The sequence below is a fragment of the Suncus etruscus genome, chromosome 16, assembly GCF_024139225.1.
Source record: "Suncus etruscus isolate mSunEtr1 chromosome 16, mSunEtr1.pri.cur, whole genome shotgun sequence".
NCBI lineage: Eukaryota > Metazoa > Chordata > Mammalia > Eulipotyphla > Soricidae > Suncus > Suncus etruscus.
Window position 1 is genome coordinate 6,738,082 of NC_064863.1, and position 72,089 is coordinate 6,810,170.

A 72,089-nucleotide genomic window follows, 5' to 3' on the forward strand; every position below is an offset into this window, starting at 1 on the left:
GGCCCCTATCCTGCCGTATCTTGAGGTGCCTGGGTACCTTCTGGGCGGCACCCAGAAATAAACTTGGGGAATCATGTGTTGGAGCTTGAATGAATCTTGGTCACATATCCTAAAATACCTCTCTGTCCTATTAGGCTCATCTTGATGTTTTTTCTCTCCTTTCTCCTTTGTATATTTGGTTTCTTGCTCCTAAAGTTTCTTTAATTCTGACAAGGTCCATTTGATTTTTTTTTGTCTCACTCACATAAAATGACTTAAGGGACAGTGTGTTCTGGGGAATCTTCACATTCTGCATTGCATTATTGACAACCCCTCCCAGTGTAGGATTCTGGATGACTTTGGGGTTCTTAGTTTTTTTCCAGTCATGGCCCCCTTCTGACCTTATCTTCCATCCTCTGTCCCACCACTGCAAGCCAGGGGAAAGGTAGAACTGTGTTCTGTTGACAAATAGAATGACTTTGGTAATTTTGACAGCTTGTACATGGGATCTCTTGATCATGGGGTGCTCCATTTCAGCAATTCTCGTGGATCATAGTCCTTTCACGAGAAGAAAGCGGGAGCATGAGCGACCAAATATGAAATAAATGAAACCACACAGAATGTGGGGTCAACACGTTTCTGGCAGGAGTGCGACAAATTTAATTTTTTGAGCAGGGGAATTTATAGGGGTAAAATTAGCCACAGGTGAAGAATAATTGTAATCACAAATCCTAGTATAACAATAACAATACCTAAGCTATGGGTGTGACTAAAAATTATAAACTATAAGAGAGAAGGTAACAACTCCAGGTGACTCCTTGCAAGCTTACTTTAAATGCAAAATCAGGATTAGGAGGAAGTAGGAAATAATCTAGAAACTTGATCTTTCTAGGCTGGACTCTATAGTTTTAGATGTTAAGTGAAGGGAGGAACCAAATCCCCAAGGATGAGCTTCCCTATTTCTAAAGGAGGGTCAAGATCTGCATTCTGGTTATGCCCTTGATTACCAGAAACTGCAGTTGCAAAGAGAAAAATTGTCTTTGCTTTTAGGGCTGGCTATATCCAGAAAAAGGGGTTCTCAAATAAACTTTGGTGCTGGAATTTCTGAGCCAAATTATTTGATAGAGGCTATTATTTTGCCTGATATATACAAAGGAGAGATAGTCAAATACTGGCTGAAAATGTAATGCCAGGCGTCTCTTTGGAAAGTCCTCAACCATCCACGCAGGAGAAAAGGCATCCACAGCAGGCCATTAGAAGAACCCCATGGGGGTTAAATTAGTTCTACTCACCAGAAAAATCTGAGAATACATCTGGTGGGCTGAGCCCACCTAAAAGCTTAGGTATGCCCTGGCAACAGGGTCTCTGATGACCCAGACACAAGTTTTCTCTCCTGTTGCTGTGAGGGGAGCCTGGAAACCCCTCTTCTGACCATGTTAGGAGGAAAAAAAGGGATATGGCTGACAGATGAGGATCCAATACCAGTGGGAAAGCCCTCCACAATCTAGTTATTTACCCCCCAACATCCTGGGAAAGTCTCAGATTGTTTAGTCACAATTGGGTATTTTCAGGTCTGAAAGTTCCTTTGGCTGTCCTGTCCATCATTGGGTCATGGGCTTCACAGTGAATGGTCTCTCCAGATCTCTGAAGAGAGCGACATTTTCAATGTAAAAAGCTGCTTGAAGGGATTCACAACCACTCCATCTTGAGCATCTGGACACATGGACAATGGGTCCCAGTAGATTTCTAGGATGTGAAGCCCAGTCACAGCTTGAAAGCACCCGAAGGCTGCATGGAAAAGTGAGTGCATGTGGCACATAACTTTGGCCATCAGACCCGGTGGTGAGTCTCCAGTAACGCAGGGTTTTACTGCAGCACTTGCCTGTGAGAAAGATTTTAGCCATCTTGGTGCCCAGAGTGTGGAAAGTAGGGTGAGAGGAGGAAGCAGAAATGTTGGACAGAGTGGTGTGTCACCAAGTGCTTCACTCCTTTTCACTGTTACAAGTTTTTCTTTCTTCCTGCTCCACCCAGTTTTTATTTTCACCCGATGGCCTCCTTAGATTATCTTGGGGTAGGGCATAGGGCCCCCAGTTGAAGAATGCCACTTTAGAGCAGCACTGCCATCTTTTTTTTTTTTTTTTTACAGAATAAAAAAGTTTTATTAAAATTAAAATTAAGTAAAAAGAATAAAACCCAAAGGGGGAAAACACGTTTGAAGTTCGGAAATCTTCCAATGCAGTAGAAGAAACGTTATTTCCTCCCCCTTGGCTCATCTGGGTGCTCTGTGGCTTGGCTGATGCCTTTCTTCAGATCTTCGGCTCTGGGCTGAGGCAGAGCTGCTGAGGGCTCTAGGACTGCCTCCACTATCACCGCCTCGGCCACACCCCCTCTCACCGCCTGGACTGTGAACTTGGCCAGGGACTTGGCCACTGCCGTCCTTGCCACCTTCTCTGGCGCTGCAGGTGCCAACACGGCCGCCTCGGCCATCGCCTGACCTAGGGGTCTTCAAACTTTATAAAGTGGGGGCCGGATTATGGTCCCTTAGAGAGCTGGAGGGCCAGACTATATGAGCTACTAATTCCTACTCACACTGCACATATCTTATATAAATAAAATGAAAACCATTTATAAATAGATCATGCACCAGTATTTCAATGGGAACTGTGGGCCTGCTTTTGGCTAATGAGATGGTCAATGTCTGGTTCCATATTTGTCACTGCCAGCCGTTACAAGAGATGCAACTGGGCATCAGTTAATCTTGATCTGGTTGGATCAAGATGTTTAATTATTGAAAAAGTTCGTTCACAGTCATAAGTGCTACCAAAGATGGTTACCATTTTGAGCGCATGGTTCCTGATATTTGGATATGTCTCAGAGGGGAGAGATGCATAGAAATTCAAAAGGTTACTTGACTTAAATGCGTCTTTCAGAGAGTCACAATTCTGCAGTTCAGCCAGTTCCATTTGGTAAATTGTAAGGACATTTTCAATCTCAACAGAAAATTTTCAGTGTAACCTCTTTAAAATGCTTCAGCATGGAACCCCTAATTTTCCACATGGGCAATTCAGCACTGAACCCCTAACCTCCCAACCACTGCCCACCCCCTAACTTTGATTTCAGCACTGAACACCTCACCACCACCAAAGGGGAATTTTCTTATGAGTTACCCACAGCCCAATCTGCAGAAACACCCCCCCCCCCCGCGCAATCTGGCAAAAATTTATTTCTATGGCACTTTTGACTGACCTTTGGCAGTGGAGGGAGTGGAGGAAAACCTCACTGACAGGCAGGCACAGCACACAGACACCACGTTGCCTGGGGGTGGAGCAGGCGCCTTTTTACATCATATAGTCGCCCACATGTGGTACTCCTTGCCACGCGGTGTCCGGCACCCTCCAGTGACTTCATCAGCAATGCGCGTGCAAGCGCCGGTGCATCAGTGTCCCTCTCAACACCGCCCTCACTCCCACCCTCCCAGCATGCAACATGCTGTGGGCGGAGGCGGTTGACGTCATCCCTGAGAAACCGTGACACTGAGTGTATATGCTGGCAGGTATCTTGGCAACCAAACAGTGCTCACTGCTGGCGGGCCAAATCAGACTCCTCTGTGGGCCGCATGTGGCCCGCTGGCAGTAGTTTTAAGACCCCTGGCCTGGACCATGTCCTTTCCTTGCTGCTTCCCCTCTCTGCTGTGTCTGTGGCCCTCCTTTCTCACGGGGGGAGGACCCTCGGCATCGGCCACGGTCTGTTCCTTCTCGGTCTTGGGAGGGCCGGGGCTGGGCAGAGCTGCTGCCTTTGGGGCCCTGGGATTGCCCCCACTGCTGCCACGGCCATGCCCCCTGCCTCTGCCACCCGTGACACAGCTCTTGACGTGTTGGCCGTGGCCCTTGCTAAGGAGGTCGTCTTCGCAAAGTCCGATGCTGTTTTCGAACTGTGCCTCAGCAGCCAATCGTACAGCTCTCTGGAGCCTCGGTTTAGGCATACCTCCAGGTTCTTGCTGGTTGTGGATTCTGAGCGCCAGATGTGGGGATCAGACGCTGGGGGTCCGTCCAGGCATGAGAGAAAGGCCCGCTGTGGCCCTGGGTTGGGGCAGAGCTGCTGAGGGTGGTTGGGCTGCCTCCACTGCCGCTGTGGCCCAGGACACTGCCATCACCTCGACTGTGAACATGGCCACGGCCACCGCTGCTATGGACTCGGCCACCGCTGTCCTCGTCACCTTTGGTGCTACAGGTGCCAAACCGGCCGCCTCAGCCATCACCTGACCCATGTCCTTTTCTTGCCGCTTCCCCTCTCTGCTGCGGCCATGGCCCTCCTTTCTCAAGCGGGGGAGGGGACCCTCGGGCATCAGCCATGGCCTGTTCTTTCTCGGTCTAGATGGGTTGGCTGGGTTAGAGCTGTTGAAGGCGCTAGGACTGCTTCCGCTGCCGCCAAGGCCTCGCCCCTGCCTCTGCCACCCTTGACATAACTCTTGATGTGTTGGTCGTGGCCCTTGCTAAGGAGGCCGTCCTCTTCGCCAAGTCCCATGCTGTGTTTTCTTATTGTGCCGCAGCCTGGGCAAATGCTGCAGGTTTTCTTGCACAGTCGCATGTTGTATATGTAAACATTTTATGGGATTATTATGTTGACTGACCCTACCCTGATTGGTGATTGTACCCTACCCTAGGGTGTGACCTGGCATTATGCCCCCACCTTACGGTGGTACCTGATTCTGCTCCCACCATTGGGTGGTATCTGATCCCACCATTGGGTGGTACCTGATTCTGGGGGATAAAAACAAGGGTCTGTGGAAGGCGAGGGGCTTTTGGCTGGAATTGATGCTGAGGCTTTGAACTTCAGTCTTGTCCACCGAATAAAGCTAATATTTCCACAAGCTTGACTGTCTGCGAGCTGTTTACCCGCCGTTTCACCTCAGAACCGCAGGCTGAACAGGGTGGCAGACGCATGCTCCGAGCTGAAGGGAAAAGACCTCATCCTCCATCCCTCCATCAGTCAACCTCTTCAGGGGCTGACTTGCAACAGTCGCAGTCAATCATACAGCTCTCAGGAGCCTCGTTTAAGGCATAGCACTGGGCTCTTCTGGTTGTGGATTCTGAGCAGCAGAGTTGGGGCCAGATGCTGGGGGTCCATCCAGGCGCCAAAGAATGGCCCACTGCGGCCGGTCGGGGTTGGGGCAGAGCTGCTGAGGACAGTTGGACTGCCTCTGCGGCCATGCAGCAGCGGGTCCCCTGTGGCCCTGGACACTGCCATTGCCTCGACTGCGAGCATGGCTCTGGCCAGTGCTGCCATGGACTCAGCCACCACCATCCTCACCACCTTCTTTGGTGCTGCAGGTGCCAACACGGCCGCCTTGGCCATTGCCTGACCCATGTCCTTTCCTTGCCGCTTCCCCTCTGCTGCGGTTGTGGCCCTCCTTTCTCACGGGGAGGAACCTCAGGTACTGGCCACGGCCTGTTCCTTGTCAGTCTTTGGTGGGCCGGACTGGATTGGAGCTGTTGCAGACGCTAGGACTGCCTCCGCTGCCATGGCCATGCCCCCTGCTGCTGCCATGCCCTGCCTGTCCGTGGCCCTGGATACTGCCATCACCTCGACTGCGAACATGGCCCTGGCCATCACCGTCCTCGTCACTTTCTTTGGCGCTGCAGGTGCCAACACGGTCGCCTAGGCCTTCGCCTGACCCTGCTGAGGGCGGTTTGTGAGTGGAGAGCAGGAGGAACCCCTGAGGGCGCCAGGTGTGCCCCAAAAGCCAATGACCACTTACCCCTTTGACCCCTCTGCGGGGCTTCGGGCATCGGCTGCAGGTGTGATGGTTGTCTTCCTCAGAGGGCTGTCCGTGGGGCGCCTTCCCGAAAAGGCACTGGGACTTCTGCGGCTGCCTTTGTGGGTGCGCTCGCCTCACGCCCCTCTCTCGCGACTGGACAGTGTCACCACGGTTGCAACTGTGTCCCTTATTTTATTCACCAGTGCCTCGGAAATATTTCGGGAGGTAGGAGACGCTCACTGTGCCTGCTGGCTCCTGTCAGTGCTGGGGCCTCCTTTCTCACGGTGGGAGGCGCCTCCGATGCCGCCGCCTGTTCCTTGTCGGTCTTCGGTGGGCCGACAGGGTTGGAGCTGTTGCAGGAGCTGGGACTGAATCCGCTGCCACGGCCACGACCCCTGCCGCCATGCCCTGCCTCTCCGTGGCCCTGGACACTGCCATCTCCTCGACTGCGAACATGGCCCTGGCCACCGATTGCTATGGACTCGGCCACCGCCGTCCACTGCCACTTTCTTCGGCACTCGCCTGACCCATGTCCTTTCCTTGCTGCTTCCCCTCTCTGCTGTGGCCGTGGCCTTCCTTTCTCACGGGGGTGGGAGGACCCTCGGGCATCTGCTGCCGCCTGTTCCTTGTTGGTCTTCGGTGGGCCGGGCTGAATTAGAGCTAATGCAGGTGCAAGGACTGCCTCCGCCACCACGGCCATGCCCCCTGCTGCTGCCACACCCCTCGCGTCCACTGCCAAAGTGGCCATGCCCCCTGCTGATGCCACCACCTTTGGCGCTGCAGGTGCCATCACGGCCGACTCTGCCATTGCTTGACCTTGCTGAGGGCGATGTGTGAGTGGAGAGCAGGAGGAACCCCTGAGGGTGCTGGGTGTGCCCCAAAAGCCAATGACCGCTTACCCCTTTGGCCCCTCTGTGGGGCCTCAGGCATCGGCTGCAGGTGCAACGGTGGTATTTCTCTGTGGGCAGGCCTTGGGGTGCCTTTCCGAAAAGGCACTGGGACTTCGGCTGCGTTTTTGGCTGTGGTCGCGTCAAGCCCCTCTCTCTGGACTGGGACAGTGCCACCACGGTTGCAACTGTGTCCATTATTTCATTCACCAGTGCCTCGGAAAGATTTCCGGGCGGGAGGCGCTCACTGTGCCTGTCAGTGCTGGGGCCTCCTTTCTCACGGTGGGAGGAGCCTCGGGCATCGGCCACGGCCTGTTCCTTGTCGGTCTTTGGTGGGCTGGACTGGGTTCGAGCTCTTGCAGGCCCTAGGACTGAATCCACTGCCACGGCCACGCCCTGCCTCCCCGTGGCCCTGGACACTGCCATTGCCTCGACTGCGAACACGGCCTGGGCCACCGCTGCCATGGACTCAGCCGCCACCGTCCTCGCCACCTTCTTTGTCGCTGCAGGTGCCAATACGGTCGCCTGGGCCATCGCCTGACCCTGCTATGGTCGATTTGTCAGTGGAGAGCAGGAGGAACCCCTGAGGGCCCCGGGTGTACCCCAAAAGCCGCTACCCCTTTGACCCCTCTGCGGGGCCTCGGGCATCGGCCGCAGGTGCAACGGTGGCCTGTGGGCATGCCCTGGGGCGCCTTCCCGAAAAGGCACTGGGACTTCTGTGGCTTCGTTTGCGGGTGCGCTCGCCTCAAGCCCCTCTCTCGCAACTGGGACAGTGTCACCACGGTTGCAACTGTGTCCATTATTTTATTCACCAGTGCCTCGAAGAGGCTCTCACTGTGCCTGCTGGCTCCTGTCAGTGCTGGGGCCTCCTTTCTCACGGTGGGAGGCGCCTCCGAAGCCCTGGACACTGCCCGTTCTGCCTGCTCCTTGTTTGTCTTTGGTGGACCGGACTGGGTTGGAGCTGTTGCAGGAGCTAGGACTGAATCCGCTGCCACGGCCACGACCCCTGCCACGGCCACAAACCCCCATGACCCTGGACACTGCCAACACCTTGACTGCGAACATGGCCCCGGCCACCGCTGCCATGGACTCAGCCACTGCCGTCCTCGCCACCTTCTTTGGCACTGCAGGTGCCAAACTGGCCGCCTGGGCCATCGCCTGACCCATGTCCTTTCCTTGCCGCTTCCCCACTCTGCTGTGGCTGTGGCCCTCCTTTCTCATGGGGGGGGGGAGGACCCTTGGGCATCAGCCGCCACCTGTTCAAAGTCGGTCTTCTGTGGGCCAGACTGGGTTGGAATTATTGCAGGCGCTAGGACTGAATCCGCTTCCACGGCCTCTCCCTTGCCGCTGCTCCACTACCTTCACGGTCACGCCCCCGTGGCCCTGGACACTGCCATCGCCTCGACTGCGAACACGGCCCCAGCCACTGCTGCTATGGACTTGGCCACCACTGTCCTCGTCACCTTCTTTGTCACTGCAGGCGCCAACACTGCTGCCTCGACCATCGCCTGACCCTGCTGAGGGCGATTTGAATGGAGACCAGGAGGAACCCCTGAGGGCGCCGGGTGTGCCCCAAAAGCCAATGACTGCTTACCCCTTTGGCACCTCTGCAGGGCCTTGGGCATCGGTCGCAGGGGCCAACGTACTCTTCCGTGGATCGGACCTGGGGCACCCGAAGGCACCGGCACTTCAGCGGCTCCATTTGTGCTACCACCCCTCTCGCACTTGACCCTGGCCACCTTCGCCACGGCTGCAGCCACGACCACGGTGTGATTCGCCACTGCCTCCACCACATTTTGGGGAGCGGCAGACGACCGCTGGGCCATAATGTCCTCCATCTCCATCATATGGGCTGCCTCCACCATCCACCGAAACCAGTCCTCTCATGCTGGCTCCACTCTCTCACGGGGGAGGAATCTCGGACATCTGGGGCAGAGCTGCTGAAGGCGCTAGGACTGCCTCCGCTGCTGCTGCCACGGCCACGACCCTGCTCCCACTGCTGCCACCTTCTTTGGCGCGGCAGGTGCCAACACGGCCGCCTTGGCCATCGCCTGACCCATGTCCTTTCCTTGCCGCTTCCTAGCTCTGCTGCGGTTGTGGCCCTCCTTTCTCACAGGGGGAGGACCCTCGGGCGTTGGCCACGGTCTGTTCCTTGTCGGTCTTTGGTGGGCCGGGCCGGGCTGGGTTAGGTGTGCTGAAGGTGCTGGGACTGTCTCCGCTGCCACGGCCATGCCCCCTGCCACGACCACGCCCCCTCCCGCTGCCACGTCCACGCCCCCGCCTCTGTCACCCACGACACAGCTCTTGAAGTGTTGGCCATGGCCCTTGCTAAGGAGGCCGTCCTCTTTGCCAAGACCGATGCTGTGTTTTCTAATTGTGCTGCAGCCTGGGCAAGTGCTGCGGGCTTTCTTGACCCACCCATGTGGTGGGGTGAGGACTTCGTTTCTGTAACGTGGATCTTAAAACTGGACGGGAACATAGCCATAGGCCAGCATGTTGGACTGAGCTTTCGGGGGGTGGGTTGGGCCCAAATAAGGCTACTTGGTGTTTGTGAGCGGGAATGGCTCTCTGGCACAGCACCTTGGTATACAGCATCACCTGGTGCGCCCGAAGAGCTGGTACTCAGAAGACAGAGTTCGGCTTCAAAAGATCTTGTTGCTGTGCCTAGGGTGGGGTGTCTAAGGAGACTTGAGGGCCTGGAGGAAATTGGGTACAGCACTACTGAAGCAGAGGGCTTCGGGATGGCTGGACCAGTCATGCTGACCCTCTGAGGCCAAGCCACAGTGTAGCCTGCTATGCTGGAGAGATCATAGGAGCTGCAGCCTTTCCTGGGGCCGAGCTAAGGAACTAACACTGGTCACAAGGTTGTTCATAGTACATTTTTTACCCACAGAATAAAGTTGTTCATGACTGAGTTACAGTCATACAACGTACAAAAAAAATTAAATAGAACTTCAAAACTGTCTTCAGACAACTCGGGATGCTGTCGCCTTTTTGTGCGCTTGCCGCAAGGCGAGGCTAGAGCTGGGGCCGAGTCACTGCTGTCATGTGTTTCTGCTGACTGGGCTGTGCCGGGCGCCACACATGTTGCTCCCCAGGCGGCATCGCACGGCGCCTGAAAGGCAGCTGCAGCTTTCTTCCTCGCCTAGGAGGCCTCCGTTGTCTTCCTCGACAGACGTCTCACTTTCTCTGCTGCCTTTACGGCCTCGTCCACGATGTCCAGCACCTCCCGCCATGGTGTCTCCACGCCTGCCTCCTCCATGGGGTCTTGAGCCGCCGAGGGTGAGAGAACCGCCTCACCTTCTTTTGCCAAATTTGAAAAAGAAAACGGAAGGGAAGAAAACAAGTATCCAACTGAAATTTCCTTCCAAGTAGATAGGATTTTTTTCTGACTCCTCCCCTTCTTTCGCATGGGGAGAGCCCCAGGCATGGGCCGCAGTCTTTTGCTTCTGTGACAGCCTCATCTCCGTGGCCTCGGTCAGCTGAGGCCTTTCCCTTGCAGATCTTCTGCCTTGGGGCCCCAGGACTGCCACCGCTGCTGCCGCGACCACGCCCCCTGCCTCTGCCACCCGCGACAGAGCTCTTTTCTTTTTTTGTAAAAATGATTTAACAAACAAACCAAAAACACGCCATGGTCTTGAAATAAGAAACATGGCATAGCACATAACGAAAGAAAAGAAAAGAAGAGAAAAAAATAAGTCTAATTGGGGACAACGATTTCAATAATCACACCCAAACAGAGAAATCGACCAAAATAGATAGGTAAATAAAAATAATAATAATAATAAATGAGGGTAAAAAAATATATATATAAAATAACCAAGGTTTTGTGCTTTTTGTATTTTTGTTTTTTCCCCTCCTGCCCTGGCACAGTAAATATTGGGGTCATTCGAAAAGGAATTCACTTGGCCTAGGAAATATGGGTTTCTCCGTCCTTGGAGTTTACTGTCATGGGATCAGCTCTAGACTTTGCTCAGGATCATTTATTCTCCCGGTGGTGTTTTTGTGGTGTGTGGAAGACTTCTGCTCTGTCCATGGTGATACAATCAGAGCTCTGTGTTTAGAGGTCTCAGTATCTGCGCAGATCCTGAGGTGGAACTTATGATGAAGTCAGTCTTTGTGGTTCTAGAGGTTCTGTTACCTCAGTGTCGTTTTAATCCATCTTCTGTGGTTGGTGATCTTGGTCTTTGCACTGAACCTAGGATGGCACCTAGGAGAGCGTCTTTCTTTGTGCTTCCAGAAGCCCCATTCTGTTGCAGTTGTCTCTGTCAGACCTTTGGGACTGGGGATCGTGATTATTGTGCAAGTCATAGTTCAAACCCTAAACTAGGGCTTTTTTATTGGTCCCAAGATGTATACTGTCTGGTCGGGGTTCTAGTAGCCAGTCAATCTGTAAGTCACGATCTTGGCTTTTGGACCTACCAAAGGGTGCCAAGTCTTCTGGTTTTGTCTTGTCGTTAGCTGGTAAGGTAGGCTAATCTGCTCTAAGGTCAAGTTGTTCACATTTTCCTCGTTGACAGGATATCATGTTAGAGCTGGCCCTTGTTGTTGACCCCGCAGTATTAAGGCTGTCCCGGATGGATTTTGTTTCCTGCAGCTGTTGTGAAGAGCTGTGCCGATTCTATGTCTGGGATCCAGACATAGAATAGCTAGTCCTGCCTACAGTTAGAGGGGGAGATAAGGGAGGCATCAAGACCAAACAGGTGCAAGACTACTAAGTAGTGGGTTGGATACAGAGGGGACCACATATTCTAGCCGCCCTGGGGGTGAGAGAAGAGGAAATGGGAGGTAGGACAAAAATGGAGGTGTAGGGAGGACAATTTGGTGATGGGAATCCCCCCTGATTTTATGTAAATATGTACCTAAAATGTTATTGTCAACAATATGTAAGACACTATGATCAAAATAAAAATTATATTAAAAAAATGATGATTTATGGGCCGATCCAGAACCTAAGGTGGTTGGTTCAAATCCCGGTGTCCCATATGGTCCCCCGTGCCTGCCAGGAGCTATTTCTGAGCAGACAGCCAGGAGTAAACCCTGAGCACCGCTGGGTCTGACCCAAAAACAAACCAAAAAAATGATTTATTTCTTCCTGGTGCTAGGGTGACACCAGGGCCAGTGCTAAGGGCTGAACCCCAGGGCAAGACACTGAAACACAATTCTCACAAGTATTTATACAGCAAAGGTACAGCGTCACCACTCCTTATCTTACAGCTGGTCTTTATCTTAGACAAACATTTTAACTCAGGCATCCTAACTCAGGAGAAAGGAACATTTATCACAACAGATAGACAACCATAAAAACCTAAGGGAAGTTACATATCAATAAAACCTAGGGGAGGCTGTTATATCCTTTATTATGCAGGGTAAACATGACATCTAGGGCTGCATTCCTACCCTAAAGGATGGGAGGTGGCTAGCTTACTTTAATTTCTTAGAAGTAATCTTCTAAGACAGGCCAGGTGTGGATTAAGAGCATATGGCCTTCTCTTGAGCGGGACCAGGCCTTTTGTTTCTGACTTGTGATTCTGGCTTGTAACAGTCACCGAGAGTTTTTTTTTTTAAATAATTTATTTAAACACCATGATTACAAATATGATTATAGTTGTATGATTACACTCATGTAAAGAACACCCCCCTTCACCAGTGCAACATTCCCACCACCAATTTCCCAGATCTCCCTCCTCCCCACCCCCCACACCTGTACTCGAGACAGGCTTTCTACTTCCCTCATTCATTCACATTATTATGATAGTTTTCAGTGTAGTCACCTCTCCAACTACACTCATCACTCTGTGATGAGCTTCATGTCATGAGCTGCACCTACCAGCCCTCATCTCTCGTGTCTCTGAGATACTGTTAAAAATGTCTTTCATTTTTCTTAAAACCCATAGATGAGTGAAACCATTTTGCCTCTTTCTCTCTCCCTCTGACTGACTTCACTCAGCATAATAGATTCCATGTACATCCATGTATAGGAAAATTTCATGACTTTATCTTCTCCTGACGGCTGCATAGTATTCCATTGTGTATATGTACCACAGTTTCTTTAGCCACTCATCTGTTGAAGGGCATCTTGGTGGTTTTCCAGAGTCTGGCTATTGTAAATAGCGCTGCAATGAATATAGGTGTAAGGAAGGGATTTTTGTATTGTATTTTTGTGTTCCTTGGGTATATTCCTAGGAGTGGTATAGCTGGATCGTATGGAAGCTCAATTTCCAGTTTGTGAAGGAATCTCCATATCGCTTTCCATAAAGGTTGTACTAGACGGCATTTCCACCAGCAGTGAAAAAAGAGTTCTTTTCTCTCTACATACCTGCCAGCACTGCTTGTTTTCCTTTTTTTGTGATGTGTGCCAATCTCAGTGGTGTGAGGTGGTACCTCATAGTAGTTTTGATTTGCATCTCCCTGACGATTAGTGATGAGCATCTTTTCATGTGCCTTTTGGCCATTTTCCTTCTTTTTCAAAGTGTCCATTTCTTCTCCCCATTTTTTGATGGGGTTAGTTGTTTTTTTCTTGTATAGTCTGTCAGTACCTTGTAAATTTTGGATATTAGTCCTTTATCTGATGAGTATTGGGTGAGTAATTTCTCCCACTCAGTGGGTGGCCTTTGTATTCTGGCCACTATATCCTTTGAGAAGCAGAAGCTTCTCAGCTTAATATAGTCCCATCTGTTTATCTCTGCTTCCACTTGTTTGGAGAGTGCTGTTTCCTCCTTAAAGATGCCTTTAGTCTCAATGTCCTGGAGTGTTTCACCTACATGTTCTATATACCTTATAGTTTCAGATCTGATATCAAGGTCTTTAATCCATTTGGATTTTACCTTTGTACATGGTGTTAGCTGGGGGTCTGAGTTCACTTTTTTGTAAGTGGCTAACCAGTTGTGCCAACACCACTTGTTGAATAGGCTTTCCTTGCTCCATTTAGGATTTCTTGCTCCTTTATCAAAAACTAGGTTATATGTCTGAGGAACATTCTCTGAGTACTTAAGCCTATTCCACTGATCTGAATGTCTGTCTTTATTCCAAAACCATTCTGTTTTTTATAACTATTGCTTTGTAATACAACTTAAAATTGGGGAATGTAATGCCTCCCATATTCCTTTTCCCAAGGAGTGCTTTAGCTATTCGAGGTCTTTTATTGTTCCAAATGAATTCCAAATGAATTACAGAAGTGTTTGATCCACTTCTTTGAAGAGTGTCATGGGTATCTTTTAGAGGAATCGCGTTAAATCTGTACAATGCTTTTGGAAGTTTTGCCATTTTAATGATGTTGATCCTGCCGATCCATGAGCAGGGTATGTGTTTCCATTTCCGCGGGTCCTCTCTTATTTCTTGGAGCAGTGTTTTATAGTTTTCTTTGTATAGATCCTTCACATCCTTAGTCAGGTTGACTCCAAGATATTTGAGTTTGTGTGGCACTAATGTGAATGGGGTTGTTCTCTTAATGTCCATTTCTTCCTTGTCATTATTAATGTATAAAAAGGCCATTGATTTTTGTGTTAATTTTGTAGCCTGCCACTTTGCTATATGAATCTATTATTTCTAGAGGCTTTTTGGTAGAGTCTTTAGGGTTTTCTAAGTAGAGTATCATGTCATCTGCAAACAGTGAGAGCTTGATTTCTTCCTTTCCTATATGGTTTCCCTTGATATCTTTTTTCTTGCCTAATAGCTATAACAAGTACTTCAGTACTATGTTGAATAAGAGTGGTGAGAGAGGACAGCCTTGTCTTGTACCAGAATTTAGAGGGAAGGCTTTTAGTTTTTCTCCATTGAGGATAGTATTTGCCACTGGCTTGTGGTAAATGGCCTTAACTATATTGAAAAAGGTTCCTTTTATTCCTATCTTGCTGAGAGTTTTCATCAAGAATGGGTGTTGAACCTTATCAAATGCTTTTTCTGCATCTATTGATATGACCATGTGATTTTTATTTTTCTTGTTTATGTTGTGTATTATGTTGATTTACAGATGTTAAACCAGCCTTGAATTCCTGGGATGAAACCTACTTGATCAAAGTGAATGATCTTCTTGATGAGGCACTGGATCCTGTTCTCCAGGATTTTGTTGAGGATCTTTGCATCTGTGTTCATCAGGAATATTGGTCTGTAATTTTCTTTTTTGGCAGCATCTCTATCTGGTTTTGGTATTAAGGTGATGTTGGCTTCATAAAAGCTACTTGGAAGTGTTCCTGTTTTTTCGATTTCACAAGAGAGCCTGGCCAAGATTGGTGGTAGTTCCTCTTGAAAGGTTTGAAAGAATTTATTCGTGAATCCATCAGGGCCTGGGCTTTTATTTTTGGGCAAATTTTTGATTACGGTTTTAATTTTCTCAATAGTGATGGGGGTGTTTAGATATCTACATCTTTTTTTTTTTTTTTTTGGGCCACACACAGCATTGCTCAGGGGTTACTCCTGGCTGTCTGCTCAGAAATAGCTCCTGGCAGGCATGGTGGACCATACAGGACACTGGGATTTGAACCATCTACCTTTGGTCCTGGATCGGCTGCTTGCAAGGCAAGCACCGCTGTGCTATCTCTCCGGGCCCACTACTTCTTTATTTAACCGTGGAAGGTTATATAAGTTCAAAAATTCATCCATTTCATCCAGGTTCTCATATTTAGTGGCGTAGAGTTTCTCAAAGTATTCTCTTAATACCCTTTGAATCTCTGCAGTATCTGTAGTGATCTCCCCCTTTTCATTTTTAATACACGTTGTCAAAGTTTCTCTCTTTTGCTTTGTGAGTTTTGCCAATGGTCTATCAATCTTGTTTATTTTTTTAAAGAACCAACTTCTGCTTTCATTGATCTTTTGAATTGCTTTTTGGGTTTCCATTTCATTGATTTCTGCTCTCAACTTTGTTATTTCCTTCTGTCTCCCTATTTTTAGTTTCTTTTGTTCATTTTCTAATTCTATAAGCTGCACCATTAAGCTATTCATGTATGCTCCTTCTTTCTTCCTGATGTGTGCTTGCAAAGCTATAAATTTTCCTCTCAGTACCGCTTTTGCTGTATCCCATAGGTTCTGATAGTTTGTGTTTTCATTGTTGTTTGTTTCCAGGAAATTTTTGATTTCTTCTTTGATTTCATCTCGGACCCACTGGTTGTTCAGTAGTAGACTGTTTAATTTCCAGGTGTTAAATTTTTTCTTCTGTATCCCTTTGTAGTTCACATCTAACTTCAGAGCCTTGTGGTCAGCAAAGGTAGCCTGCAAATTTTCTATCTTCTTGATTTTATGGAGGTATGTTTTATGTGCCAGCATGTGGTCTATCCTGGAGAATGACCCGTGTATGTTGGAAAAGAATGTGTATCCAGGTTTCTGAGGATGGAGTGTCCTATATATATCTACTAGGCCTCTTTCTTCCATTTCTCTTTTCAGATCTAGTATATTTTTGTTGGGTTTCCATTTGGTTGACCTATCAAGTGTTGACAAGCCTGTGTTGAGGTTTCCCACAATTATTGTGTTATTATTGATATCCTTTTTTTTTTTTTTTTTGTTTTTGGGCCACACCCGTTTGACGCTCAGCTATGACTGAGCCAGTTTGACTCCTGGCTATGTGCTCAGAAATCGCCCCTGGCTTGGGGGGACCATATGGGACGCCGGGGAATCGAACCGCGGTCCGTTCCTTGGCTAGCGCTTGTAAGGCAGACACCTTACCTCTAGCGCCACCTTCCCGGCCCATATTATTGATAACCTTTTTCAGATCTGTCAACAATTGTATTAAATACTTTGCTGGTTCCTCATTGGGTGCATATATGTTTAGGAGAGTGATTTCTTCCTGCTGTACATATCCCTTGATTAGTACATAATATCCATCTTTGTCCCTTAGGACTTTTCCGAGTATAAAGTTTGTGTCATCTGATTAGTATGACCACTCCCACTTTTTTAAGGGTGTTGTTTGCTTGAATGATTTTATCTCCAGCCTTTGATTTTGAGTCTATGTTTATTCTGACTATTCAGGTGTGTTTCTTGTAGGCAGCAGAAGGTTGGCTTCCCCCAAGAGCAACTGGCAGAATGGGAGGGATGGAAGGGAAGGCCAGGGCAACATGGAGGTGGGGTATGGGTGGCATTCCATACCATCCGGCATATGATACAGACATGTTGGGGTGGGGTAGCCTCTGGTTAGCAACTTCAGGCCTCTAGTCTGTGGCTGCAGTGCTACAAGCAGAAGGAGCCTCTGGAACCGAGTGGTGTGCTTGGTCCAAACTGGGGGGGGGGCGGGCTCTGGGGTCTTGCTCGCAGAGCTGAAAAGCATGCTGAGCTTGCTGTAGGTGGCCGGACAGCTCCTGCAGGCTGCCCCCATGACGCTGTTCTTCATCTACTCCTCTGGGCTATTCCCCACCGTCCTCAGGTACAGGCCCAGAATGTAGAGGGGTGCGTGAGCATGGTGGGGGGGGGGGATTGGGGGACCAGAACGGGAGAGAAAAGACCCCCGGCAGCTTTCTCACGGGGCTTTCTCACGAGGCTTTCTCACGACCAGCCCAGGGCTAAGTGGTCGCCCCGCATAATCTCCATGGAACCCTCCCTCCATATCCCCTCAGAGTCTGCCTTTTGCCTGTTTAGAGGATGAAAGAAGATGACATGGCCCTTGCGCAGGACGTCGTCCTCTTCGCCAAGTCCCATGCTGGGTTTCGAAGTGCCGCAGCCGTCGTTGCGAGTCGTGCCGTGGGCCCCGACGCTGGGGGTCCGGCCAGGCGCCCGAGAAAGGCCCCCTGCGGCCGGGGCTGGGCAGAGCTGCCGGGGGCGGTTGGGCTGCGTCTGCGGCCACGCGCTCCAGCGGCTCCGTCTGGGGGTGCTGCCCGCCTCCGGCACGCTGGGCCATAACTGCTCCACCTCATGGGCCATCAGCCGCAGCAGGTCTTCCTCCTGATCAGGCTCCTGGGACCGCGGCCCGTGGCTTCTCGGCCTTGGGCGGACGGGGCTGCGGCGGAGCTGCTGACGGCGCTAGGACTGCCTCCGCGGACACGCCCCCTGTCGCCACGCCCACGCCCTCACCCATCGCTGTCAGCACGCCCGGCGACCAGCCTCCGCGGCCACGCCCCTGTCTCCGCAGACGCACCTCCGCCTCCGCTGCCGCCACGGCCACGCCCCCACACCCGAAGCCACGCCCCTGTCACCACGGCCACGCCCCCTGCCCCCTCTGTCAGCACGCCAGGCAACCCTCCGCGGCAACGCCCCTGCCGCCACGACCACGCCCCTGTCTCAGCGGCCACGCCCCTGCCCCGCTGCCGCAGCGGCCACGCCCCTGCCGCCACGACCACGCCCCTGCTGCCGCCGCGGCCACGCCCCCTGCCACCACCTCGACAGCAAACATGGCCCCGGCCACCGCCGTCCTTGCCACCTTCTCTGGCGCTGCAGGTGCCCATACGGCCGCCTCGGCCATCGCCTGGCCTATGCCCGCCGCCTGTTCCTTGTCGGTCTTGGGCGCCGGGCTGGGCAGAGCTGCTGCCTTCCGGGCTCTGGGACTGCTGATGACGCCCCCCCAGCCCGGCTGTGTTTCGTCCTCGGCCTCCATCCGGCTACTGCTGCAACTGCCCCCAGGCTGGCCTGCGGACGCCTCTGGCGATGCCCGGCTGCTGCGCCTTTCATGCTGCGGTCTTTCTGCTCTTTTTTTCTTTTTCATGGAATGGAAAACCTCTTTATGAACGTGAATTGCAATGCAATAAAATAATAATGAAATTCCGGATGGAGAAGCTCGCTCTCCCCTGTTGTTCCAGAGGGGTGACGGGCTCATCTCCCAGGTCTGAGGCCTTCGGTGCTCTGGGCCAGACCCGCTGCCTCGACCTGCAGCACGGCCTTCTGCTCGCACCTGTCTTTCTGCTCCCCTTCCCCGTCACAGCCGTCGCCGGGGGCGCCCAGGTGGGCAGCCCCTTCTGAAAGCTGCAGGCACAGCTGGGACTTGTGTCTGTAGCCATTCTCTCTGTACGGGTGGGACCCGAGCCAAGAGGAGGGTTGCCCCGGGTAAATCTCCTCCACTGGAGCCAACCTGAGGAAACTCAGTACTGAAAATGGCAAGGCTCTTTCAGGGAACTGAGAGAGCCCCTGTCTCCATTTGTTTCTCTTTTGGAGGCGATTGCTCTCCTGAGCTGCTCATTCAGCCCACAGCACTGATGTGGGGGAGCAATGCCTTGCTGCTTATAAAAAGGAAGGGTCTTTGTCTCCAGAAAGACAGGTGAGACCCAGCCAACGGCTAAACTTCCTCTTTAGGATTCAAACTAGGGAGACACTCTTACCTTCCTAGAATCTACCTTGGGCACATCCATTCATAGTCCTGGAACCGCCTCCATCCATGAAGATGTGAAAATCCTCCTGAAACCACAAGAAATTGGCTTTGGGGTCAAAGCAGGGCAGAAACCAGCTTCTTCCTTTCCAATTATTCCTACCCAGGAGCCCAGGGCTGGCACCTCCTCTCCTAAATCTTGGGGGCACCCCATTTGAAAGCCCTTCCACGAAGGGCTTCCACACTTTCACGAAGTGTGTTGAGAAATGGGTGACATTGTCATTGCTGTAGGTATTTCTGCTTGGGGGACTTTATGCTATGCTGAGACAATTGCTCTCACCCGGAGGTTCCAGGGAGCTGCACTCGGGGGCCACAGATACAAGGCCTCTTCCCAGGATGAGTCTGAAAGGGCCATCTGGACCATAAAGGCCCTGCTTGACTTCTCTCCCCAGCCGCTAGTCACAACTGCAGACAGATAGTAGAAATGGAATTCAGGAGACATTTCAGGTCACTTTTATCAATGTCAGAGGAAGTTGACTCCCTCCTCCTCCCATTTATTTTTTAAGCCTACAGCACCTACTATTCCCAGGCGGTCTCCCATCCAAGTACTAACCAAGCTCGACCCTGATTTCCATTCCGAGATCAGACGGGATCAGGCGCGTAGACTCCTTCCATTCTTTTTTTTTTCTCTTTTTTTACCCCAGGGGAGAGCGTGAACGCAGTCTCCCACTACCACAAATTATGCAGTCGAGTTTTCCACATTTGGGGAAATCATAGGGGTCAGCACACCCGGAGTGCAATGGGTGAACCTCGCCCTGGGGAAACCACCTTCGTGATCATGGTCTTAACTTGGCCCAGGTCTCACTCCATAAAATCTTCAACAATAGAGCAAAGTTAAACTTTTGAACAGACCTGAGCCTTTTCATTGATAGTGTATATTTCTGGAGGTATTAAGTGGCCTGCGCCATGTCAGTCAGAACTTCCTTCTATGGCAGTTCCTGCTTGTATGGACCAGGATCCATAGAACAGTTTATGTATTTGGGTGGAGTTGAAACGGGCACTAGGGTTTGGTGTTCAGACAGCAACTGAAAATTTACTCCTATGAGGGATAGTGTTGGCTCAGCAGGACATATTAGTAGGTTTGGTTTCAAGTCTCCATCTTTGGTGAGGCCACACAGTTTTCCTTGGGAGAAGGAGCATCAAGGGGAGATTCACCTCAGACTAAGCAATAGATGGTCAATTAGAACTAAACTAAAAGCCTCAATGTTGAACTTCTCCACTGAGGTGCCTTTGACCTATGTGTAAAAGGGGAAGAGAGAACCCTCTGTACACAGGGTGTTGATGTCATCTCAGACTCTTTACCCCGGACCTCTCTCAAATAATTTGAGGGGCCCATCTGCTGCTCAGTTGGGGTAACCTATCTACTGCTCAGGTTCAGAATCCTTCTGAACACTGTCTCAGTTGAAAAGTCAGATGTAGGCAGACCATTTCCTCTGGTCCCCCTGGGATTCTGTAACTCAGAAACCAGAGACCCACATGTTTCCAGGGTTTTTTGGCTCAGGCATACCAGGATGGAAAACGAAGATTTCAGGAGCAGATTTTTGGTGCTAGAACGATAACACAATGGCAGTGTTTGTTTTGCATGTGGCTACTCAGGATGGACCTGGGTTCAACCCCTGGCATCCCATTTGGTCCCCCAAGCCAGGAGCAATTTCTGAGTGCACGGCCAGGAGTAACCCCTGAGCATTATTAGGTGTGTCCCCCCTCCAAAAAAAAAAAAAAAAAAGCAGATTCTTGCTCAGCTCACTAAAGCTCTTCTGAGTTGCCTTGTCTCTGTTGGCCTAGCCAGCATGTGGAGTGCTTCCACTCAGACAGAGCAACACTCCAACTTTCCAACTTTGAGTTCCATGCCGTGTCAAGGAAAGCCTGGACTCTTTCTGACCTCCTCATTCTAGAGGGTCATCAACAGGGCAGGCACTCAGAAGGACAGTGTGTACACCGACAGCCTTCTTGAAGCAAAAAGCAGAGTCCATCCGCTCAGTCCCTTCCACATTTCCTATCTGCTTCTATTTACTCTTTAGGCCCCAAATGTCTCCTCCCAATCTCATCTCTGTTCTTCCTCAGCAGGTTGTTTCCTCCAGTGTTCTGGCTGCCTGTTTCGAGACAAGAAGGGAGTTCTGGTTGTGGTAGAGAATGGGAGCCTCTTATTCCAAGAGGGCTGCTATTCTGTGGCCCTGGTGTGAGGATCTTTTTTGTTGAAGAGGGAAGGAATTTCCTCAATGGATTAGGTCCTAAATGAATGAGTTGATGCTAGAAGCTCTTTTGAGGGCTTGTATCTTGTTTGATTGGGGAGATGAGAGACTGAGTAGCCTTTCTTGGAGGCAGGAGGTACAAGGCAAGGGCAATTCTCTCTCTCAGTTCTGCTTTGTTTAAGCCATAGTCATCACCAAGCCCCAAGGGAAAAATAGCTGTATTCAGGGGTGCCCCACCAAACTCTGTCCTGAACTTGTACTATCTCTTCCTGAGTTGTGACAGTTTATGACAACCAAGGGATCTTGGAAGTCAATATTGGTGCCCTAGGAAGGAATGGGATCTCAGCTATCTTCTTTTCCTACCTCATTTGAGACACTGAGATCCATTCAGCTATGCCTTGATTCTGACCCTGAGGACCCTTTGTTTTAGTTACCAGAGCAATACTTATGGATCTAGAACCGTAGATGTCACCATCTGTGGCTTCAAAGTTCTGCTCAGCCTGAGGTAGTCATACTGGACCAGATTTCTAGATTCTGCTCTCCAGGGCTCTAATAAGACTTGGACCATATTCCACCTTTTTGTTCAAGATATTATTTATTTTCCTCAGAGAATGATGGAGTTGGGTTCACTAGGGTTGAGTCTGAATCATGAATGAGAGCTCAACACCGTGCACTCTCCCATTGCCATCCATATTTGAACTTGTCTTTGCTCAAGGCCTTTGGATGTTTTCTTCATCTGATCTTCCATGTGCATCACAGGTGAGGGCCCAGATATTGTAGTCAGTACTGATGAATATTTGTTACTGTGTGCATGTTCTTTTAAGCTGGTTCCCACCCTTCTACATTAAGTCAGTGACTATCCGTGAATCTTATCTCCTGATGGAAGTGGGTTAGTTTCTTCAATAAGACCTTCCTTAAATGCAGTGTTAATCTAGTCATCTAGGCAACTCTCAATGGTGCCCAATGGTGGATGGCTTCATTGGTAATAGATTTCCTAAGCGGGAGAGGGACATCAAGCACGGTTGGAGATGTTTTTGACTTGGCTGTCTCTTTTGGAATGGAAAGCAAAGTATCCTTTATGTAGGGTGAAGAAAGCTGGAATCCAGTGGAGGATGTAGCCAAGATAGTTCTCTGGCTCAGGATGCCAGAGCTCTGATTGATGAAAAAAAGCTGAAGTGTTCATGTAAGGCTGTGGATCTGTCATGGAGAATAGGGAACAGGGAAAGCCTCATCATCCCTGAATTTTTTTTACTGTACTTCATCTCTTAGAGCATACTACCTATATCACTCCATCATAGATATTACTAGAACAAAAACTAGGGATGTAAATCTTGGATTTGGAAAAATTGGAGACACAAAAATTGACATAAAACTATACTTGGTAGTCAGAGTGGTAGCACAGCGGTAGGGCACTTGCCTTGCATGCGGTGACCCAGGTGACAAATGCAAGTTCAACCCCCGATGTCCTCTATGGAGCCAGGAGTGATTTCTGAGCGCAGAGCCAGGAGTAACCCCTGAGCACTGCTGGGTGTGATCCAAAAACAAACGTAATACCCCAAAAACTAAACAGGTGGCAAGTAGCAGGTGATATAAATTGAATGAACTTTTGGCCCCATACTTCTCCCACTTTCCAACTACCCAGGAGCAGCACTGAACAAATACACTTACTTTGGGAGCTCAAGAAAAAGTTAGCCAGAGGTCCTGCCAGCATGGTGTTTGGCAGCCCTCCGCCATGCCAAAGGCTGCTTTAACCAGGCCTAGGAAGGGGTGCGGGACATGGGTCACCCCAACACCCCCCTACTTCTTTCCTCCAGTACTCCAGGGCCTTGCCTGGCCACATGGCTGGGCAAGCCAGCGAGGTGGGTCCCTTGGAGAAGATTTTTGGATTTCCTAGGCTCTCCCCATTTCCCTCCCAGCTCCAAAGGGAGGGTCTAGGGGTGGGGGCTGCGGGCTTCTGGCTCGGGAAGGATCTCTTTCCTTCCTGGGAGCTGAGCCTGGAGGTCCTGCCAGCATGGTGTTTGGCAGCCCTCCGCCATGCCAAAGGCTGCTTTAACTAGGCCTAGGAAGGTGTGCGGGACATGGGTCACAATAAGTTCTGGCATTAGGACTTATCAGAGAAGTTTCCTTATTAAACCTGTCCATTGTGAAACTGTGTGGGGGCTAGTGCTCCCGCGTGGAACATTATAAATACATGGATATCATTGTGTTTCATCTGCTTGTCATTATCTGAACGCCGTCCAGGCACTTGTTTTATTCCTTTACTCCCTCACTCCCATCTCTTGTTACCCCACATTTAACCATTTTTCTGTACTAATGATTTTTGTTTTGGCCAAGGTGGATTACATATCTTTCACAGTAATTTTCTGGGTGGAGCCTGAAGCTTCAGCAGGCAATGCATCATGGCAAGGTTCCATGCTGTAGGCTTTTTGGCCAAGATAAGGTGAAAATGCAGCCTCGGTTGCCCCCCACAGCCTTCTTTCTCCTTCCTCCTCGTCCCCAGGGTTATTCCTGGACACCTACTCAGGGTCCCAGCAAGTGGGTTCCAGTGAGGTGCAATTTAAAAGATTTGGGAAATCAGATAAGACAATCTGATTTCCCAAACTTTTACATGCAGGTCCTCTGGGTTTCATCCAAGGGATGCAATAGGGGTGAATCCCACTCATAAATACATATCACCCTGTACAAAGAAAGAAGCAGCAACTTTTACGCTAGGACTTGCTCATCTCTTGAGTCCTATGATTTCTTGGTATGTCCTCTCACTGTTTTGGCTAATTGGGTCTATTTTCATTTTATGCTGAGTTCAGCCTGATCTGGATGGACATAAAAACAGCCTTCTTTAGCAGAGAATCCTGGAGAGGGGAGAGTACCTCCCTTCTCCTCTCTGAAGACAAGATGTCCAGGTAAAAGGCCCTGGACATGATCCTTGACCAGGATCTTGCATGGTTGGATTAGAAGCTCCATTGAAGATGGGGGCCCAGATCCAATCAAAGCAGTTGCAACTGGAAGCTTGACAGAGCTTCATTCTTGACTGAGTAAAGGTGGTCTTTTGCCCGCATTTTGGAGTCTCCATGCCCTCATGTATGAATTGGAGTTCCTTTGATGAGTTTGCCTCTGATTTGAAAGGGCCTGGGGATTGGCCCTGTAGGTGTTTCCCTGTTCCGTAAATGTAGGTCCCAAAGGAGCTGAATTTAACAAAAGACAATTCCTTTTAATATGCCCGTTTTCCACAATGGTAACAGGCAAATTGTCTCCTAGGGTTTGTGTTAAAACCTCTTCCTATGTTATTATTAGGGGGATTTCCAGATCTACAGTCTTTCACCCAGTGGTGACCCTTTTTACATTTTGGGCAGAGACCTGGCTTTCGGGCTTCTTTTTGTCCCTGTTGGTAAAGAGGTATTGTTCCTTTAGTAATTGCAAAGGTTTGCATCTGATCTAAGTTTGCTAATGAATGGGGCATATCATAAACATTTTTACATGCATATAAAATTCATTTAAATCAGCTTTTTCCTGCAACCGAGCCAATACCAATTTGCAAGTCGAATTCGCATTATGCTATGCCAAACATTTTTCTAGAAATTTCCTCACCTCATCATTTTTAATTTGTATTTTCAAAGCTTCTTTGAGCTTAGCCACAAATTCTACATAAGGCTCATGGGGACCTTGGATGATTCTTAAAAGGGTTCCCTCACCAGTACTGTTTGTATTGTCTTCATGGGAAAGAATTGATGCTATGTCTTTAACTATTTTTGAGATTTCTTAGGTAAAGCTGCTTGTGTCTGTACATCTGAATATTAATTTTTCCCATTAATAATTCATATGAGAGATTAACCCCTGCCACTCGTTTTTTGTTCCATCCAGACTATATAGTTTGAATTTCACACCCTCTGCATATAACATTTCCCATTTGGTTCGCTGTTTAGATGGCAGGCATATTTCAGCAAGTGTTTTAAAGTCATACAGAGTCCAAATTGTTTTTTGACACCAAATTCTTAGTATCTCCAGACAATATGGAGAGGTTGCCCCAAAATCTTTACATGCTTTTTTAAACCATTCCACAACCTTCATTTCAAGAGGTTGATAAGTTGAAACATATACTGTCTGCAATGGAGTTGGGGCCAGATTAGCAGAAGTACCCTGCACAGGGCTCTGAGGCCTGAGGTGTGGAGTACTAGAATGTGGTTCGTTGTCTGAGTTGGCACTAACATGTGAGTCCATACTGTGAACAAAATCAGGACTCCCTTGTGAACTTAGCACCGGAGGTTGGTCATCAGTGTCAAGATTTTGATTTGGATCGTCAGTATCTAAATTACGTGTCCGAGTTAATTTTTTACCGGCAAAAATGCCTATACTCTTGATGCCAGTGCTAGATTTATCAGCCTGTACCTTAGTCTGAATTTTTGTAGGATAAATATTTTTATTGTCCATATTGGTCATCACTTTATAATTTCCACACTGTCTATTTTCTAACCACCAGCCAATGCCTGTGCGTACGATAGCCATATTAGCCAACACAGAAATTCCACAAACTATAACTAATGGAGACCACTCAAGCGATGCAAATATTGGAGTAGAACTTTTCGATTGAATTGTAAACAGCAACCATCCAACGACAATGATATTTGCTAGTGCCAAACCAAGTGGTTTACATCCAAACAGAATAATGCACTTGAATAATGCTGAACCGATATGTTTAATAACAGATGGCATAGTGAGCGTGAGTATCCATAGTAACCAGCCAAGGACCTCCAGAGGCAATTTCCAATAAAACATGTCACTTACAGTTACTGAGGGTCCAGATTCACCTGTCCCGGGCATCATTTGTTGGTGGATTTTGAACTCCTTATTGATTCTGAGTCTACAAATAGCTCCCAGAAAGATAAATTAAATCCCATTCTTTAGTCCCCCTTTTGGGGGAGACCTTGGTAATAATATCCGGAGTAAACAATTAACACAGACAAAAGATTAGGGGACCATATGTTCAGCAAAGAGAGTCTTTTACCAGTCTGTAGCCAGCTCCAAAAAGCAAACCAAACCAGCCGTTAGCTCTGGCAAAAAAAAGCCCCCTACGCCTCCTCAACAAGCTATTTTATTCTTTTCACTGGAAGATCCAGGTGGGACGACAGGCAAAAACAATATTACAAAAAATACACAACACTCATGTATATCCACGTATAGGAAAATTTCATGACTTCATTTCTCCCGATGGCTGCGTAATATTTCATTGTGTATATGTTTCTTTAGCCATTCATTTGTTAAAGGGCATCTTGGTTGTTCCCAAAGTCTGGCTATTGTAAATAGCGTTGCAATGAATATTAGTGTGAGGAGGGTTTTTTTAAATTGTATTTTTGTGTTCCTAGGGTATATCTCCAGTAGTGGTATAGCTGGATAATATGTGTGCTCAATTTCTAGTTTTTTGAGGAATTTCCATATTGTTTTCCATAAAGGCTGGACTAGTGGTATTCCCACCAGTAGTGAATGAGAGTTCCTTTCTCTCCACATCCCCTCCAGCACCGATTATTATTATTTTTTTTTTTTGGTATTTTGAGCCACATCCGTTTGATGTTCAGGGGTTACACCTGGCTAAGCACTCAGAAATTGCCCCTGGCTTGAGGGGACCATATGGGATGCTGGGGGATCGAACCATGGTCCTTCCTTGGCTAGTGCTTGCAAGGCAGACACCTTACCTCTAGTGCCACCTCACCGGCCCCACTGATTATTCTTGTTCTTTGTGATATGTGCCAGTCATGTGAGGCCATTTTTATGGAGGTGGGATGTAGTTCAAATATTCTGATTCTAAGAGATGACTGGAACTATTTTGCTCTTGTGAAACTTTTCAAATATCACACTTTAAAGAACTGCTGGTGGTAGGCCCCTGGTCCTAGACTTGGAAGAACTAATGGAGGCAGCAGAAGTAAATATGAATATTCTGTGAGTTTACTAAAGGGCCAATGTTAGGAACAGGCAGTGATAAAGCAGATGGTCTGGAGGAAATCAGTATACTGACAATTACCCGATTCATAAGAAAGTGATGAAAAATTCAGGCAAGGGCAAAGTGGTTAATAGTCTCTTCTTGGGGTTGGCGAGGTGGCACTAGAGGTAAGGTGTCTGCCTTGCAAGCACTAGCCAAGGAAGGAAATTTCCAGGGGCAATTTCTGAACACTTAGCTAGGAGTAACCCCTGAGCATCAAATGGGTGTGGCCCGAAAAACAAAAACCAAAAAAAAACAAAAACAACCCCAAAACAGTCTCTTCCTGGGAAGGGCCATTTCTTCCTTCCCTCAGTCCCATTCACTCTCCACTCCTTTTTCTACTCTTTTAAGCTAAGACCTCATGGAGTGACCCTAAGCACCAGCCTCAGAGTTCAGTGTTGTGAAATGAGGCAAACATCACAGAGAGCAACTCCCTCTACCATTTTGCTGGTATTTTATTCAAGTTGGCAAGGCTGGGGATTTCCAAACCCAAACTTACTAGTCACCTCATTAGCAAGTCAGGGATGCCTAACCTGAAGACAATATTTTGTCTGTCAGACAGTAATCCTGTTGGAAGAAGTGGGGTTATATGGCCTGAGGAGGGGAATCTTAGAGGAGTGGGTATCCCCATTCTCTTGCAGGATTATTTTTGTCTATTGGGGTCAGCTAGAATAAAGATTTTTTTCTGTTTCAGTAAGTGAGATCAGTTGATATGATAATTCGTGAATTATAACACTTGGGTTCTTCTCTTTGAAAAGACATTACAACTTCCTTAAATTGAGACTAAGAGATGTAAATAACACTGGTGAAGTCAATTCCCAAGATGTAGAAGTCACTGGTGAGGTCAGATCCTGGGTGAGTAGAGAACTCACAAAGAACCATCCACCAACCACTTAAAGAGAGTAACTCTGTTTATTGTACATGGGGAAGAGATATTTATATTAGAGGAGGGAAGGGTGTGAACTCCATGTCAGCCAATCAGGTAGGATGTGAGAGGGGATTAAATTAGGGTGTGTGCTTCTGTGTTTAGAGAAATGGGATTAGGAAAAGCAGGGCATGTGCTCTGGGTAGTAAAATTGTATGCTTAAGGTGATTAGCTACATATCCCACATTTTCTGCTTGTTAGAAAAGAATTGAGATGGTTTGTTAAGTAAAAAATAGAGAAGGGTTAGATAAGACATACTAGGTTGTCTTCCACTAGAGGCAGGAACACCAAGTCAGAGCTTACAGCAAAGTGTTTAAAGTGGCTGTTGTTTTGCATAGGTGCAGTAAAAACTGGAATAAAATCTTATAATATAGGTTAGATTTAGAGCAGGATGGCCTTTCCCAAGAAACATTGGGTCATACATTTCAACTACAGGCTTTAGGCCAGTTTTTAGTTTTCCTGACCCTGGAGGGTTTTTCTACATCCCAGGAAAAGTAAAAGATTATCTCTCCTTCATCTTCTCTATCTTAATGTGATATGTTGGCTTGTTGTCCTGAATTATCTGTTGAGATTTCAACTGGTTTCCTTTTCTCTAGCTTGAGTAGTTCATGCTGGATTTGGGGAGGACCAGGCATGCTTCATCATGGAGGGTCCTTTGTCCTGTTCAACAGGAATCTGAGCTTAATTTTTTCATTGTAAGAATTATGTTACTGACAAGGCATAGTGGAACCTAGAGTTTCTTGGTGGTGCTGTCATCTGTAGAAATATAAGCATATCCTTTTCCTTGAAAGAGATTACCAGCTATCTATTTTTTCAGCTATCTACTCTTTATCAATGTTTACCTAAATAGTTAACTGTTTTTTTTTTTTTGTCTGTATCTTCTTAAAAATGTCTTTCTGCAGCTCTATGGGGCTCTCGTTGGGGTAAATTCAAGAATTTTAGTGAAAATAGTGTTAAGAATAGAAGGTCAGTTGGTGGTATGCCCCTTTTACTGTATTTTAAGAATTGAATTTTGAGGATTCTATGAGCATCTTCAACTATGCCTTGTCCCTGAGGATTGTAAGGGATACTAGTGGTGTTTGATTTGCCATTCTTTGAAGAATGTTTGAAAAGTTTTATTTATGTAAGTCGGGCCAGTATCAGTTTTGATAGTATGGAGAATGCCCATGACAAAAACATAGTAAAAAATAGATCAAACAGCCTGTTAGTTCTTTCAGAAGTCATAGGGAGAGCCCACATAAAGTTAGAATAAGTGTTAAATTCTATGTGAAGATATGGCTTATTTGGATAAAGGTTTACATGTATAATATCCATCTGCCACAAATCATTCATATGCAGACCTTGGGTTCGAGTCAGCTACATGCAGGAGTACAGTTCAAAGGGACACAAATATTACATTCCTGGACAATTTAACTTGCCTCAATGAAATGCAATAATGAAGTGAGCAAGCATTTGTGTATAGGACTTGACGTTCTTTTACAGGTGATGTAAAAAACGGGTTCTTGCAGGTGATCAGCAATTTTGATTCCTTGAGCCATTGGACCAGGGAAGGCAGAATGAGATCTTATGGGGTGATAAAATTGGGTTCAGAATGCTGTCTCAAAAAGGTTTGGTGTTAAAGTAATTCCAGACCGCATGGTAATCAGAATTTAGGGAAGCAGTGACAATCCCAGGGAGAGGAGGCCAACCACCTATGCTGAGGCACAGCACATTACTTGGGCCTGACACATGAGAAAGTCAGTAAATCAATGTGGGAAATTCCACTTGTTGGGAAGACTTATAATTTGTAGACACTCTGGTGGTCAGTGAGGGGCTTGTAATACCATCTTTCCCTGATGAAGAGCCATCTAGATAATGTACTGGGAGAGGAATGGATCATAGAAGAAATTATAAATTGTATAATAAATTGTAAAAATAAATTATAGAATAAATGACAAAAGGCATCTTTCTGAGAAAATCCCAGACTCTTTCAGCCAGATAGTGGAAGGAAATTTCTCCTGAGAGTCTTACTTTGAAGAGCCTTACTGAGAGGCAGAATAGATTCAATTTCATTTTTTGGAATATGCAAGACAATGACATGGGCTTGTTACCCATGTAACCAGTAGAGTATGTGCCTGCAGTCTCCTTTTATTTACCAGAGCAGCTATCAATTCCAAATATGGACAAGGGTACAAAGGTGTTTATTGTTTAAATAGAGCCATTCTAATGGACAAGGTAATTGGGCTATTGCAGTGGCTGACATTAGTGGTGTGGCAAAGAGTAGCAACCATACTATTTCTCCAGAGGTAGATCTAGAAAGATAAGACTTTTGGAGTTGTTCCATAAAAAATTCTAATTTTTTTTTTTTAGCTTCATGTATTAGCTGCCTTGGACTATACAGGACAGCAATCCCCTCTAGAGGGAGAAATAGGTTATTGAGCTCAGAGTTAAGAATTACAAGGGTGGGGTGGACCCAATTAAAGTCTCCCAGTAGTTTTTGAAAGTCAAAGTTCTGATATCTTTCTGGTAAATAGAGATTTTATGAGGATGTACTGTAGAGAGTTCCAAAACATAATCCAAATATTTATATGGGGAATATCTAAATTTTATCTGTGAAAACCAGTCTCTGGCAAGCATGTCATCACATCCTCATATTATCTTTGAAGATGCCAGTCATTAGACCATGCAAGCAAAATATCATCCATCTAGTGAACAATATAAATATGGGGAAATATTGTACGAGCAGATTAGGTAGCTGAGTCACTTGTAGATTACTGTCTTGCTGGACTGTCATATGCGATTCTGGAATCATGGTCTTGGCGTGATTCTCAGCAGGTGTCCCTCAGCTTACAGAATGGATGGGTCTCACTCTGTCCCTGGCTGTCTATGGTAGTAAGAATAGGAAAATATTGGATGTGGTGGCCACGTTCAAGATGGCCCAGTATCTTTGGCCCGTGGTGCTAAGGTTGCCACAGGGTTACCTTGTAATTAAGGACGAAGACTTTTGTGCTTTTTGGGGGGGGCACACACAGCAACTTGCAGGATTACTCTGAGCTCTGTACTCAATAATTTCTCCTGGTAGTTCTCAGGGTGGGGACTATATGGGATGCTGGAGATCATAACCAAGTCAGACATGTTTCATACCCACCATGAGAAGATTGTGCACACATAACCCAAGTCATAAGTCAGTTGACTGGAATCAAACAGCAAGTTGTCTGGGAGTGATGATGGGTTAGACACCTTATCAAAGCTAAAAAATTTGGGTTCTGAAGTCTACTGTAACTTTCTTTCTCCCTTTCTCACTTGTGGCAGTCACAAGGAAATCCATGCTGCCAGCCATGGAGTCCTGGACATGGATTTGCCAATCTTCCAAGTACAATTGGAGATCTTCTGTGCTATTCTCTTGGTTGCCTTTTGTGAGAGATGCCCAGGACATCATGGTTCAGCTGTGTCTGGAAAATGAGTTTAAGTAATCTTTAGCTACTAATTGGGCTTTCAGTGGACCATGAGAGTGACAGTGGGTCTGTCCTGTAAAGTAAAGCCCTGTCAGTAAAGTCTGTCAATAAAGCCTTGCTGAGTATCTACATTTTTCACACCATGTGGGTCCAGCCTAGTTGGTGGTATTCTCACAGGAAACACTGGGAAAATGGTAAGAAAGGCATTCAGAGCAAGTCAGACCCTCAGGCTTTCATCTGAGGTGAGAGAGAGTATATACTTATGGCTAAATGAATCTCCGGCCTTTGAGGTGGGGCCAGCCAGAGTACAAATGCAGAATTTCCTTCTCTAGTAGCGACTGGAACTACTTTGGGTAGAAATAAAAGCTATATGGATTCATGTCCAAATGGAAGTCTCTAGAGTATCAGAAAGAAACAAAAGGAAGACCCAGAATGCTCCCTAGATGATATCAATATGGTACACTATTTTCTTCAAATAGCAGAACATGTGTTTTCTAGACTTGGATTCTGCCAGACACCACTTACCAGACATTGGGAATAAGTGAGATCATATTCTTGATATCTACATAGTATATATCATATTCTTGATCTACTACAGTTTGCAACACTAAATTACTTCCTTTATCCATCATTCCAGCACCTGAGTACCTCCACCCAGGTCCTAAAGGCCTCCTCCCTTTCTCAACACACCCTCAAACCCACAAACTGAGTTTTGTATCTCAGATCTCCAGTTATGTTGCCTTTTTAACCCTTTGCTGATGCATTATTCTGTATCTTTTTTGATTTTGTGTCACATTTGGCAGTGATAAAGGGTTACTCCTGCCTCTGTGCTCAGAGGTCCTGGTTATGCTTGGCGGACCATATGGGATGCCAGGAATTAAACCCAGGTTGGCCATGTGAAAGGCAAATGACTTACCTGCTGTGCTGTCTCTCCAGCTCTGTAACGCTATATCTTTCAATTCCAGATATGAGCAAAATATTTCTGGGAGATGACTGATCTTGGACTTAAAATGATTCTCAACTGAAAATGCATGCTCACTGTGTGAAAAACAAAACACAACACTACCAATGAATGATTTTTTTAAATTAATATCTTTATTTAAACACCTTTATTACAAACCTGATTGTGGTTAGGTTTTAGTAATGTAAAGGACACCCCCTTTCACCAGTGCACCATTTCCATCACCAATGTCCCAAATCTTCCTCCTCCCCACCCCAACCCTGCTTATACTCTAGATAGGCTTTCTACTTCCCTCAATCATTCACATTATTAGGATAGTTCTCAATGTAGTTATTTCTCTAACTGCACTCATCACTCTTTGTGGTGATCTTAATGTAGTGAGCTGGAACTTCCAGCCTTCCTCTCTTTTGTCTCTGAAAATTATTGCAAAAATGTCTTATTTTTCTTAAAACCCATAGATGAGGGAGACTATTCTGCATCTATTACTTTCCTTTCGACTTATTTCACTCAGCATAATAGATTCCATGTACATACATGTATAGAAAAAATTTTATGATTTAATCTATCCTGATGGCTGCATAATATTCCATTGTGTATATATACTATAACTTGACTTTCAATGGAAGGGTCTTAGCTCTTGAATAAATGGAATTTATCGCTTACTAAAAGCTTTTGTAGGGCTGGAGCAATGGTACAGAAGAAGAGGTGCTTTCTTTGCATGCAGCCAACCCAGAATTGATCCCTTAGCATCCCATATGGTCATCTGAGCCCTTTCTTGAATGATCTTAATTTAAAGCCAGGGGTAAGCCCTGAGCACCACTGAGTATGGCCCCCAAACCACCCAAACAAAAATCCTCATCTCTCATGTGTGTTCTCTGGGTCTTTATTGACAAACCCCTATGTGTGCAAGGGTGGGGACCCCAAACATGTCTCTCCTCATTATATTTATCCCCTCAATTCTTTTTATTTATAATATTTTACTTAAACACCTTGATTACAATTATCCCCTCAATTCTAATGACATGGAGCTGATTGTCGACCTGTTTTGTATGCATGGAGGTGTGTCTACAGAAGACAACCTTGAAGGTCTTGGATGAGGATATTCATGATATACTCTGGCTTGTCTAAGCAGGCATTTCTGTGGCCAGGTGGTGCTGGGTCTACTTGTCAGGAGGAGGATGGGTCTGACCACACAGTGATAAATCTCTAATTCCAGTCTCAGTGCAATCTCCTGAAGACCATGGATTGGTCTGTGGATTGGCCCCATGCACCCAGTCAGTACTCTGCAGGGCAGCTGTGTGCTGATATCTGCCCCATAGAACCTGGAGAAGTGGATCTATGTGTCAGGAAAGTCATTTCTTAGGTATCTGGCAAGGACTTAATCTTGGCTTCTTTTGGGGATCTTGGAAGGTCTCTCTGGGGATCTGGACAGATCTCTTTCCTATTGTTATTGAGATGCTGATCCCCACCCACACTGAGGCAAAGTTTGAATTGGGTTTGGAGTTGAGACCGGGCATGACTTGACCTAATCCCTTGACTTTATTGGAGTCAAGTCTTGGGTCCTGATAAGAGCAAGATTCATGGTGGAGTGGTTGCCACACCTGGCTGGAGGTCTTACAGTTGTCTGTGAGGTCTGGGTGTAGTTTTCTTTCTTTAAAACAGTACTGTCCAATTCTTGCAATAACTATTTAAAATTAGTAGCTTGTTCATTAAACTCACTGATCATTATTTGTCATAGGTTATGAGTTTCTCTAATGCTTCAATCATTTTGGGAATAGTCTGCTCATCTCACAAGTTGGCCAAGGTGGAAAAATGCTGTAGAATCACTTCTCTAACCAGCAGTTCATCTCTAACTGGATCTCCCTGGACCTGGCTTCTGTATCGTTTTCCAGGCATTAAACCACAGATAGCTTTGTCTACTGGTCTTGTCACTTCAACTTCTTGGGTCACTTCTGCAACTCTCATGACTTGCAAACTCTCTTTATAATTTTCAGCCTTTGGATTCACACATAGGATAATGCATACTTTTCCTTCCCATAAAAGTTGTTCTTGAACAGATGGGTTAACTTTGAATCTTGATATGGAACCATCTTGTTAGTTCCATGTTTTGATTTTCTCTCATGAACTCCATGCAAGTCCTCAGTGGCATCAATGATTGATTAATATTACCTGCTTCATACAATCTATTTTCTTCTGCTTTGGTCCAGTTCTTTAATTCCCAGCAGGATCTACCAAAGACAGCTGGCTTAGTGATTTGTTCTTTTTCCTGCAAGACATTGTCTTCCACTGCATCCAAGGGACCCTGAACTAATTTAATGTTAAACACACTATGTGAACTACTGGACTCATGATTCAGAGGTGTATTTGTTATGCATCTCTTTTTTTCTAGCCTCTCCAGAAAATCTCAAAAGTCTCTTCAGTCAATTTCATGTCTACTTTTTTTTAGTTTCCTCATTTTATTATTTTTTTAAAATAATATCAATCTCAAGGACTAATAAAGTTAGCAAGGATGGTCTTGATCCATCGACCTCTAGGTTATGGGCCCAGCACACTTCCGCTGTGCCACTCTGCTGTACGACTTCTTCCTTTCCTATCTGGATTCCCTTGATGTATTTTTCTTGCCTAATCGATATAGCAAGTACCTCCAGTGCTATGTTAAATAGGAGTGGTGAGAAAGGACAGCCTTGCCTTGTGCCAGAATTAAGAGGGAAGGCTTTTAGTTTTTCTCCATTGAGGATAATGTTTGCCACTGGCTTGTGATAGATGGCCTTAACTATATTGAGAAAGGTTTCTTTTATTCCTATCTTGCTGAGAGTTTTGATCAAGAATGGGTGTTGGATCATATCAAATGTTTTCTCTGCATCTATTGATATGATCATGTGATTTTTATTTTTCTTGTTGATGTTGTGTATTATGTTGATAGATTTATGGATGTTAAACCATCCTTGAATTCCTGGGATGAAACCTACTTGATCATAATAAATGATGTTCTTGATGAGGCATTGAATCCTATTTGCCAGGATTTTGTTGAGGATCTTTGCATCTGTGTTCATCAGGAATATTGGTCTGTAATTTTCTTTTTTGGTAGCATCTCTGTCTGGTTTGGTGATCAAGGTGATGTTGGCTTCATAAAAGCTATTTGGAAGTGTTCCCGTTTTTTCAATTTCATGAAAGAGTTTTTGCCAGGTTTGGTAGTAGTTGAAATTGGTAGTTTAAAAGAATTCATTAGTGAATCCATCAGGGCCTGAACTTTTGTTTTTGGGCAGACATTTGATTACCGTTTTAATTTCCTCAATAGTGATGGGGGTGTTTAGATATGCTACATCCTCTTTATTCAACTGTGGAAGGTTATAAGAGTCCAAGAATTTTTCCATTTCTTCCAGGTTCTCATTTTTAGTGGCATAGAGTTTCTCAAAGTAGTTTCTGATTACCCTTTGAATCTCTGCAATATCAGTAGTGATCTCCCCTTTTTCATTTCTAATATGAGTTATCAAGTTTCTCTCTCTCTTTGTTAGTTTTACTAATTGTCTATCAATCTTGTTTATTTTTTTGAAGAACCAACTTCTGCTTTCTTTGATCTTTCAGATTGTTTCTTGGGTTTCCACTTCATTGATTTCTGCTCTCAGCTTTACTTCCTTCTGTCTCCCTATTTTTGGTTCTTTTTGTTGATTACTTTCTAATTTTAAGAGCTGCATCATTAAGATATTCAGGTAGGCCCCTTCTTCCTTCCTGATGTGTGCTTGCAAAGCTATAAATTTTCCTCTCAGGACAGCTTTTGCTGTGTCCCATAGGTTCTGATAGTTTGTGTTTTTATTATCATTTGTTTTCAGGAAAGTTTTGATTACCTCTTTGATTTCATCTCAGACCCACTGGTTATTCAGTATGAGGCTGTTTAGCTTCCAGGTGTTAAGTTTTTCTTCTATGTCCCTTTGGAATTCACATAATTTTAGAGCCTTGTGGTCAGTGAAGGTAGCCTACAAAATTTCTATCCTCCTGATATTATGGAGGTATGTTTTATGTGTCAGCATGTAGTCTATCCTGGAGAATGTCCCATGTACATTGGAAAAATGTGTATCCAGGTTTCTGGGGGTGGAGTGTCCTATATATACATATATACATACATGCTAGGCCTCTTTCTTCCATTTCTCTTTTCAGGTACAGTATATTCTTGTTGGGTTTCAGTCTGGTTGATCAAGTGTTGACAAAGCTGTGTTGAGGTCTCCCACAATTATTGTATTGTTATTGATATTATTTTTCAGATTTGTCAACAATTGTATTAAATATTTTGCTGGCCCCTCATTTGGTGCATATATGTTTAGGAGAGTGATTTCTTCCTGCTGTACATATCCCTTGATTAATACAAAATGTCCGTCTTTGTCCCTTACAACTGTCCTGAGTATAAAGTTTGCATCATCTAATACTAGTTTGGCTACTGCAGCTTTTTTATGGGATTTGTTTGCTTGGATGATTTTCCTCCAGCCTTTTATTTTGAGTCTGTTTGTTCTGACTATTCAGGTGCATTTCTTGTAGGCAGCAGAATGTTGGATTGAGTTTTTGATCCATTTAGCCACTCTGTGTCTCTTAACTGATGTATTTAGTCCATTGACATTGAGAGAAAGAATTGTCATGGGATTTATTGCCATCTTTGTGTCGAAGTTTGGTGTGTCTGTTGGTCAGTCTTGTCTTAAAGTAGGTCTTTCAGTTTTTCTTTTAAGACTGGTTTTGAGTCTGTAAAGTTTCTGAGCTGTTGTTTATCTGTGAAGCCATGTATTCTTCCTTCAAACCTGAAAGTGAGTTTTGCTGGGTGCAGTATTCTAGGTGAAGCATTTATTTCATTGAGTTTTGTCACTATGTCCCACCACTGCCTTCTGGCATTGTTTCTTGTGACAGGTCTGTTGTAAATCTCAAGGATGCTCCCTTGAATGTAATTTTCCTTTTTGATCTTGCTGCTTTCAGAATTCTGTCTCTATGGGATTTGTCATTGTGACTAGGATGTATCTTGGGGTGTTTTTTCTGGGGTCTCTTTTAGTTTGTACTCTTCGGTCATGCAGGATTTGATCGCATGTATTCTTAGCTCTGGTAGTTTATCTTTAATGATGTTCTTTATGGGATCAAACTTCTCTTCCAAAAGATCATATATATAATTGTTATATATTTCAATATAGGAAATAAATACTCCATAGACACAATATTTATCAACTTTTTTTTGTTTTTGTTTTTGAGCCACACCCGTTTGACGCTCAAGGGTTACTCCTGGCTATGTGCTCAGAAATCGCCCCTGGCTTGGGGGAACCATATGGGACGCTGGGGGATCGAACCGCGGTCCTTCCTCGGCTAGCGCTTGCAAGGCAGACACCTTACCTCCAGCGCCACCTACCCGGCCCCTATATTTATCAACTTTTACTGTACAAAATTTTTGCACACTTATATCTACAGGCTCTGGATCTCCTTGTCTGCAGGAAGATATAATGTCAAAAGAGCAGACCTTAGATATTATGAAACAAAGTAAAAAATGAAAGACCTCAGGAGCTGAAGAGATTCTAGGTCAATCAAGAGTACTCAGCATAGGCTTTTACACTCACTTCTTCCAATTGAGAGGGACCTCCTCAAAATAGTGTTTCGGGGCAATGCTCAAACTCAAGAGAATCTGAGCAAACATTCCTCAACTTTGTTCTCACTGAAGTGTCAGATCATGTGTCAGATCAAGTTCTTCACTTTATGTTGGACAATCGAAATATAATCTGTGTCTAAGAAAACCACAGAAAGGAATCCCCCTTGGTCCAATGGTATATACAAGTGCCATTACTTACTTGCTGGAGTGGGTCTTTGGGCATGGAATCTCTTTTCTGCCCTTCTAATGAAGCATCAACTTCACATTGTATGTCTATACTATTCCTATCGTTAGATTTAAAGACATATCGTTTAGCATTAAATGAGCCTATGCTATTACATATTATGTCTAAGTAACGAGGAAGAAGTCTCCCCACTCCCATGGAGAACCAGTCATTGTATGTGTTTTTCTACTCCCAGTCACATCATATGTGAAAATGAGACTTTTTTTTTTTTTTTGGCCATGAATGAGATTGTCTACTAAGGGATTAGCCATATCAAAGAGCTCCTTCTGGGAAGTATGAGTACCAAATACTTGTTTGAATATATACTGTCTCCTTAGAGTCACTATTTTTGTTGAGTCTGTAACCCTCTGGGTTGTGCAGTTGGACGGTTGTGTTATTGATCACCTCTGTGCAAGTCTTGATCAGGAAAGTTCAGTGGACACACCCTACAATATACCCTAACTGGATCTTTCAGACTTGCCTGGGATCCTTTTTCACTATTTCTTTTCTGGATGTCTTGGTTCTTGCTGATTTCATAGCTGCAATGAGTTTTATGCAGTCTGATGAACCTCAAGGGTTAGAATTTGTTGGGGTTAAGGATTAGGACTAGAGCCCCAGGGACTGGTCACAGAGGGTTAGAGTAGGAAGGGATGAGGTGGCGACTCTCTCAGAAGCCCAACAGAGCCAGTTGTTCCAGTTTCTTATGTTGTAAAGTTTGGCTTTAAAAATCTTGATCTTTCCCTTAAAATAGACATCTATAGGTACGAATCGCTACTCAGGGCACTGCTTTTGCCATATTTTGCAAGTTTTATGTTGGACTTCACTTTCATTTATCTCAAGCATTTCCTTTACAATTGGTTCTTTTATCTACTGGCCTCTTAAGAGTGCGTAATTTCAAGGTAAGAGTTTTCCATTTTTTTTCTATTGCTATTTCTAAGTATCCCATTTCAGTTAGAAAATATTTTTTTTTTACAGTATTTTAAAAATATGTTTAGACTTATTTGGTAGGCCTTTGAAATTAATTGAGCTGCCTTGGAAAACTTCCCCTGCACTTGAATGAAAATATTGTTTTCTGGAGGCCTGCTTACAACTGCTCGGTCTGGGATGCAAAGTCTTCTCTGTGCCTCATTCAGTTTCTGCCTAGTTAAAATGGCAGACTTTAATGCAACATTATCCATAAAAAATAGAAGCATACACTTTATTTTGTTTTTGGGCCATACCCGGTGACACTCAGGGATTACTCCTGGCTATGTGCTCAGAAATTGCTCCTGGCTTGGGGGTCATATGGGACGCCAGGGATCAAACCTCGGTAGGTCGTGCAAGGCAATGGCCCTATTGCTGTGCTATCACTTTGGCCCCACAGCATACACTAAAATGTAAAAATAAAGTAAATGTTTTTTTAGAAGTAAACAATTCTTTATTAAGATTGATTAAAATTTAAAAAATTAAAAATGGACAATTATGACAATTATTACAACTATATACTCTAAGGTGGGTAAATTTGGAATTATGCTCCAATGAACCGTTGTTTCCTCCCCATCTTCCTCCTGTGGAGGGCTCATATTCGTGGCCATCAGATGATTTCTTGGCCTGCTGCTGGGCCAGAACTGCTGCCTCCCTCTGACCCTCTTCCTCCTGCAGCAGGCCTCCATGGCTTTGGGTGGCCGCGGGCTGGAGCACAGAAACATCTGCTGGCACTTCTTCGGCGACTGGCACTACTTCGGCAGCTGGCAGTTCTTCGGCGACTGGCACTTGTTCTGCGACTGGCAGTTCTTCGGCAACTGGCACTTCTTGGCGACTGGCAGTTCTTCGGTGACTGGCAGTTGTTCTGCGACTGGCAGTTCTTCGCAGCTGGCAGTTCTTCGGCGACTGGCAGTTCTTTGGCGACTGGCAGTTCTTTGGCGACTGGCAGTTGTTCTGCGACTGGCACTTCTTGGCGACTGGCATTTCTTTGGCAATTGGCAATTCTTGGCGACTGCCAGTTCTTTGGCGACTGGCAGTTCTTCGGCGACTGGCAGTTCATCGGCAACTGGCAGTTGTTCTGCGACTGGCACTTCTTGGCGACTGGCATTTCTTTGGCAATTGGCACTTCTTGGCGACTGCCAGTTCTTTGGCGACTGGCAGTTGTTCGGCGACTGGCAGTTCTTCGGCGACTGGCATTTCTTTGGCGACTGGCAGTTGTTTGGCAGCTGGCAGTTGTTCTGCAACTGGCACTTCTTGGCGACTGGCAGTTCTTCAGCGACTGACATTTCTTTGGCAACTGGCACTTCTTGGCGACTGCCAGTTCTTTGGCGACTGGCAGTACTTCGGTGACTGGCACTTCTTCGGCAGCTGGCAGTTCTTTGGCGACTGGCACTTCTTCGGCGACTGGCAGTTCTTCCTGCTCCCTCAGCCACCACTGCAGCCAAATCTTCGCAGACACAGTCACTGCTGCGAGCTCGGACATGGTCTCTCCTATCATAATGGCCACAGCCACCACAGCCTTTCTTTTCCGTGTGCTCTCACTGTTCGGGCTCGTCTTTTTGGTACTCAGGGAAGACGGCCAGGCCCTCCGCCTCAACCTGCAGCACGGCCTTCTGCTTGCTTACAGTACAAAGTTGCTATTTATTTCTTTTCTCTAAAATTTTTTTTTTAATTTTTTAAATTTTATTTGAATTTTTTCTTTTTTCTTTTTTTTTGGGGGGGGCACACCCGTTTGATGCTCAGGGTTTACTCCTGGTTAAGTGCTCAGAAATTGCCCCTGGCTTGGGGAGACCATATGGGACATTGGGGGATTGAACCGCGGTCCTTCCTTGGCTAGCACTTGCAAGGCAGACACCTTACCTCTAGCGCCACCTCACTGGCCCCGAATTTTTCTTTTTTTATGTTAATTTTTTAGAATTTATTTTAACATGTACATCCACTTTGTCCCTCGAGCCCCCAGATTGAAGTACATTACAATATTTCTTACACAAAGCAATTCAAAGCCACAAAAGTCATGCAACTCCCTTAACATTAAAAGCCGTAGTATTGTTGACACAATTGATCATAATACAATAATTCATTAAGAATGAGTCAACGGGGGCCGGGCGGTGGCGCTGAAGGTAAGGTGCCTGCCTTGCCTGCGCTAGCCTTGGACGGACCGCGGTTCGATCCCTGGGTGTCCCATATGGTCCCCCAAGCCAGGAGCAACTTCTGAGCACATAGCCAGGAGTAACCCCTGAGCGTTACCGGGTGTGGCCCCCCAAAAAAAAAACCAAAAAAAAAAAAAAAAAGAATGAGTCAACGGAGCACAGCAAAGACTGTGCTAGTATGGAAATTGCTTGCATAGGTCCAGAAAAATATAGGGGACATGGAAAGAAAAAGCCTTGGCCTAAATACAAGGAGACTTTATCCCTGAAGTTTTCTGGCATAAGATCAACTCTAGGCTTCAGGCATATTAGGTTGTCCGACCCAAGTTACTGTCTGTAGTGCCAATACACTTTTATTTTTCACACAGTCACTGTTGTTGGTGTCAGGTTTCTGTAGCCAAGGATCTCGGAATATGTCCATATCCTATATGAGTCAGGATGATGCGGCGCACCCTTTAGTTTCACTCACAATCAGAGGGTGATGCAGAGAGCTCAGTCTTCAAAGCAGGTTGTTATTGTTAAGTTCTCTGGGTGTTAAATTTGGAATTATGCTCCAATGAACCATCGTTTCCTCCCCGTCTTCCTCCTGTGGAGGGCTCATGTCCATGGCCACCAGATGCTTTCTTGGCCTGCCGCTGGCCCAGAGCCTCCACCGACCCTCTTTCTCTCGCGGAGGGCCTCCGTGGCCTCGGGCGGTGGGCCGGGGCAGGGGACAGGCAGTTCTTCCCTCTCCCACAGCCACCTTTGCCACAGCCAAACCTTTGTAGACACAGTCACCACCGCCAGCTCGGACATGGTCTCTGCTATCATAATGGCCGCCTTTCTTTTTTGTGTGCTCTCACTGTTTGGGCTTGTCCTTGTGGTGCTGGCAGAAGTCGAGGCGCTCAGGGAAGATGGCCAGGCCCGCCGCCTTGACCTGCAGCACGGCCTTCTGCTCACCTACAGTAAAAAGTTTTAAAAAAAACTTCTCAGCCCACAGAATAGATGATGGGAAAACATTAGGTGTGTAAAGGATTATAATTACATATTCTGATCATTTGTAATCTTTAGAATATAATGGATATTCTGTACTGATAAAAATTCAGGTTTGCAAGAGACATTCTACCTGGGAGTGTAACTACCTCTGCTCACATGTAAATATTTGCATGAAATTATTTTCCATCTTTTCATTTTCAAGCTACTGCATCTGGTTCAAAAACAAGTTTCTTAGTGCTGAAGAAATAGCTAAATAGGCTGGTGTATAATGCCTTGCATGATTCCTTTTGTGTATAGCTTGCTGTAGTTTGGGTCTCTTGATTCTATTGTCGGTGACTTTGGGACACAGGTTTTGATCTGATCATATTTAATTCCATTCAATTCTCATGAGACTGCTTTGCCCCTGGTACCATCCACCTTTTCCCCTCAATTTGTAGGAAGGCATAGACATATGAGGGAGAACAAGATGATTCATGTTCTATGGTTCTGTTTAAAAAAAAACCCAAACAAATAACATAAAAATAAAACAAAACAAAAAAGAAAGTGGGCAGGAGCCCCTGTATAGATGCTATAAATATAAATTTAAAAGGAGAAAAAGAGTAAAAGAAAAATAAAAAGGGGCTGGTGTGGCAAGTTTTTATTTTTTTGCATAGTCAGTGTAAGTGTAAGTATTGGGGAAATTAGAAAGGAAATTTTCTTGACCTAAGAGATATAGGGTGTCTCCACCATTGAAGCAACCTGTCATGAGACCAACTACAGACTCTGGACATGTTCATTGTTGAGCCCCCAGGTCTGTCTTTATGGTGCCAGAAAATGTCCTGCTCAGTTACGGTTGTCAAAGCCAGTCCTCTAATTAGAGATCTTGGCTTTTTACACAGATCCTAGGACAAAGTCTAGGATAAGAGTCTTTCTTTATGCTTCCAGATGTTCTGCCTAGTCACAATTGTTGTAGTCAGTCTTCTGCATTTCGTGATCTTGGTTTAACAAAGTGGATTTAAAAAAAATTAAACCTCTTTGCCTCTTACAGGTTTAGTTGATTTTGATTTAAAAAATTTTTTGGGGTAATGTTTAAATTGTCTCAGTTTCTTTTGTCATAAAACTATTTTCTTTGTAGCTACCACTGGGATCACATTGAATCATAAGCATAAACATTTGTTGAATTGAATTATAAAACTTGAATTATGAGTTTTGACAAGAAATGGGGGTGGAAGTGTTAAGAGTTTCGTCCCTTACTTGGGCTTTATGTGGCTTGACTTACCTTGGGGAGTGGTTAAGTCATTACCACAATCTTTTCAGCATAGGGCACCAGGAACCCCAACTTTCCAAATGATCGAACTGCATTGAACCCACAAAGACAAATGCAAATGAAAAGGCCAGTCTCCACATGCAACACCTAGGTATGGTCACAAGAGGGCAGTTGTGTTCTGTATATCTTTGTTTCCTGTCAGTCCTCATCACTTGCGGAAAAAACATTGATGTGGAAGAGGGAGGAGAGGAGGTGGGTAGGGTCAGGAGAGGGACTTTGGCATTGTCTAGAAGTGTGGGGAACAGGGAGAAATCAGGATCTGATTGGTGGTACTATCCTCACAGAAGCTTATGGCGAAGGATCTTATGAAGCCTATGAAGGGATCTTATGGCACTTACAGATGGATCCAGAAGGCAGTAAGATAGTGGGATCCTAAGTCAGAGGGTCAGAGATAAAGATACAATAGTTTCAGTCCTCTATGGGATTTAAGAAAAATACGACATTATTGTAATACCCAGAAACTATAGAGATGAGGGTTGGAAGGGTCAGCCCATGATATGAAGCTTACCACAATGAGTGGTGAGTTCAGTTAGAGAAATAACTACACTGACAACTATCATGACAATGGTAGTGAGTGAGAGAAGTAGAATGCCTGTCTCAAATACAGGCAGGGATTGGGGAGGAGGGTGATGGGGGCCATTGGTGGAAATGTTGCACTGGTGAAGGAGGGGTGTTCTTTTTATCACTGAAACCCAAGTATGAACGTGTTTGTAATCATGGTGCTTAAATAAATATATGAAATTTAATAAAGGATCATGAGATCGTGACAGTCCCATTCAATGATGACCTTTTGACTTGTCCATCCTACCCTCCATGATAGTGTCTCATTCCTTCCATCCACAAACTCACTCAGAACCATACTGAGCAACTGTCCCCATGGCCTTTTCTACAACACATGGCCCTCAGGTGGCAGATATGCTGCACTGGGTGGGAGACTTGCTTGCCTTGCACATAACTGACCCAGGCTGGATTCCCAGGACTTATGTAGTTCCCTGAGCTTTCTAGGGAGGATCCCTGAGATCAGAGCCAGGATTAAGCCCCGAGCAAAGCCAGAAGTGGCCCCCAAAACTAAACAAAAAAGGAAAATGACCCTAGTTCTAACAGCTCAAAACAGTGCATGTCTCATGACTGCTCTCTGCACATTAGAAGTGCAGGCAGTGTCAAAGGGTCTCTGCTTCAGAACCCCAGGGTGCTGGGATGCAGGTTTCTGGTGTCCTAGGGTCTCCTCCCAAGGCTTGACTGGATCACTTATGAGAATTTTTTTTATTCCAAAATAGAGATTTTTATTAAGGATGACTTCATTGCTGCATATAAAACACCAATTGCTTCTCATTGGATCGTACTTGTTTGTTTTTAAAAACCATATATTAATGATCATTTGAGGACTAACTCCAAGTTCTAAAGGGACGGTTCTGTTTTTGCACCAGGAAGGGCTGTTAAGGCAGTGAGGTGTTTCCTAGGTCTCAGTAGCTGGAAGGGCTCCCCTCTCTCCTCGCTCGAGGGGACACACAGTGGGGGATTTCCAGGGCTGCAAAAACTGTCTCCAGAGAAGAGGAGTACAGAAGACCACGAATACAGTCAGTCATTGGGGGCAATTACCAGTGTCCGATCATTTTGAAATATCCCCCGCATCCCTAATCCTGGGTCCTCAAAAAAATAAAAACTTGCTGGTTGGTCTGACTTATAAATAGCAGAGGAAAGGGGTAAAAGGAGCTGACTTGGGTGTCACAGGGCAGTAATCACAGAGCACACATGGCGGTCTGCTTTAAAACAAAACAAAACATGAGGGCCCTGTAATTTCAGATCAGAGTCTTGATCCCTGACATACCCCCAAACCTTATTCTGCCAGCTCCTCACAAGGACACATGCTTGTTTTCTAATGAGGTACCTGACCGTGGCCACTCTCCCTCCCCTCCCCTCCCTCTGTCATGTACCTCATTAGAAAACAAGCATGTGTCCTTTTGAGTGGCCACGGTCTCCTGGGTGGCCAAAACACAAAAGGCCCCCAAAGTCTGGGTTGATGAGACAGATGAGTGGTTCTAATACACACAAAACACAAATCAGTTTATCTGTGCTGGCATGGAATTCCTAGGCGATGTGCCAATAGGACAGTTGTGTATTGCTTGTTTAGGACAGACCCCCCCAAAGGTGCCTTGCCAAACAAACGGGGGTAGGGTGGGGGAGGCAGCGGGTAGAGGACTTGCACACAGCTGACCCGGGTTGGATCCCAGATAATCCTACATGGTCCCCTTAGCACCTCTAGGAGTACTTCCTGAGTGCAAGGATAGGAGTAGAAGTTCTGAGTGTAGCTTTGTGTAACCCCAAAACTGAAAAAGGAAAAAGAAAAAATAACACCCACCAGGCTGGGGGCGGGGAACCCTGCTAAGCGTCAGGACCACTGGGAGGGGGAGGCTGACGGCAGTGCTAGGGCTCACAGTGGCCACTGGGGGCCGCTGGTGGTCCAGAGGATCACAGTGGTATTGGGGATGCTGGTCCTGCTGGGGCCTCGGGCCTACACCTTGTAGTTGAGCTCTGCATTCACCTTGGTGTACATGTCTTAGATGCCTTCGATGGTGGCCTGAAGTGTCACATTCTTTAGGAGATTGGTTAAGGTTTGATTCCCACCGAGCTCCCAGACAAGAAAGGCAGCTCCCATTTCTCTGTCCGATTAGGTCAAGGGGAATAGTTCCATTTGTAGAGATCCGCAGAAAATAATTCACACAGTTAAAAGGGACAGGAATGGGTTCAGGAAATCCAGTGCTCAAGCAAGGATCTCCTACCACAAAAGCTTTCTGCTCCTAAGATGGAGTGCTGCTCAGTGGAAGAAGACTGAAGAATGAGCCACAGTCTTTCTCAGACCCTTGCTTGTATTGACAAGAATCAGATACCACTCTGGGGTGGGAGCAGAATACCAAGTAAAGAATAATCCAATATACTATTACCAGGTCACCCTAGGGTGGAGTACAGTTGTTGATTAGGGTAGGACCAGAAACCCAGAGGAGGCTGTGAAGTTGACCAGGAAGAGGCCTGTCTTTGCCAGGATTCCTTCTTCATTGCCTTCTGGTTCTTGGACAGTTCCTTGAGGAGATCCAACTTGTAGGGCTCAGCATGCAGGGTGGCCTGGAAGATCTTCTGCACCAGCCAGCTGTGGTACTTCTTCAGGGTCACCTCGTAGGCCTAGTGGCATTGGCCCAGATGTGGTCAGTGTGGATCTCATTCTTCTCCCTGTCATAGATGCTCTGCAGGAAGATGCGGATGATACAGAGGACTCTTTGCAGCAACATCAGCACCAGTGTGGCCCCCACTTGAGGTCACTCAGCTCCCTACATCTCCTCCTCCACTTCCACAATGTTCTGCAGGGTCCTGAACTTGGCTGGGTCAGTGTCAGAGACAGCTTTGATTGTCGGGATGTCGCCACTGATGCCTGCTTTGATATGGGGTTGAACACCACAGACTCAAGGCAGATGAAGAAGGGTGGCAGGTGGGCCACCACCTCCAGGAAGGGCCCCGTCTCGATCTGGTTGTTGGCAGGCAGCGGCTTGAGCATCTACTCATGGATTTTTGGCCAAGTTCTGTTCCTTGTGGCCTGTTGGAGTCAAGGCCTATTCACCTCAGATCCCCTCCTTGCTGCTGTGGCTTCTCTGTAAAGTGGCTTTGTTCATGTTGCAGGCTTAGAATGCTGTAGAGCTAAGCGGGACACATACCACTGGGCCTCAGATGTGTTTTGTGTCATTGTATGCCAATGAAATGGGTGATTTCTCTGCCTGATCTTAACCTCTGGTCTCCACAAGCTGTTCTGATGTGGGAACAAGAATGGTCCTAGGGGGTCACCGAGCTACAGGTCCCCTCGGAACCTTCATCCAAATCTCCACAGTTCTGCTGCTGCTTCCCTCTGCACTTCCATGAAAGGTCACACTGAGGAAGGCACAGGACAGATGGTTCTGCTTCATATTGTTGGTTTACCAAGGGACAGTTCGCTGAATGCTCCTCTCTTTCGAAGGCTCTGTGCATGTGCACAAGTGAATAGAATTGCCTTTTTTTTTTTATGACATTGGGGGATAGAATTCATACCTCACACCTGCTTGCCTGCCCAGGGTCTATACCTGAGCTCTTGAGAGACTGACAAGAAAGTGGAGATTAAGGTCAGTAGAATTATTGGTCTGGCTCACCCTTGGCTTTTCCACAGATACACTGAAAGTTGATCATAACTGAATATTATACAATTCCCAACACCTTTCACCAGGGCATATCTGCCACCAGTGTCCCCAGTTTCCCTCCTGACCTCCCCTCTCTCCTCCTCCACATCTTCATCTGGGCCATACAATTTCTCTGTCGTTCCTTTTAGACACTGTGATTGGCAATAATGTTAATGAAGAGTATCATGCATATCACTTTCCTTCTTTTCAGCTCCCAGTTCTTGTCTGTAAATCTGGGCTGCATATTAGTATTGAATACATTAAATGAAAAGGCAGATGTGAATGATTTCCTTTATGCCTGTTGGAATGTCTATGGGGAACCCCAACCTCCACCCCACTTAGACTCTGTACAAACCTTCACAGTTACCAAGGGAACAATGCCTTTCTACCATGGGGACAAAGCACTTCATGAAAACCAGGTCTTCGCCCATAATGCAAAAAGGGTTGCCACTGGGCGAAAGGTTGCAGATCTGGAAACCTCATTGATAATAACCTCATTGATAATAAGGAGAGGTTTCAACACAATCCCCATGAGGCAAATCATCTGCTACCATTGTGGAAAATGGGCATATCAAAAGGAATTGCCGTCTTTTATTATTTTTTATTTTTTTAAATTTTTTTTCCTCCTCCCTGACGTCCCCTATTTTTTAAAATTTTTATTGTGACTGAAGCACATTACACAGAATTATTTACGGCACATAGTGACAATGAATGAAGGGCATTCCCACCACCAATATCCTCCCCCCACTCCTGTTCCCAGCATGTCTTCCATATCTCCCTCCTTTACCCCTCAGAATACTAGGGTAACTGGTCTCCACTTTACAGCTTATTGTAGATTGGGTATCTATTCTGTTGTCATTGACTTTGGGTTTGGTGTTCCAGTCTGGTCATTTTTTTATTTTCACTACATGTTCATATGACTGGTCCTGGTATCATCATTTTCCCCCCTCAATTTATGAGGCTGAATGATTCAAGTTATGCAATTCTGTGGAGATAAAAAGGTTAAGGAAAAGAGAAGAAAAATTTAATATCAACTACCAAAATAAAAAAAAATCGCCAAATAATATCCATAAGAGTGGAAAAGAAAGAAAAAGTGTAAGAAAAAAGAGAAGGAAGATAATATTAAAACAAAACAAAACAAAACAAGAGAACGGAATGCTGGAGTGGCAGGGTTTGGTGTTTCCCCCACTTTTTCTTTTGCATAGGCACAGTAAGTATTGGGGAAGGAAGGAAATTCCCGTGGCCTAAGAGATTCAGGGTTTCTCCACTCTTGAAGCATACTGTCATGGGAACAACCACTGGCTCCATACCTTCTCATTGCCATATCCCAGTTTTTTTTTTTTTTTTTTTGTGGTGTCAGGAAACTTTCCTCTCAGTTGTGGATGAGAAAATCAGGCCACTGTGCTAGCAATCTTGGTATTTACGCAGGTCCTAGGACAAGGTCTAGGATAGAATCTTTACGGTTCTTGAGGTTCTGTTCCATCATTGTTGATGTGTTCAGTCTTCTGTATTATATGCTCCCATGTTTTTTTCTCAGTCCCTAAGCCGAAGTCTAGGAAATCATGGTCCAAAAGGTTCTGTTCAGTCTCTGTTGTCAAAATTGGGCCTCTGTACTAAGAAATCTTGATTTTTGTAAGAGTCATGGGCTACAGTCTAGGGTAGGGATTTTCTTAATGGTCTCAAGGTAAGTTCTGCCCAGTCATGGTTGTCAAATTCAGTTTTCTGTAGTTAGTGCTCTTATTTTTCATAATTCAAAGGATGATACATCTTCTGGTTTCCACTTAGTGTTAGGTGATGTGATAGGATCTCCTGGTCTTAGGTCAAGTTGTCATTTCCTTGCTGTCCTCGTCATATTAACACTGGCACAAGTAAATCTCCCAACAAAGCTTAGTTTTTGGTGTTGTTGCAGAGGGTTGTTTCAGTTCTATGTCTGGGAAATGGGATTTGAGAATGAATTAATACTGTCCGATCTCATGGAGACTGAGTTGTATTCACATGACATATGTCTAGGATGGAAGGCACTCTTGTATAAAAAGTGTGAATTCTTATCCTTAGAAGATAAAATCTTGTGTCTGAGACCATGATTTCCCCTTATATACTGTGCCTATACAAAAACGTATGGTGTCCTTTTTGTATTGCTGGTGCTATTCAGGGTAAGGATGACAGGCTACACATACAGTATCTGTGGTGTTGTCTGAGCTTTTATCCCAGGCAAGATGTTTTCTTGGTTTTTGTACCAAGCAGCACCAAAACTGGTTAGGATAGAGAAAATATGTATATATAAAAAATAGAACAAATAGATAAAACTGAGATAAAAATAAATTAAAAAAGGGAAATAAAAGGTATTTGAAGAAAACAAGTGATGGGGGAGATGCATTATTATAAAGGTATTAAGCTTACATAGGCAATATAGGCCTCCAATTAGGCCTTTTGAGATATTCTTGTGGGGAGTGAAAGCCAAGGCACTTTTTCATATCACAGACCTTGGTCTTGAGTTTGAGATACGATTTGCAAAAAAAAAAAAAAAAAAAAAAAGAGATACGATTTGCAGCATTTTGGAGTCCTGTATTGTCCTTAAGCTGGGGGTTTTGCTGAAGCTGATTCCGGTATCATGCAACAGTCCATGATTTGATGGGGGTGAGAGAGGCCACAATGCTTGAGTCAGCAGGCGTGTTGGTTGTGGTTTCTTGCTGAGACAGGAGATGGGGATCGAGAGGGTAGCTTTCATTGAGGAGCTTGATGGCGGTCTTTTGGGGTAGAAGGTTGGTCTTGGTGCCTAATGAGTTAAGAACTAAGGGTAAAGAGGGTTAAATAAGGGGCAAATAACGAATCTGGTTGGGAGATGAGGGAGTAGAAGGGTCTCTAGGTGGGGGAGGGGCAATATATGAGGGGCTATATACATTGCATAGATGAATTGTTTATGGATTAGGCTTGGCAGTCAGAGAGGACCCCTGTATAGAAAGTAACATTCACATATACACTGACTTCAGAGATCTATTTGAGTGCTATCCTCCGTATATAGGGTATTCCATTTCTTTTCCTATAATAGTCAAGAATTAAGAATATTTTTGGAGGATGTTAAAAAGGGTGTTTGTCGCATGGGCGCTAATTGCCCACATTCTTTTGAAAATGGTTATCAGTAAGAAAAGACATACCTGCAGGGGGTTTGGTATGCATATGGGAATTTTCCTTTGGCTAGCTGTCTTGGCATGTGGGGTCTCTGAGCCAAGCTCTCGCCTCTGCAGTTTGTGTATGCATAGGGGAGAAGTTTTCCTCCATCCCCCTTCCCTCAGGGCCCAGGTTACCAGGTCTGGCACTGAAGGCCATTCTGGCATGGGGGGATCTAGTCCCCTGGACTAAGTGGTCAGTCCAGGGGGTCTTTGGCTAGCTGTCCAGCCCAGTGCCCCAACATTCCAGTACAAGCGGAACAGAAATCCTGGCATGTGGGGTCTCTGAGCCCAGCTCTTGCCTCAGCAGTTTGTATATGCATAGGGGAGGTGTTTTCCTCCATCCTGCTTCCCCCAGGGCCCAGGTTACCAGGTCTGGCCCTGAAGACATTCTGGTGTGGGGGGATCTAGTCCCCTGGACTAAGTGGTCAGCCCAGAGCCCCCAACATACTAGTACATGCTGTCTTCTTTGAAATTCAGCTTCTCAAGGACCTGCATACAAGTTTCAGGGAAATGCCCACAGGGCCTCCCTCCAGGCCCTACCAGCCAGTTTTTTTGGGGCAATTTTATTCATTTTAATTTTAATTGTTTTAATACGATTTCAGAAATTTTCTTTCTTCTAGATTACTCGTTTTTTTCACCTTTGTTGGCCACGAGGGAGAATGCGAGCTCCAAATTGGCTTCTCATTTCTCACTGTGGTCACAGTGGCAGACTCTGCCTCTGCCACCCATGACACAGCTTTTGCCGTTTTGGACGTGTCCCTTCCCAAATCTGTCACTGCCTTTGCCAACTCTGATGCCATGTTTGCCAAGTCTGCTGCAGCCTGAGCAACTGCTACAGCTTTCGCCACAGCCTGCGCATAGGGGAGGAGATTTCCTCCACCCCCTTCCCCCAGGGCACAGGTTACCAGGTCCGGCCCTGAAGGCCATTCTGGCATGGGGGGGGATCTAGTCCCCTGGACTAAGTGGCCAGTCCAGGGGGTCTTTGGCTAGCTGTCCAGCCCAGTGCCCCAACATTCCAGTACAAGAGGAACAGAAATCCTGGCATGTGGGGTCTCTGAGCCCAGCTCTTGCCTCAGCAGTTTGTATATGCATAGGGGAGGAGTTTTCCTCCACCCCATCCCCCCAGGGCCCAGGTTACCAGGTCTGGCCCTGAAGACATTCTGGTGTGGGGGGATCTAGTCCCCTGGACTAAGTGGTCAGCCAGTGCCCCCAACATACCAGTACATGCTGTCTTCTTTAAAATTCAGCTCCTCAAGGACCCACATACAAGATGCAGGGAAACGCCCACAGGACCTCCCTCCAGGCCCTACCAGCCAGTTTTTTGGGGCAACTTAATTAATTTTATTCATTTTAATTTTAATCGTTTTAATACTGTTTCAGAAATTTTCTTTCTTTTAGATTACTCGTTTTTTTTCGCCTTTGTTGGCTTCTCATTTCTCACTGCGGTCGCAGTGGCGGACTGTCTCTGCCACCCGTGACACAGCTTTTGCCAACTTGGAGGTGTCCTTTGCCAATTCTGTCACCGCCTTCACCAACTTTGATGCCGTCTTTGCCAAGTCTGCCACAGCCTGAGCAAGTGCCGCAGCTTTTGCCACCACTGTCACCTGCTGCTTTCAACACCAGCGTCATGGCTATAGCGCCTGCCTCTTTCTGGTTCTCCTCTTATGGCTGTTGTAGAGTCTGAACTGCACAGTGGGGGAAGATGCTGGGGGTCCGTCCAGGTGCGAGAGAATGGTCTGCCGCCAGTTGGCAGCTGGCCCACAAGTAACCCCAAATTACAAAAGCTTCATTTAAATTTCAGGGAAGAGGGAGATGTAACCCCACCCAGGATTTCCGTGTAACTTTACCCGCAAGACCCTCCCATTTCTGGGAGGGGTCTTGGGGAGATTATAAAAGGTTTAGCCTCAGGGGCAAAAGGGATTTGGATTTTGTCTGCATGGAGAGGTAGCAGGAGCAGAGATGGCTGAGAGTCAAGTTAGAATGCAGGGCTGAATAGATATCCAGCGTAAAAGGTTATGAGACAAGCCACACATGTTGGCCAAGGCATGAATAAAGCTGATACTTCCTGGAACCTGTCTGTGGATAATTTACTCGCCTCTACCCGAACCTGCTGACCCTTCAGCTGGAGAAGTTGGAGCCACGTGGCCTGAGGCAGCAGAAAAAGGTCTCCATCACCATCCACCATCATCCAAGCCCATCCTAAGGCCTCTAATGCAACACTTGTCCAGAGTGACCATTCCCAACTCTTACTGGCTCATAGTGGTTCCTTTTCTTCCCTAACTGTGCTCCCTTGTTCTTCTGTTATGTTTCCTACCATGGACTTTGTACCAAGTTTCTATCTGAGCTGCAGACAACGGAACTGCTTAATCTAAGCAAACTAGAACCCTGGGGTGTGAAGCATGGATCTCGTCATGAACGCTGTAGAAATACTGAGTACAAAAATGGATATTTCATGACAAAAATAGCCCTTGGTCAGACTAGTCCCTAAAGAGCCCAAGAGGGTCTGGGGAAGATATTGGTGACCCTGAATTTCTCTTGTTTGTACCTCATTAGTGTGTATGTGTGTGTGTTGATGCTGAGGATGGCACTCAGGTGTTGCATGCTGCTAACCCCTGAGTTTCAGCCCTTCGTTTTTTTTGTGAGTTATAATAATTGTTTATTTTGGAAAAGGAGTCATATTCTGGGCCCACAACCAAGGAGCAGGTCCAAATGTGTATATTATCCAGGATAGGGCTTCAGGGTAATTTAAAGATTAGTGAAGAGAGTTAACTAAGGTTAGATTGTTTGTTTAAAATATGTAATGGGTGACAAGAATGTAACACAGAATGTTTCAGTGTAGAATCATGTCGCCATCAGCAAAGGTGGCCCTCCCAAGTCTCTCATAATCATCAATAGACAAAGACAATTGCATAACTGTAGGAAAACAGTCAGTGGGAAGATGTTTTGCAGTTTCAGACAAGGAGCAGAGTCAGGCTCTTGTGGCAGTTGGGGACAAGATGGAGTCTGATTTAGAATAATTTCATAAGTCCAAACCAGAGAAGATCATGTATGTGTCCCACACAAGAAAGGGGCAGTGTGACACGTCAATGACGTCTCCTGTGCTCCACTGTACGATTATGTCTGATGTGATGCGTTGGTTGCTCTGGCTGTGGCTGCTTTAGTTTCCAAATTCTCATCCTTTAGGTCTTCACAGTTTGTGTGAGGTTCAGGAGAGCTGATGGTCTGAAGGCGAGGAACGCTAATGCAATGGAAGAACTGTCTTTGCAGCATACCCTGTCCTTAGTCTTACCATACAAACTTCGTCCTCATGGTAAGTGGCCAGAAAGCAGACACTCAAAACAGCTTCCTCTGAGAATCTACCTTCAAGAGGAGCCATCTGGCCATTCACTTTTGATCACATTTCCAGTAGCTACTTTATTTTTTCGTTCACTGCTGTAAGAACACTTATTTGACTGTTACATAGGGTCTGCTGCACTAAGAATCGGACTCTCTCCTCTTCTTTTATCGTCAACTTGACTTTTTTATTTCGAATTTTCTTTTTTTATATTAATATCTTTTTTTTTTTTTTTTGGTTTTTTTTGGGTCACACCCGGCAGTGCTCAGGGGTTATTCCTGGCTCCAGGCTCAGAAATTGCCCCTGGCAGGCACAGGGGACCATATGGGATGCCGGGATTCGAACCGATGACCTCCTGCATGAAAGGCAAACACCTTACCTCCATGCTATCTCTCCGGCCCCGATATTAATATCTTTATTTAAACACCTTGATTACAAATATGGTTGCAATTGGGTTTCAGTCATGTAAAGAACAACCGCCTTCACTGGTGCAACATTCCCATCACCAATGTCCCAAATCTTCCTCCTCCTCACCCCTCCACCTGTACTCTTTTTTTTTTTTTTTGGATCACACCCGGCGGTGCTCAGGGGTTACTCCTGGCTGTCTGCTCAGAAATAGCTCCTGGCAGGCACAGGGGACCATATGGGACACCGGGATTCGAACCAACCACCTTTGGTCCTGGATCGGCTGCTTGCAAGGCAAACGCCACTGTGCTATCTCTCCGGGCCCCCCACCTGTACTCTAAACAGGCTTTTCATGTCCCTCATTCATTCACATTGACATGATAGTTCTCAGTATAGTTATTTCTCTAACTGCACTCTCCACTCTTTGTGGTGAGCTTCATGTTGTGAGCTGGCCCTTCCAGCCCTCCTCTCTTTGTCTCTGAGAATTATTGCAAAAAATGTCTTTTATTTTTCTTAAAACCCATAGATGAAGGAGACTATTTTGCGTCTATCTCTCTCCCTCTGACTTATTTCACTCAGCATAATAGATTCCATGTACATCCATGTATAGGAAAATTTCATGACTTCTCTCCTGACAGCTGCATAATATTCCATTGTGTATATGTACCACAGTTTCTTTAGCCATTCATCTGCTGAACGGCATCTTGGTTGTTTCCAGAGTCTGGCTATTGTAAATAGAGCTGCAATGACTATTGGTGTGAGGTAGGGATTTTTGTATGTTTTGTTCCAAGGTATATCCCTTGGAGTGGTATAGTTGGATCATATGGGAGCTCAATTTCTAGTTTTTGGAGGAATCTCCATATCACTTTCCATAAAGGCTGGACTAGACAGCATTCCCACCAGCAGTAAATAAGAGTTTCTTTCTCTCCACATCCCTGCCAGCACTGCTTGTTCTCATTCTTTGTGATGTGCGCCAATCCCTGTGGCACGAGATGGTACCTCATAGTTGTTTTGATTTGCATCTCCCTGATAGTGACATGGAGCATTTTTTATGTGCCTTTTGGCCATTTGTATTTCACCTTTGACAAAGTGTCTGTTCATTTTTCTCCCCATTTTTTGATGGGATTAGATGTTTTTTTTTCTAGTAAAGTTGTCAGTGCCTTGTATATTTTGGATATTAGCCCCTTATCTTTTTTTTACTTTAATGTAATTTAATTAATTTTTTATTTTAATCTTAATCATTTTAATGATTTCAGAAATTTTCTTTCTTCTAGATTATTCGCTTTTTTTCCGCCTCTTTGTTTGCTAAGAGGGTGAATGCGATCTTGGGGCCGAGGCAGAGCTGTTCTCATTTCTCAACGCAGTGGCAGACTCTGCCTCTGCGACCCGTGACACAGTTTTTGTTGTCTTGGACGTGGCCTTTGCCAACTGTGATGCAACTCTTGCAGTCCTGGACGTCACCTTTTTCAACTCTGACGCAGTCTTTGACACGTCTGATGTAGCCTTTGACATGTCTGAGGCAGCCTCAGAAACTGCTGCAGCTTTCTCCACCGCCGCCTTCACCAACCATGCTGCTTTCATCACCAGCGTCATGGGCATAGTGCCTGCCTCTTCCTGCTTCTCCTCTTATGGCTGTTGCAGAGTCTGAGCTGAACAGACGGGGAAGATGCTGGGGGTCCATCCAAGCACGAGAGAATGGCCCCTAGCCCCTTATCTTATGGGTATTGAGTGAATAGTTTCTCCCACTCAGTGGGTGGCTCTTGTATCCTGAGCACTATTTCCTTTGAGTTGCAGAAGCTTCTCAGCTTAATATATTCCTATCTGCTTATCTCTGCTTTCACTGGTTTGGAGAGTGCTGTTTCCTCTTAAAGATGCCTTTAGTATCAAAGTCATGGAGTGCTTTACCTACATGTTGTTCTATATACTTTGTGGTTTCAGGTCTGATATCAAGGTCTTTAATTCATTTGGATTTTACCTTTGTACATGGTGTTGTTAAAGCTGACCAAAGCTGGCCTGGACCCGGGTGGGGGTCTGAGGTTGGAGATGGCCAAGCCTGAGAAGGCCAGGTCAGGGATGCCCATGGTCCGAGGAAAGCCCACCGCTCAATTGAGGAGACATTAGAGGATGCAGTAACACGTAGGTTTATTCTTTTTCCAGGATCCTGGGGTGTCACCACAAGCTGTGAATTCAATCTGCAGTGAGACCCCGAGAATCCAAATTCACAAACATTTAGGAAATTTATATGATAATGAGCATTATAATGAGCATACAGGTTAAAAAGCATTTCATAGGTTTATACAGTTTGAATTATCCAATGATATTTTTTACAGAAAAGGCGCAATTTTCTGTCTGTTCAGCCCCTTCATGACACCATTTACCCCCAACTCCTACGCTGATGGCATGCAGAGATATAGGTTGAACCCTTCAGGTGGTCGCCTAATCTACAGGGTGGAGAACCCATCTTCTCAGCCCCTTCATGATATCATTTTACCCCACTCCCAGATTGATGGTATGCAGAGATATGTGTTAAACTCTTCAGGTGGTCCCCCCAATCCATAGGGTGGAGGACACATTCTCCTGGCAGCATAGTGACCAGAGTGACTAGGGGAAGGGAGCCTTGTTCATTATATCAAGCAAGGCAGGGACAGAAGCAAGAATAGCATTAAACTAGATTTTACCCTTATTCTATACCTATGTGTTATTCTATCTATATCTATGTGTTACTCTTTTTAAGTGACTGTGTGCAATTATTCCTCCCTAATCTTCAAGGGCCATTCGTCCTCTATGGGAATCTCCTCCTTGAGGGTCGAGGTGTTCCCCTGTTGAAATGTAAGATGATTAGTTGGTTTCCCCTCCCTTCAAGGTGTTTGGTGGAAAATAAGATGTCCTTGCATTCCTTGGAATGTCCTTTGTGATTTATGGCCAGGTCTTAGGAATCAGCTATCTCCTTGGGCCTAGTCTTTCTTCAAAAGTTTCAAAGTTAAAAGGATACACCCCAAAATCAAAAGTCACCTCTTTTCCAGACTCAACACTGTTAGCTGGGGGTCTGAGTTCACTTTTATGCAAGTGGCTAATCAGTTATTCCAACACCACCTGCTGAAGAGGCTTTCCTTGCTCCATTTAGGATTTCTTGCTCATTTATCAAAAATTAAGTGATTGTATGTCTGGGGAACATTCTCTGAGTACTCAAGCCTATTCCACTGATCTGAGGGTCTATCTTTATTCTAATACCATGCTGTTTTGATAACTATTGCTTTGTAATACAGTTTAAAGTTGGGGAAAGTAATACCTCTCATATTCCTTTTACCAAGAAGTGCTTTAGCTATTCGAGGGTGTTTATTGTTCCAAATGAATTTTAGAAGTGTTTGATCCACTTCTTTGAAGAATGCCATGGGTATCTTTAGAGGAATTGCATTAAATCTGTACAATGATTTGAGGAGTATTGCCATTTTAATGATAATAATCCTGCCAATCCAGGAGCTGGGTATGTGTTTCCATTTCCTAGTGTCCTCTCTTAAATCTTAGAACAGGGTTTTTATAGTTTTCTTTGTATAGGTCCTTCATGTCTCTAGTCAAGTTGACTCCAAGATATTTGAGTTTGTGTGGCACTAATGTGAATGGGGTTGTTTGCTTAATGCCCATTTCTTCTCTCTCATTATTGGTATATAAAAAGGCCATTGATTTTTGTGTGTTAATTTTGTAGCCTGCCACATTGCTATATGAATCTATTGTTTTTAGAAGCTTTTTAGTAGAGTCTTTAGATTTTTCTAGGTAGAGTATCATGTCATCTGCAAACAGAGAGCTTGACTTCTTCCTTTCCTATCTGGATTCTCTTGATATTTTTTCTTTCCTAATTGCTATAGCAAGTACTTCCAGTGCTATGTTGAATAGCAGTGGTGAGAGAGGACAGCTCTGTCTTGTACCAGAATTTAGAGGAAAAGCTTTTAGCTTTTCTCCATTGAGGATATTTGCCATTAGCTTGTGGTAGAAGGTCTTAACTATATTGAGAAATGTTCCTTTCATTCCCATCTTGCTGAGAGTTTTTTTTTTTTTTATCAAGAATGGGTGTTGGGGGCCCGGAGAGATAGCACAGCGGCGTTTGCCTTGCAAGCAGCCGATCCAGGACCAAAGTTGGTTGGTTCGAATCCCGGTGTCCCATATGGTCCCTCGTGCCTGCCAGGAGCTATTTCTGAGCAGACAGCCAGGAGTAACCCCTGAGCACCGCCGGGTGTGACCCAAAAGAAAAACTAAAAAAAAAAAAAGAAAGAATGGGTGTTGGGTGGCCAGAGAGATAATATGGAGGTAAGGCATTTGCCTTGCATGCAGAAGGACGATGGTTTGAATCCCAGCATCCCATATGGTCTCCCGAACCTGGCAGGAGTATTTTCTGAGCCTAGAGCCAGGAGTAACCCCAGAGCACTACCGGTGTGACAAAATCCAAAAACCAAAAAAAAAAAAAAAAAAAAAAGAATGGGTGTTGGACCTTATCAAATGCTTTCTCTGCATCAATTGATATGACCATGTAATTTTTATTTTTCTTGTTGTTGATGTTGTGTATTATGTTGATAGATTTACAGATGTTAAACCATCCTTGCATTCCTGGAATGAAACCTACTTGATCATAGCAAATGATCTTTTCCTGTGGCATTGGATCCTATTTGCCAGAATTTTGTTGAGGATCTTTGCATTTGTGTATATCAGGGATATTGGTCTGTAATTTTCTTTTATGGCAGCATCTCTGTCTGGTTTTAGTATCAGGATGATGTTGGCTTCATAAAAGCTATTTGGAAGTGTATCCATTTTTTCAATTTCATGAAAGATCCAGGCCAGGATTGGTAGTAGTTGCAATTGGTAGTTTGAAAGAATTCATTAGTGAATCCATCTGGGATGGGGCTTTTGTTTTTGGGCAGACATTTGATTACCATTTTAGTTTCCTCAATGTTAATGGGGATGTTTAGAAATGTTATATCTTTTTTATTCAACAGTGGAAGGTTATAGGAGTTCAAGCATTTATTCATTTCTTCCAGATTCTCATATTTTGTGGCATAGAGTTTCTCAAAATCATCTCTGATTACCCTTTGAATCTCTGAAGTATCTGTAGTGACCTCCCCTTTTGTGAGTTTTGCCAATGGTCTATCAATCTTGTTTATTTTTTCAAAGAACCAACTTCTGCTTTTGTTGATCTTTTGGATAGTTTTTGGGTTTTCACCTCATTGATTTCTGCTTTAAGCTTTGTTATTTCCTTCTGTCTTCCTATTTTTAGTTCCTTTTGTTGATCATTTTCTAATTTTATGAGCTGTGTCATTAGGCTATTGAGGCAAGCCCCTTCTTTCTTCCTGATGTGTGCTTGTAAAACTATAAATTTTCCTCTCAGTACCACTTTTGCTGTGTCCCATATATTCTGATAGTTTGTGTCTTTGGTGTCATTTGTTACCAGAAAAGTTTTGATTTCCTCTTTGATTTCATCTCGGACCCACTGGTTGTTCAGTAGCAGGCTGTTTATTTTTCAGTTGTTAACATTCTTCTTCTGTGTCTCTTTGTAGTTTACATCTAATTTCAGAGCTTTGAGGTCAGTGAAGGTAATATGCAAAATTCCTATCCTCTTGATTTTATGGAGGTGTGTTTTATGTGCCAGCATGTGGTCTATCCTGGAAGTTGACTTTTTAGACCTGTAAGTCCTCCACCTGATTTCTGGCTTTCTTTCATTAAAGAGCTTCAGTTCATCTTGCAAAGTTTCTGACAGCAACATTAAGTTCATATGATCCTTGGTTGAGTCCTGCTGCGCTTTCAAAGTCTCAAAGTCTGAGCCATTGCTTTTGCACTCCAAAATTGCCAAACAATTCTCTTGAAACTTCTCTAGCAGCTCCACCCTTTGATTTAGTTTCTTCAGTTCTCCCCGGATTTCAGTTAGTTTCTGGTTCAATTGTTTATTGATGATTTCCAAGACCTGGTTTTATCCGTGAGTTCTTCCTCTGACTTCTGTTTACCCTCTAGTTTGCACCGTTTCTTGTTTCCATCTGATGTTTTTTGCGACATCACTCTCTGAAGCCCCTGAACAAAGAGGTTTGGAAGCATCAACTTCTTTGGATTTAACAGAAGTGGCTTGAGCTTTCATGCCAGTAGGACGTGGGCAGCGGAGAGTGCAGCAAATTCAGGGCGGTGGCCATCCCCAGGCTCCTGCAAGGTGAAAGAACTGCCATTTCAGCCCTTCTAATGACACAGTGTGTAGCAAGGTTGGTAAGCTTGGTGCTGGCACGCAACTGTGATCCTCCTGTGGGACTGCTCTGCTTTACTAACTCCTTCCTCCTTCTGGTAGGGATCTGGTTCCCAGTCAGAATTTTAACTCTTGGGGTCCAGGAGCATCCAATTTGCAAAGGAGACACAGGAAGTGGGTCTTGAAGCTGGGCTGGTGGCACCAGGGGGATCTGGCTGAGAAAGACAATGCAGAAAGATCCCTAGGGCCCAGGACACACTGTCCCAGGAACTACCCAGTGGCCTGCTGAGTATTTAAATTGGAAGCAAATCAAGAGTAAAATGATGCAAGAATGTTCCCATTTCCCCTGGTTTTCTATCTCCGTAGAAACAATGTCATTTTTCTGTACTCCTGGTTGGGATAGATTTGTCAACCCCAGACTCAAGGTTGGGAAAGTCTGTACCTATGTAAATGACCCCTAAAATTTTCTTTTTATTTCCAATTCTCTTTTTTCTCTCTCTCTTTTCCCCCAAATGTATTATCATCTTTCTAAATGCTCAAATACTTGACTCTGAACCATTGAGCAGCTTTCAGTCTTTGACTCTTCCAGACCTTTGTATGAATGCGATGACATCTGTCTCTCATTCAAAAAAAAAAAAAAAAAAGGACAGAGGAAGATTAATTTTTTCTTAAATAAAGAATCTTGAGTGGGGTGACTAGTAAACTTTTGTTTTTCTTTTGGATGAGTTTCAACTGGGATTCTCTCCCCCCCCCCCCTCCAGGAAGCAGAGGGCCCAAGGAGAAAGCACAAATTATTTTCTTGGATCTCTGGAAAGATTATAACCAGTTGTCACCTGAAAGGCAAAGCACACAATATTCCATTAAATCGATCTAGACTCACAAACTCTCTTTAGGACAATTTTGTGCGATTCTGGCAGTGATATCTAATAGCACTGGAGATGGCATTTCAAACCTTTACCTGTGGCTTGCTGGCTTTATAATTTTTAAGCGTTCTGCCTTATTTCAATGGTAACCCATGGATTGATCCTCAATGTCTGTCTATGTGTGCACATGAGAGTATTGGCCATATCAATGTCTGTCTAATGTCCATCTTTAATAAGCATTATGTCTGTCTATGATGTATTTTGTCTTTCCCCCTGTTATATATAACCCCTCCTTCCCTCCTTTGCTTACAACCCTAGGCTAACTCCTAATCTTACCTGATGGTCAGAGCAGCCCACTGCTGGGAGGGGTCTGAGATTGATAATTAAAGCCTGGGGGAGGGGTGAAAAAGAGATTCAGAGAGAGAGATTCAGCTGGAGAAGCCTCAAGAGGAGGAGGAAGCAGGATGGGGAGAGGAGAGACAGGATAGATGCAAGGCAGCTGAAGGAGGCTCTTCAAAGTTTAGCAGAGAAGCCATGTAAGATATGCACATGGCAGCTAGGGCATATTAGTCATAAAGCTTCATGTCACCTGAAATCTGACTTCCATGGGTAAGTTCCTCACCATTATTCTGAATCCTCAGACCCACCAGGCCAAGGAAGCTGAAGGCACTGGGCAGTCCAAGAAAGGCCTCACCATCCATCCACTATCATCTACCACCATCAAGGACTCTTATTAATTCAACACCACCTTACAATCTTTTTTCTAATCCTTCAGTCTCTCAACCCCCATCTGTTATTCACCCCCCACATTGAATCCCTTCTACTCTCAGTTCTTAACTCCTCATGAAACAGAACATTTCCCTCACCCCATCCAGCTCCAAAAGTGAAAAGATAGATTCTCAGCTTGAGAAGAAGAGGACACTGCTGCTGCTGCTTTGCTCCTGGTGGCCTCGTTTCCCTCACCTCCCTTTGCTGTGGACTGTTGTGCTACCAGATTCAGTTTCTGAAAAGCCATTGTTTAGACTCCACAAGACCAAATCACAGGTTGAAGCTGTGTGCCAGATTCCCTCCTCCCAGACTATTTCAAAATACTATTTCAAAGGGGATATGTATGTATCCTTTGAATATGTCTTTATATGTATTTCCTTGAGGCCAGAGAGGTGGCGCTAGAGGTAACTCTGCCTTGCAAGTGCTAGCTTATGACGGACCCCGGTTCCATCCCATATGGTCCCCCCAAGCCAGGGGGCGATTTCTGAGCACATAGTCAGGAGTAACCCCTGAGCATCAAATGGGTGTGGCCCCCAACCCCCCCAAATAGTTATTGTCTTTATATGTATTTCCTTAATAGGTATAACCCTTATTGTCTATCTTCTGATGTAGCAGCAATTTCTCCCATTTTTTCTGGATCTGTTTAGTAGGGAATTCTAATAGATAAGTTTCCTTAGTGTTTGAGTTCATGTTAGAACAAGGTTATAGGAATTGTTGGGCTTGTTATCTTTTGTTATCTTTGCCTCCAAATCCACCAATAGTACCTTGTGGCATTGTTCCTTTTTGTATAGGCACATTAACATGGCGGTGATCTTACGTGTGCAAACAAGTTCTTATCTTACGGAGATAGGAACACATAAATTTTATATGCAGTGGGACCTTACACCCTGAACACTTGTCATAGTGACTTGGCTTAGGCTTCAGAAGATCGGACATTGACCATTCATCCCTGAACCTTGGATCCTTTCTATGAAAACAACCATGGTTTTCTACACCAACACCAGGAATCGGACTTCAACCAGGGAAGGCCCTACTGCTGCCCTGGCCTCAACTTATTCCAGAGTGACAGCCTGATGACTTGGTAACAGAAACAACCTGCTTTCAGGGTAGGGTGTCCTGCATTGCCACCTAATGGTGGGATGAAACCAGAATATGCTCCACTTCACCCTGATATTGACATCGATCTGTACAGAAACCAGGATCTCTAACTACAGAAACCTGAGAGCAACAACCATGATTGTGAAGTGCTTTTACTGGGACCACAGAGAAAGACTTTGGGATTAGACAACTTAGTTTGCCTGGATCCTGTAGTTGGTCTTATGTAAGAATACTTCATGGGTAAGGTCTCCCTGTTTTTAGGTCAAAGGTTTTTCCTTTCTATTTTCCCCGTATTTTGCTGTGCCTATGCAAACAGCATCAACTGCCACAAATACGTACCCCCCCCCTTTGTTTTTTGCTGTGTTCTTCTTTGATTGTCACAGGGGATCAGGAAGTAGCCCCAAGTGTAGCTTTTAAAAGTCCCCTGTAACCCAAAGACATCCTTGTGGAGGCACACCTACTGAAGTTAGGCACTTGGGAGCTGATTTTGCTATGTTCTTTGAGAGTCCCTTCTGTCGAAGAGGGTTCAGTTGAAATATTTATTTTTAAAGCAAATCAACATGATCCAATTAAATGCAGGTTCTTGTCAGGACAAGCCTTTGGGTTCCATTATTTGAAAATAAAGGTTCTCAACATAGCATAATCCACCAGCAGAGGAGACTCTAGAGCAACTGTGAATGTTGTCTTCTGTGCTGGATTTTTTTTTTCTTTTTACAAGACCATTAACTTGGACACTCAAGAAGATAAGGATCTATTATAAGCTCTGAGGATGACTACGTGTGGGTTGTCAGCGATATTGTCATCACCATCAAGGGACTCTAAATTAAGGAAAAATGATGGTCTCCATTGGAGTTAACTAAATGTGATGGGCTGACTGAAACCCTCCACTGGAGGAGGACCCATATTCCTGTAAAGGAAGTCACATTCTCTGTCTCACAAATACCTGTATTTTGCATTTATCTCTTAAAAAAAAAAAACAAATTAAGAACTCATGAGCACCAAAAGGGAAGGAAACTGCATTGTAGAAGAACCACTAACCTCATGTATGCAGGAACAAGAAGGTGAGGTAAGCAGGGCATACACCCAACAGAATCATTCCCAGAAGTGAAAAAGAAGCCTCAGTTTCCCCTGGCCAGCGACTATGAGCAGCCCCCCTTTGATTGCACCCATCCTACATTTTTAACATCCCTGTAATTCCTGGAGACCATATTCTGGCCCAGAGTTTAGGCTTACCAGCGGACTAAAATAATAGGCCAAACCCAAAGACAGACGAGGCAGATCACTAGGCACGTTCTTTGTACTCTTTGGTTTCCTTATTGATAAGAACCCTACAAAGAGCCTTCACAGGCCCCAAGACACAGGCCAGAATTAACTTTGTCCTATGCTAAGTTCATCCCCACATGGGGAGTTTTTTTCTCTACTTTCCAATAAGCTTCTCTATTTTCTAACTCTGATTGGTTCATGATTCCCAGGTTCCTCAATATTTCCAAGAAGGAGAACATTGAAGCATAAAGATGCTCAGACTTAGTCCCACCCTAATACTCATACATCATTGGGGACCTAGGGAACAGATCTACAATGCATAAACCCTCATTTACAGAGTCGTCTTTATCTTGGTAGACACTGATCAGGATGAGAAACAGGAGGGTTCCTGAGGTCATAGTTGGAAAGATTAAAACACTGATGTGAAATCAGGAATGAACAGACTCAAATAATGAAATGCTGCACTTTTTGTGTTCCCAGGCAAATCTGATACTGGAGCAGACTAGATGTCATCCCTTTTATTCCCTTGGCTGACCCTCACTCTGGAGGCAGCAATTTTTCTGTGAATAGCTTGCAGAGAGCCCAAGTAGGTGGTTTCTGGAGAAGCTTCTAGAAGGCGTGAGTAGAGGATCTTTGGAGATGATTGCAGACAGTCTTAGTAGGACTTTGGAGAAGCCTGCAGAAGGCCTGAGTAGAGAATGTTTGAAGAAGCTTGCAGAAGGCCCAAGCTGGTCTTTGGAGAAACGTCTAGAAGGCCTGAGTAGACAATCTTCAGAGAAACTTCTAGAAGGCCTGAGTAGAGAATCTTCAGAGAAACTTCTAGAAGGCCTGAATAGAGAATCTTTGGAGAAGCTCTCCAGAGAGTCCTAGAATAGGGTCATTGCAGAAACTCAAATACTCTGGGGAGAAGCTGTGGGGAGCTGGGATTCCAAGGCTGCAGAAAACAAACCCTTACTTTGGGACCTTTGAGGATAAGGTCATAGGCCTCAAGGTTGTGGGAAGCCAGGGCAGCTGAGAGCTAGGGACCCTCAAGTGAAGGGCCGAGGATGTGCTACCCACTCTCTGCCTGCACCCTGGGCCTGTTTTCTGTCGAGTGTGCCTAGTTTGGCCCAATTTTTGACCTACTTCTATACCTGACACTCCCACACTAGAAGCCCATTGACTAGGGCCAGAAGCTATTGGTAGAACCAACACTGCTTCTCTCTGAGTAAATCCTTCAGTGCCTCCTGTGGATCTTTCCTACACACAGTGGGATCCTGAATGAGCTGTTTCAGGGTATTTGTCTCTCAAGGGAGCCACAGGAGCACAGGTATCTGCAGACTTCCATGGCATCTCACGTGCTGGCCAACAGCTCTCTTGAATTTTCTTTATAAATCTACACCAGTGGGGGCTGAAGTGGTGACGCAAGTGGTAGGGCGTTTGCCTTGCACGTGGTGACCTAGGACTGGCCACGGTTCGATCCCCCGGTGTCCCATATGACCCCCCCCCCCCCGAAGCCAGGAGCGATTTCTGAGAACAGAGCCAGGAGTAACCCCTGAGTGTCACTGGGTGTGGCCCCCAAAACAAAACAAAACAAAAAAAGAAATATGTACCAATGAAGCCACTCCAGAACAGGAACCATCTGAGCTACCAAAGCCAATTGGGTATTTTGGAAAATAAATGTTGAACAATAATTTCTTTTGACATGGATACTTGGTCATAGAAACAAAACTTATCATAGCAACTTATCTTTCTCCCTCCCCAATTTTTCCATCCCTTGTTCCCTTGTTGCAAGGACCAGGATCAAGGGCTGCATGGTTAGTTGCGGATGTGGAGGTCAACTGTAAGCTGACACAACTGGATGTGGTCTGCCTGAAGATTGCGCTTATATAGGTGCTAAGGAGCTGGAACTTGGTGAGACAATCCTTTATCACTGAGCTCTATCTCTCGGTTTTGCCCTGTTTAACTGAATGAAAGAGAGGGAGGAAGAGAGAGTGAGCTCTATGGATGATCGAGCAAAGATGGAATGGATTGATTCCTAGTATGACATGATCTCCAACTATCACCAGAAATGACTCCTACACTACCAGGTTAACCCTCTTACCCCCGAAGTGAGCAGAGTAATTTTTAAGCTACATCAATTGCAATACATTTTCAATGTATGCAAAGTTTTACTAATTACATTCAGTGGAATATATGTTTCCCCCTGTAGTGGGTGGATCATCGCTGGGCTAATGTAGTCTTACTGCTAACAGTTAACATAGGTCAGGCAGTTTCAGAGCAAATAAGGTGCTTCATTATTAAAAGGAAGACTAGGTTTAATTCTTTTTTTTTTTTTTTTTTTTGGTTTTTCAGACCACACCCATTTGATGCTCAGGGGTTACTCCTGGCTACGCGCTCAGAAATTGCCCCTGGCTTGGGGGGACCATATGGGTCTCCAGGGGATCGAACCGAGGTCCTTCCTTGGCTAGCGCTTAGCAAGGCAGACACCTTATCTCTAGCGCCACCTCGCCGGCCCCTAGGTTTAATTCTTGCAAGACTTCAAAGTAAACTTAACTATTTGTTTTTGTTGGGGTGTGCTAGGAGTCAAACCCAGTGCTTCATCCCTGGGAAGCTTGCGCACTCTGCCTTGGAGGCATATCTATCGTCTTTATCAAGCTATCTTTTAAGCCCCCATTTCACAGCTCAGTTTCAATAGTTCTGTTGTGTGCATTTGAATGAAAACATAATTCTTTCCTTTTTCCTGGGAAGACTTGCTCCCTCGAAATCCTCGGTTCCCCTGACCTAACTCTGGGGTCAGTGGCCTCCTGACATTAGGACCCAATTAATTCTTTATGAGCCACTCAGCAAGGAGGCTGAGGGTTTGTAATAAATTAGCTTCTCTTTCTTAACCTGAATCTGTAGAAAGAAGCAGTCAGGAGATCCAAGCAGTATCTATGAGTGTGCAGTAATCAGCGGAAGGGCAGCCTGAAAAATAGCATTTGCTGAGAAGGAACTGCAACCATGTCAACTTCACACCTAAAATAATTTTTGTTTTGGATATCATACTCTGATGTTCAGGGTTTACCCCTGGCTTTATATGCTCTGGGATCACTCCTATGGGGCCTTGGGGAGGGGAGGGCATATGTAGTGCTGGGGATGGAGCCTGGGTTGACCACATGCATATGAGCACCTTAACCCTTGTGTTCATTTCTTTGAGTCCCTCAAAAAACAACTCTTGAAATCACTTGATGTTGTTCCCTCTTCTCGATACTTTTTCCTTTCTCCTTGAGTACTCTCCTTATCAGCCAGCTAAGATTCTGTGGCCCCCTGGAAAGGAGGAGGAGGGGAAGATGGGGGAAGAATGGGGCAAAGAGCAAGCCAGAACCTTAGATTCTGGGACTAAGGATCCTGGCAACTGGGGCAGATGCTGAAAAGGTGGTTCTTATCCAAACATACCCAGGAAGGAAGCCTGGGATCTCATTCTGAGCCAACACTTATCTATCCCCAGGACTCTCCAGCTGTGACTAAGACCCAATCCCCAACTTTCAGAACATAGCAGAACCACTGCAAACTAATGACTTGATAGATTCCCCCAAAGGCAACTTACAACCCATCCTTGGTCCTCCCCAGCATGCTCCAGTCATGCCCATTTCTAGGACTAAACACTGCCAACTGATGTGTGTGGCAATTCCACCTGGACATTGCAAAGCTGCCTTCTGGGGTGGGATCTTACTGGATGGGCTATGACCCTCAGGCCTGGGGTAAAATGACAGGATGGATATTCAAAGAGTAGGCCAGAAGGAAGAGAGCAATTAGAAAAGTTCTTTGGGACCAGATACCAATATCTTGCCCATGTAATGGGTGGATCATCGCTGGGCTAACTCTCCACCCCAGTTTAGACTGGGAGAAAAGGAAATGAATACAACACTTAAATCTTTCAGGGTTTCCAAATTCAGGGCTTGAGCAAGAGTCCCCAAATATTCCCAATTGCCATCACAAACAGCAAGATCCCAAAGCCTGATGGTGGGACTATAGGTGGAGGCTTGAGGGCTTCGTTGAGCTCCTGCATTAAACCTCTGAGAGCTTTTGGATCTTGGAAGCAGAACAGGGTGGGGGGTTGCAACTGAATGTCTGTCTCTCGATAGAGATGAGGGCTGGAAGGACTGGCCCGTGATAAGAAGCTTACCCCAAAGCATGGTAAGTGCAGTTAGAGAAATAACTACACTGACAACTATCATGACAATGGCAGTGAGGGAGAGAAATAGAATGCCTGTCTTGAATACAGGCAGGGGATGGGGAGGAAGAAGATGGGGGACACTGATGGTGGGTAGATTGTACTGGTGAAGGGGAGATGTTCTTTTTTATAATTGAAGCCCAACTGTACATAGGCTTGTAATCATGTGCTTAGATAAAGATATTAAAAAACACAATATGTTAAAAATAAAGTTTGCATAGGAGAGTTTATAAAAATTCTATCAAAGTACTAACAGTTGGGTCTCCTGGATTAAAAACAACCCTATTAAAGTTCATTGATCAAAAAAAAAAAGAATGTTTGTCTCTTTCATTGAGGAAGAAAGCAGGCTCGGGTATAAAGCTATCTCCCCAGACTCACTGGCTAGGGAGTGCAAATGTTTGCACAGGTTGTAGGAGCAGAGTCGGGGGCACTGATGCTGCAGGATCCTAAGACCACATGTTTTGGATGCCTAGTGAGCATAACAATGGCCATGCTGCTTCCCTGACCAGGTTGTTTGCCAGCGGAGGCCAGCCTGCCTCTCTTACCCTGTTTCTCCTTTCACACATGCTGTGGGTTTTCAGCTCAAGCACATGAGAAATGTATACAACTCCCTGCCAACCATCATGTTGACCCAGAAGAAGCAAGATTCTCAGCAATGCCTGGAACACTGATCTTTCTGGCTTTCCAATGGCCCTTCTTACTGAGTCTCTCTGCCTTCCCTCAAGGGGCACCCACAGAGTGGTCCTGATCAGATGGGGTGATGGGGTGTCAAGTATGTGGTTGGGAACTGACCCCTGAGGGAGGTCCCAGTGACTTCACTGGGAGCCACAGACCCCCATGGGCCTGAACCAGCAGACAGGGACATATCTGCCTCCTATGTTGCCCTTTGCAGTCCACTCTCAGTGCATCTCAATCTGAAGGGAGAAAAGGAGTATTAGGAAGGCCAAGTACCAATAAAACTTTCTTGTTCCCCTACCTTGGGACCTGGGAACAAAGATTTTTGGAGGGAGGGGTTGATCTAGCCTTTGTAAAAAAATAAATAAAGCCAGATGGAGACTCAGGCATGTATATTCATGAGAGAATACAGACAAAGTAAGCACTGTTTTTTTTTTAATACCTTTATCTTTTTGTTTGCTCTTTCAAGTTCGAATTCCTTTTTGAGCACATACTCCTTACCTTTCCCCTCATCTTTCTAAGTACATTTTATTCAGTAAAATCTATTTTGCTTTATTTTCACCAACTCCTGCAATTCTTTTCTGTGAGGAAAAGGCAATGGCCCCTGAATGCCTGTGCTGAGTTTAGAACCGACTTTCCTTTACTGCAAAGAACAACTCCTTGTGACAACCTGAGTCTGAGACATCCTGAGGTGGCAGGGATCAGTTTTCACTTCGTACTGAACAAGTGCAGTCCAGGTACAGCTTGATGGCTGTCTCATGGGACTGCCTTTGCCTTTGAAGTGTTCAGAGCAGAATTCACCAGTCCTCACCAAGTCGAGCATTTTCCTGGTGCAGGTGGGTCAAGCAGAAAGACAGACTTTTCCTGAGGTTACCTCGTTTGTTCCCCGACTTTACCAAGCCACCAGCAGCAGCAGAATTTCTGATTTCATATTGGTGATTCTGTTAATATGATACTCTTGAAGAGCTAAATATACCAACAGAAAACAGACTGGTGGTTGCTTTGGATTGGGGGAAGTGGGAGGGTTTGGCATGATGACTTATAGAGGAGGTTTCTTTTGGGGGATGATGAAAGATTCTAAAATAGCAGTGATTAAAAAAATGCCTCAAATATCCTAAAAGTCATTAAAGTGTATACATGGGTGAGTAGATGCTATTCAAATTAAATTTCAATAAAGTAATTTTAGTCTAATGAAAAAAGTGCTTAGAATGTGTTAACCTGATCAATAGGCTCTATTTCACATCAACAATTAAGCACTCTTGCCAAAGAAAAAGGTGAAGTCATGTTTTTGATGACTGAATGCCAACAAACAGCAAAGGTAAGCAAATTTAGCTATGTGCATTAACGTTATAGCTCATGGACTGGTCATGCTTTGACGAAGATTATTTTAAGTTGTGCAAATACTTAGGTAACACTTCATCCTACCTATCTTCTTGCCTTCAACTCAGTTTAAATAAAAGATTTTATAATCGTGCTTTTCACTTGGTTTGAATTTTGTTGCTAAAAATGACTCAATTTTTTGAAAAAAATTTACATATCTTTTAAAATAAGGCTAAAATATTATCAATTACCTATACAACTAGATGAAAAAAATTTACGAACATAAATTTTACCAACGTTTTACTTTTCAATCGGCAAATGACTTATTTTCTGTATTTATATAACAAAATTTATTGTGCTTATTATAAAAAGAAAACATGGGGTGGAACATTTGCCTTGAATATTGGCAACCTGGATTTGATACCCAGCACCCCATTTTGCCCCCTAAACCCACGTCATTGTTTTCTAAGTGCAGAACCAGGAGTAAGCCCTAAGTGTCACCAAATGTGATAACCCAATAGACAGTGTACAAAGAAGAAAGTGCGAAGTTGTTTAAGGTTGGAAAGATTTTTCTCAGATACCAAGTGTAACTGTAAACACCAAAGGCTGCTAGGGCCCTGTGCATGCATGCCAAACAGGATGCATACACTCTGGGACCTTGAGTGTGCTAAGCTACTAGGAGCTGGTTCTTTGAGGGGTGGGCATGTGCAGTGGGAGAACTTGCTGTTAAATGCAGTGAATGGGCCTAGACTAGAGTGATAGCACAGAGGGGAGGCTATTTGTCTTGTACATGCTGACCTGGGTTCCATTCCTGGCATCCCGCATGGTCCCTTGAGCCTGCTAGGAGTGATTCCTGAGCACCACCAGGCATGGCTAAAAAAAAAAAAAACAAAACAAAAAACAAAAGATATACAAGGAAGTTGAAATCTTTCTTTACCAGTTGACCCAAAGCATGTGTTCTATTGCCATTACCCTTAAC

The 72,089-nt window shown here is 45.2% G+C and overlaps 1 non-coding gene and 3 pseudogenes across 1 annotated transcript; all 4 read right to left on the reverse strand.

Moving 5' to 3' along the window:
• Positions 1–18,354: 18,354 nt before the first annotated feature.
• On the reverse strand, positions 18,355–38,755 carry LOC126032558 (kinesin-like protein KIF23; annotated as a pseudogene).
• On the reverse strand, positions 19,546–19,706 carry LOC126032772 (U1 spliceosomal RNA). Its single transcript, XR_007503974.1, has one exon. It is a non-coding gene; the product is annotated as a U1 spliceosomal RNA (small nuclear RNA).
• Positions 38,756–46,121: 7,366 nt separating the features above from the next.
• Positions 46,122–47,156, reverse strand: LOC126032099 (glycolipid transfer protein-like; annotated as a pseudogene).
• Positions 47,157–54,369: 7,213 nt separating this feature from the next.
• Positions 54,370–60,829, reverse strand: LOC126032559 (small kinetochore-associated protein-like; annotated as a pseudogene).
• Between the last annotated feature and the right edge of the window lie 11,260 nt (positions 60,830–72,089).